We start from the raw sequence: 72089 nt of genomic DNA, 5'->3' as shown, positions 1-72089 counted from the left end.
GATGCGTTTCAGGGTTGTGTTCTGGTTTTTCTCCTTTTCCCTTCTATCTATTCCTATTTCCCATCTCTCGCTTAAATAGGAAATAACCCAGATGGACTTGATGGGCAGACAGGAAACTTACCTTGAGGGGTCACGGTCCTGCAGCATTCGTTCTCCTTTCCTCATTTGTTTCCAGGGGGACAACATTTACACAGAGGCACCATAGAGAACATAAAGGGGACAACATGATTAAAGACGCAACTTGGCACAAAACACATTAAGACGTCCCCGAATAACACGATTTAGTTGCTGGTCCAGATGATTGGGCCAGCCGTTTCCTGCTGATAGTCTGCTTCCATCGTGTCACAGCTGCTCTAAGTTACTTCAGATCGCCTTCAAATCACATAGTAAATGCATTAAATGTACTTAATGACTGTAAGATATGCAATCCAAACTTCACACTTACTATTAAACATATCATAACAGGGCAGATTAATTACCACACCTTCTTTGGACAGGCATGCGTGTGTTTCCTAATCAGTCCCATCAACTGAACTGACCACAGGTGGAGTCCAGACAGCTTCATGGTGATCAACAGAATGGGATGAACCAGCGCCAGAGTCATAGCAAAGGTTCTGAATACTTACTGTATATTAACAGGATCTTTCTGTCTCTTTAGTTTTAATAAATTTACAACAGTTTCCTAAAATCCTGTTTTAAATTTGTCATTCATGATTATTGAAGGTTGTTGGATGAGGGGATGTAAACAACATTCTGATATCCTCTGATGAAGGAAACTCCTCTGTAATTATGTTGTTAGATTTAAGCACAGCATTTGACACCATTGACCTTTCAATTTTACTGCACAGCCTAGAAATTGATGTTGGGCTCACAGGCAGTGACTGTGCTCGCTTGGTTTAGTTCTTATTTCTCAAATCGATTCCAATATGTACAGAAATGTGCTGTCAGTACTCCATCATAATACACAGAAGATCAATATGGTGTCCCGCAAGGCTCAGTACTGGGACCCTCACTGTTTTCACTTTACATGCTTCCACTGGGATCTCTCATTAGAAAACATAATGTTAATTTTCACTCGTATGCAGATGACACCCAGTTATACCTTTCTTTTAGATCAAATGAAGTTTCTCCGATGCTGTCTTTAGTAGGTTGTGTTAGTGAATTAAAAGAGTGGATGAATGAGAACTACGCATCTTTAAACACCAATAAAGCAGAGATGTTAATTATTGGGGGGAATGACGCTGATCACAACAATATTCTGTCATCATTTAACTCAGTTGGAATCCCAATTAATTTCACTGAATCAGCCCACAATCTCGGAGTTATCTTTGACTCGCGCAGGTCATTTAAAGCGCACTTTATAAAGTTGTCCAAATTGTGTTTCTTCCATCTTAAAAATGTTGGGAAATTAGGGCGCTTTCTACATAAACAGGATTCTGAGAAATTAATTCCTGCATTTATTTCTAGTAGGATTGACTACTGCAATGTAAATATACTGCAAATCAATTGTATTGTATTGTATTGTATTCCACAGTTTAGGGGCCCTGTAACTAAAAGCTCGACTTCCCACTGTTATTTTTTACTCCTTGGAATCATAAGCAGACCGGCATCTAGAGATTTTAATGTGCGCTCAGGTTTATAAGTCATGATAAGGTCAGACAAGTAAGCTGGACCTCGGCCATTTAATGCTTTATATGTTAAAAGCATTAAATGTTGAATCAGCCCACAATCTAGGAGTTATCTTTGACCCTAACATGTCATTTAAAGCACATATTACAAATATATGTTAGGAAATTAAGGCGCTTTCTACATAAAGAGGATTCTGAGAAATTAATTCATGCATGTATTTCTAGTAGCATTGACTACTGCAATGCGATGTTCACTGGCTGTTCAAACTGTTCTTTATTCAGCCTCCAGTTAATACAAAATGCTGCTGCAAGAATTATTACAAGAACAAGAAAATACGAACACATCATTCCAGTTCTAGAGTCGTTACACTGGCTCCCGGTTAAGCTTAGGGCTGATTTAAAAATCCACCTTTTAACAAATAAAGCATTAAATGGCCGAGGTCCGGCTTACTTGTCTGAACTTATCACGACTAACAAACCAGAGCGCACATTAAGATCTCAAGATACCAGTCTGCTTAGGATTCCAAGGATTAATAAAATAACAGTGGGAGGTCAAGCTTTTAGTTACAGGGCCACTAAACTGTGGACTGGTCTGCCTGCTACAATAAGAGATGCTCCTTCGGTCTCAGCCTTTAAATCCCGGCTGAAGACTCACAACTTTAGTTTAGCACACCCTGACTAGAGCTGCTGATTAACTGTGTAGACTGCATCTCTGTTGTTAGTCATTAGCACTGAAACATAAGTAACATGATAGTTATAATTGGATACTGACCCTCACCTATTCTGTTTCTCCTCTCTGTACTCAAATGTGGCACTCGGTGCCACGGCCCACCTGCCAAGTTGATTTGCCTGCCAAAGGTAAAGTCATCCCTGATGGAGGATTGCAGGAATCTTCGGGTAGAGGGGATTGGCTGGCCCAGCAATGTCTCAGCTGTAGAATGGCCAATTGGGGGAGGCAGCTTGATGGCCGAAGTCTACAGGGACCTCATGCATAATGCCATGCATAGAATTTACACTAAAACATGACATAAGAACAAAAGCGGAAATGTGCGTACGCACAAAAAAATCCAGATGCATCAATCTGTGCATTTGCCAACTTCCACGTTCTTCTGCTCCATAAATCCCAGTCAGCGTGAAAAGTAACGCACGTGCACCCGCCTGCTGCCACTCCCCAAACTCCCCCCAGAATTACGCCTCTTTGAATATGCAAATCAATATAAATATCCCTTAAGTTCAGCGTTCTGTGAAAAGGCAATGGCAAAAAGCATGGGGGAAAATAGAATTTCAGCAAATACCAAGTGGAGGCAAAGGAAAAACGTACTATTTGTTGGTTTAAACAGTGAGATAAACACAAAAAGAAGTTGATCGAGTGACATAGAGCGTCGGAGAAACTCAATAGCTCAAGTGCACAAAGTCACACAGTGCCCGAAATAAAAAAGTTGTCAGATATCAAAGTTGCCATGAAAAGGCAAGTCGTAGCCCACCGTCTGAGTGTCTTATGAAAGCTGATTAGGGTACAGAGAAAAAAAAAATAGGAACACAATGAGAAAAAAGCACAAAATGTCAACTTTAATCTTGAAATGTCCACTTTAATCACGTAGTTTATTTTGTCATTAAACTAGAACATCATAAACTTCATCTTAAAATCGTTTAATTTACTAGTTTTTCAAATCACATCGTAACTAAAGTAGCACATTAAATGCTTTGCTTTGTATTTGTTCTTCAATGTGCTCAATGTGTGTGAATCACTACGTGCTTCTTAAACGGGATTTCTCTTCCTCGAACAGGACAAAGAATCCACTACATTCGTGATATTACAGCTCTGAATAATTAAAATACTGAGATGTATAAGTGATATCATTTTCATGATGATAGGAGTTAAAGCACGTTATGAAACATGGGAACACGGTGGCGCAGTGATTGTTCCTGCCTCATGGAAGGTGCTTGCTGTGCAGTGCGCAACCTTTGATGAAATACGTTAATGCAGCAGTCCTGTCTCGTTTAAACGTACTAACCTCAAATTCCTGTCCTTTTCTTTCTTGAAGTAACCAATTGCCACACAATCAGCTCTGTAATAGACGTTAAGCCATTTTTAAGTTTAGAATGCTGATTCTTCAAAACTTTTAAGGAACATTGAAATATCTTCACAGTACGTGTTTAATTATTCTATCCATTTATCCTTCCAGTGTCGCGTCAGCAGCAAGAATAGAGCGCGAGGCAGGAACAATCCCTGTACTAACTAGCGCAGTGACACCGTGTCCTCACATGTTTAATTATTAACAATATAGATTGTTTAAATTATGTTACTATTTTATCTGTATAATGTAATAAACACATTTTGCTGCATTTCATCTTAAAAATGATATTGTCATCATATGTAAATACACGCTTTATAAAGTGGCTCAGGTTGTACAATATTATAACTGTATCGCAAGTTTACAGTGAGGTGATTGTACTTATAAGTACTAACATTTCTACAAGGAGCACTTGATGGACTGATTGAGTGCGTTTATAGTTCTTGGGATGAAACTCTTTCTGAACCGCGAGGTCCGTACAGGAAAGGCTCTGAAGTGTTTGTCGTATGGGAGAAGTTCAAATAGACAGCATGGCTGAGGCAGCGTGTGCTTGATGCTGTATACCAATAATTCTTTTTCCAATCAGCTGCTGTAGAGCTGTGATTCCACATTTAGATTTGGTGATATAAATACTCCAAGTGGTGCAGTGAGAGTAACAACGCTAAAGCAGCTATGGTATTTAGAATAGTTTGACCATTCTGTGGACCATTATATTTTTACGGTTAATTACAATCAGATGCCTTAAACTAATAAACAATATGCGATTCATTTCAGTGTATTTATAAAGCCATGTCAGGGATGTGGATCTAAAAAAGAAAGGGAAACCATACTGGAACATACGCACTGCTTTGACACTGGTTGCCGTCAGTTTGCAAAACCGAGTGGAGAACTTGCGTATGCCAGGGTTTTAGCTACCGTGAAAATGTGCGTGGCTTTACTCCAAGTGTAGGTTTTATACATCACAATTTGAACATGGAAACGGGTTTACACAACATTTTTGTATGTATGCAGCATTTATACTGAACATGAGGCCCCAGGACTCTAAACAAATCCAAATCATATTATGTGATATCATCTACTGTTAAATTCTGCTCCGTACTTGTAATATTTTTATTTTTATACCGTCCAGAGAATTTGTTCTGTTCTGTGTATTGTATTGTATTGACCCCCCCCTGCACCCCCAGCCTACCTGGAAAGGGGTCTCTCTTTGACCTGCCTTTTCTAAGGCTTCTTCCATTTTTTTTCCCTACTGGTTTTTTTTGGGAGTTTTTTCTTGTCTTCTTAGAGAGTCAAGGCTGGGGGACTCTCAAGAAGGAGGGCCTGTTAAAGCTTATTGTGGCACTTCTTGTGTGATTTTGGGCTACACAAAAATAAATTGTATTGTATTGTAAAATTAAATTGAAATGATTTTAACAGAACACTGCAACATAATCCATCCATCCATCCATGTTCTAACCCACTGAATCCGAATACAGGGTCACGGGGGTCTGCTGGAGCCAATCCCAGCCAACACAGGGCACAAGGCAGGAACCAATCCAGGGCAGGGTGCCAACCCACCGCAGCTGCAACATAATGAAATGTGTAAATGTTGGGTATTTGTGTGTATTTAAGTGTTTAATTGTTGTTTTTGTTAATTATGAATTATCATTTGTCATATTTTATGGTTACTGTCCACTATGTCATTAAATGTCATTCTGTTCCATGTATTTTATGGGTGGAGCGGCTGAGTCCTCCTGTGGCCTTTATAAGGGGAGAACCAGGGAGCTCTCAGCAGGCAATCATTTTGCTTTTGTGATGTGGAGATGTTTTGTATGTTTTGCCTTGTTTGTTTGTAAATGTTGTCCCCGGGAAACAAATGGGGAAGGATGAAGCAGGGAGGCAGCGACCTCAATACTGGTATATCCTGTTGTCTCACCAATTTCATCCGGGATATTTTTATTTAAACCAGAGGAAGGAAGGATTAAGGGGAGAGAGGAGCCATTTCGTATTCATGTCACCAAATCATCCCCTAATTTTCATTGTGCAACCTTACCGTCTCTTTTTTTTTTTTCTTTTTCATTGTGCAGATCTAACCCTGGGGTTTGGATTTCTTTCAACCACTGCTGAGGACTCACATGGTGAGATCATTGTGAATTATTTCGGGAAATTAGCATGTCAAAGAGTATTTCATTTAATTCAGGACATTAATAACTTTGGACTCATTCTATTTCACCCATTCATTGTAGAATGTTTCTCGCGGAGGTGAATCACCATATGCAGCGTGTAAAACGGTTTGCGAGGGGTATGCCATGAGATTCTTAAAATAATCCTTTACAACTGAGGGTAAAACACAATGAAGTAAGCAGTCTTTAAAAACCGAGTCTTCGGTTACGACGCCCGACTGCGTGCACCATAGCAAACAGTTTTACACGCCACATACAGCAATTCGCATCCGCGACAAACATGCGTCTTCTTCACTCACGGACAATTATATGTTGCTCTCTCCAGAGTTCCATCTTTTCATTCACTTTCTGTTGTATCCTCAAACCCTCCCTTTTCAGACAACTGTGTCTTTCCAGAAGTGTTCAACCATCAATAAATAATTATGCAGCGTTTGTTATGCCGCGGGTTCACTGTTATGTTGTATTTTGCTCTCTCCAGAGTTCCATCTTTTCATTCACTTTCTGTTGTATCCTCAAACCCTCCCTTTTTAGACAACCGTGTCTTTCCAGAAGTGTTTAGCATTCAATAAATAATTATGAATGAGATTGAGTGTGTGTCTACCCGGCGCAGAGAGACGTGGGTAAGCCGTTGAACCCCATTCGGGCTGCAAACCATGGAATTCCCACTAAGTGCGACTCATACTGGTTTCATCCCTACCCTTTGTACACACCCCCCTCCCACCTCGCTACTACTGTGGTCAGATGTCTTGGTGGATTATATATAGAAAAACAGCCAAAACCGCACAGAGCAATGAAAAGTCTACGTGAGTCACAGGTGCATCTGGACTGTGTAAAGACGACGACTCAAGTGACGAGTTGGAGGTGGGCACATGAGCGGGCAGTGCATACTGAACGAGAACTCAGCAGACTAGCATGACGGAAGGAGCTGAATGGACGCCCTTCTCCTCTCCTCCCGTTCCACACTCCAGCGCGGCACCCCATCCCTCCGTCTGGCAGTTGAAGGCGCGATGGCGGTCCGCCAGTCCGTGTTTTCAGTTCCGTACATTGTTACAATGTCGCTGTTCTTGCTGATTTATTACATTAACGATTTTTCAAATGTTAATTTTCTTCCTGCGCTTAAAAATCATTAAAAAACCGGCCTGATTATGCGGCGTATGGTACGCCGCGGGTTGGCTAGTATATATATATTTGTAATCACTTTTCAATATATCTGCACTTAATTTTACACTCTGACTTGCATTGCCTGTTTAATTGCCGATTGTAGTAAAAGACTGCTTTTAAGGGTACGGCTTGGTGTCGTCTTTAGATTCCTCAGTTTGGTTGTGTAGTTGCTGGTCTGTGAAAGGAGTCGGCCATTACAGGATGACTAAGAGATGACTAAGAAGTCAGCAGATGTCCCATAAACGAGAATGGACACTTGTTAGATGCACAGAAATTGCAATGGTGGGGGCTCATCTCAAAAGGTAGAAGAAGAACCAGAATATAATATAAATATAATAGACTGTTATTTTATATAAATCATTTGGGTGTATACCAACGAACCAACCACAGTAAAATGTATGCACTGATTGACACATTGTCTGTAAATTCAGTAGTTTATAAAATGAGCCTCTCCTCTTTGTTTCTCTGACCATGCTGACCAGGCTGTAACTGACTGCTCCCTTCAAGGCATTTTGCTGAGGAGTAATTAAAAGATACCATGAACAGCTTTTCTCCTGCCTGATTACTGATTTGTCCTGTCAGAGGAGGTTTCTTTCTTTAATAAGATGTTAAATTTCTGCCACAGCGGTAGAGGGATTTGGTGACGCTAAAATGACACTAATGTGTATGTGTGTTGTGTATTCACCTTGCGATGAGCTGATGCCCCGTCCACAGATTGTTTCTGTCTCACGCCCGATGCCTGCTGGAATGGGCTCGGCCTTGGATTTATGGATTTAATCATTAAACATCCATCCTTTTCAGAGATATTGAGGCAAGGTGTCCTCAGAAGTTAATGGATGACTCGGGCAATTCACAACACAGCGAAGCTGAACATTTTCTCATCGTGATATCTCATACTGCCACCTGGTGGAATCTTCCAGATTAGCATAAAGTACACGCGCAAGTATAAACAGCACAACACTTGCATAGCAGTAGCGTCTGGAGGAGCACACGTTGTGTTATGTCAGGGGTCTCCAAACTTTTTTCTACTGAGAGCTACTTTTACAAAATGAAAATGGCCGACAGCTGTTTATGTTTTCTAACGTTTATACTCGTAGCTTATTTCAACCCAAACAAAGTGAATAAGATTGTTTTGCCTGAACATTTACATTAAAACATCACAAAAATATTTAGTTCTTCTGCAAGTGCATTTTGTACGTCTGTATACCTTTTCTACTGGATCTCACATTATTGAATTAAAACATGAATGCTGTCAAAACAAAATAATGCAATTCCAAATCCACAGATAGGACCTAGTCATTTGTCATTTTGTCACATGTCACTGTGTCACTTGATTCACATGTCCAGTTGCACGTGTGATGTGTTTTTTAGTTAGTCAGATGACTGGCACTGAGGTGTCTGGTGGAGTGGAGCCCCTCAGGTTTACTCTGATGGAGTCTTTTAAATGTTCGTCTGTCAGTCGTGTTATGAACTTTGATTTCATGACATTCACGTCAGACTCACAGAGGTATGGAGACCCAAACATAGCAGACATTTTCAGAGCTGCTTGTTGAAGATTCTTCAAGTTATCTGACTCTACTGAGTTCCAGAAATGCTGTTGAGACTTTAACTGCACATTATTTTGAAGGTTTACTAATATATAAAATATAAATTCCAATGTCTCAAAGTCTGTCTGTCTGAATTTCATTTGAGAACTACTTAATGGATTTAGATCGGGTTTTCAATAATTTGCTTGAACATTCCAGTTGAGCTCCTTTTTTATTTCAAAACATTCCAATATACATTAATAAATCATTCTTTAGGCAATTAGATTCAACAATAACCTCATTTATTTGGAATTCAAAACATCCACACATCAAAAGAGCGACCCTACAAAGACAAAAGGCAGAAGGTGGCATGGCTCTACCTAACTTCCAGTTTTATTACTGGGCAGCAGATATACAGTCGATAAGAACCTGGACACAAATAGAAGAACATACACAGGCTTGGACCGCAATAGAAGTAAAATCCTGCAGTACTTCTTTGTATTCCTTGCTTTGTGCTCCAATAAACACACGTTATCGGCAATATACAAATAACCCAATTGTGCTCCACTCAATTAGAATCTCGAACCAATGTAGAAAGCATTTTAAGACGGAGAATCTTTTATCTGTGGCACCCCTGCAAGAGAACCACCTCTTTCAACCTTCACAAACATATGCAGTTTTTAATATCTGGAAAAAATTTGGAATTAACTTGCTTAGAGATCTTTATATAGACAACGTCTATTGCATCCTATGAACAATTACATTCCAAATTTAACATTCCAGCTGCACATTTCTTTCACTATCTTCAAATCAGGAACTTTGTTAAATAGAACCTTCCAGATTTTCCTCATCTTGCACCCTCATCCATGCTGGAAAAAATAGTGCTCAATCTCAAGGACTTAGACTCCATCTCTACAATATATAAAATCATTTTACAATCCCTCCCTTTCAAAGATCCAAGAGGACACTGGGAAAAAGATCTCTCAATTAATATATCAGAAAAGGAGTGGAAAGTAGCAATGCAGAGAATTCACTCGAGCTCCATATGCAAAGCATACAATTATACAACTCAAAATTATATATCGAGCACATCTGTCTCGACTAAAACTCTCCAAAATGTTTCCAGGGCTGTGATGATCCAACCTGCGAACGTTGCAACCAAGCCCCAGCCTCACTGGGTCACATGTTCTGGTCCTGCACCAAATTAACATTATTCTGGACAAACATTTTTAATGACCTCTCAGACAGCCTTGGACTCACAATCCCTCCTAAGCCATTAACAGCTGTGTTTGGGGGTCTTCCAGAGGGGCTTAAAGAGAAGAAAGACAAACAAATTGTGATTGCATTCACTACACTGTTGGCACGCAGACTCATTCTGATAAACTGGAAGAACCCAAACTCTCCTCTTTTAAGTCAGTGGGAAACTGATGTGTTATATTATTTGAAATTGGAAAAAATCAAATACTCAGTTAGAGGATCTGTACAGACTTTTTTCAAAACCTGGCAGATTCTAATCAGTAATATTTTAAAATAAGCTCATAAAGCACAGAGAATTTATTAATTTAGGTATTTTTACAAGCCTTAAATTTAACGCCGTTCGGCTTGCTCTCTCTGTCAGAGGTGGGGATCGATCTGTTCTTAACTCAATTTTTCTTTTTGTAAAAACTTGATTGCTTTGTATGGATTGTAATAAAATTAATAATAAAAAAAAGACCATTCCAGTTGATTTCGTGACTTCTCTCATTTCACGATGTATCACAGTTCACTTGCGTTACCGTTTTATTTGTGCAAACCTGAGATCCACACAACAGGACGACGGGAGGGCCTTCCTCACTCAGTCGCCAGCTTCAGGACGTGTGCCTTAACTCCGCTTAGCTAGCGAATGAGACAACAATTGAATTCAACTTTGTTTGATATTTAAAATAAAGTGTTACTTAGGTCTTGATGAGTTTGAGTCCGGATATCGGCTGTTGGCGCATGTTTGGTGTCTCTGGTGGCAGAAGCTGCATGGGGGCACCTCGATGGTCAGCAGGAATGCACGGTGGGCCAGCTGCCTGGCTGTCTTCGCACAGCAGGTGGGTGGTGGTGGCGGCTGCAGTGTGACGCCATATGGTTTGTACCTCTTGTCATCATAAGTGGTGGTGCTCTCAGGCAAACGCTGCTGTAGGCTCATCAGCTACACGAGAGCGTTCAGCGCCACAATCAGCTGGGGACAGATTGGAAGATGCTGGTACCTCACTTTCAATTCTGATATCCATCTCCAGGTCACCTCCATCAAACTTGGAGTCCTATTCGATGAAATGACATAAAACATCCATGGATAATTTTGCTTTGCACATTCGCTTTGGTCTCTCACCAGATGGCGGTGCCATTTTACAGGTTGTTTGCTCTTCGCTACTTATGCACGCGCAAGGAATCGAGGTTAAATCAACACAGCTTTGTAACTTTATTTCTAGCAAAGAGAGTCAAACTGAAATGTAACGGTGAATGATTACCATCCTCTACTCCTGAATTTTGACAAAAGTCGACATTAGCCCTGAAAGAGTTAAGTGTATGCCACATTGAAAAGAGAGACTGCAATTCAGATTGTGGGTTGTGATTTTGTGTTAAAAGGATTTTTTAGAACGATACAATTTGACTAATCAAGTTTTCAAATTTATGTAGGATTCATTAACCCTTTGGCGAGCTACTTGGGAAGGGGTTGCAAGCAACTGGTTGGAGACCCCTGTGTTCTGGCCCAGGAAGGCCTATTGGATAGCAAAGCCTGTTTTGTGGGGCCTCAGGCCTTTTATTACTAAAGGATCTGACAGTAAAATGTGAAGGGCGCTCTGAGTACTTTCAAAGGCTCTCTGTTGTCCATCATGAACATTGCTGTGTTTTCTCCGCAAGAGAGTCAGCTGCCTATATAAGGGCTGAGGGAGGGGCCACAGCAGCAGAGTCAGGAGGCCCCGCCCCCCCAGGCCCAACACACATCAAGAATAAGAACTCAATGGAAATAAAGACAGGAAATAAAACCTAATAAATACAAGAAGAAAAAGGCAAAAGACAAACCATACCTTTAGAAATGTAATTGTAACAATAAAAGAAGTAAAAAGAAAGAGATAAACCCTGGTAAGAGTGTATGATCAATGTCACGTGTTTTCCTCTGTAATTGTGTGCTTGATTGACTGATTGGTTGATTGATTGTTCCATTTATCATTCTCATGTCAACTCCAATACCCCACCCCCGAGTGGGCAGCGTGCCTATGCCAAGGCGATTTCTAAGTGGGAAAATACAAAAAAAAAAGCCAAAGTGTACTTTCAAAGACACATGGGAATGAAGCTCCAAAGCTGGTGACCATAAAATTGGATTTCCAATTATAATTGAAAGCCTTGATGCAGAAAGACAGCTGCATTGTTTTCTGTCAACAGTTATTATGACAAAGAGGCCGGGAACATCGGCGCCAAGCAAAGAGGGATGACTTCAGCTGCAGAGCACAAAGGGAGATGATGGCGGACAGGCGAGGGAGACAAATAAACTCCTCAAGTGTAATTAATTATTCTGCATGTCTAATCTGACCATATGCCGTGTTTATTAAAATGAGATTAAACAAAGAATCATTGTCAGGATTACAGCGTGACTTGCAGGCTGTTGGCACGCCAGTCTCCACGAGAAAAGAGAAACAAAGTCAATAAAACCCACGGGCACGCAGGGAGCTGCGGGGAGCTGTGACACCCGGGATTGGGACCTCGGTGAGTCAGAATATCAACGGAAGAGACCCTCGATGACAGCAAGTCAAAACACAAAGTAGGAGAGCCGGCTTGACCTAAATTTGGAGTCATCTGGTGGGGGGAACAGAATGTACTCAAGCAGGAAAGACCCCTGGGCATAATGCCAGTCCACCCCCAGAAAGATATCAAAGTGAAGGGACTTACATTGGGGGGTCTTCTAACTGAGCCACGAGGGTTCATTTCCATGTCTACTGATTTCACTTGATGAACGCTTTATTAGCCAATCAGCAGCGAGTTAGAGAGGTAAGGAGAACACTCTTGTCCAATAGACTGTCAAAATTTGAGGCTGATATCAGTGAAGAGCGCAACACACAAAAAGAAGTTCTATTGTAGTTGTATTGTTCTGTCTGTACGAGCGCACGCCCTACCCGCTACTGAAATGAACCTGCGGCAGAATTTACCAAGAAAACGTCAGTGTAGTATTTAAAGACATGGCTGGGAAACAAGACGTGCTGGGATTGAAAACCAGGAAATCAAGGCGTTCAAATCGCCGAAACTAAAACAAAACACGAGAATCAAAGTCAAACTTGAAGCTGAAGGGATGTAAATAAGAAAGAATCACGAGAAGCCTTGTAGGGGTTTCTTTGTCAAATGCAAAGAGAAAATGGTGGGCTAAATTGACCTCATAGCCCTTTCCCATAATTAATGCTGAGAATGTGACATGTAAGCTGACCTGCATCATATACCACACTAGGATGGCAGGCTAGATTACCACCAATCAGATAAAATGCTACAGAGGGTCCTGAATAAACATGCAGGTGGGTGCAAATTTATGGCAGATTGTTTGCAATTTAAAACCCAGGGAAGCAGTTCAGAATCCCACCAGCCAGCCCAGGAGAGTTGCACCCAAAGGCAGCCTAACTTTTACTTGAGTGCCAGGCTTTGGCCTACACCAGACCAAAATGCCCATCACTGTCAAAGTTCAAAAATATATTCTGTAATTGTTATGGATCTATATGTGTTTATGGATTTTATTGTTGATTGTGCTGTTATGTGCCTTATTTTTAGATATTTTCTAGATAGATAGATAGATAGATAGATAGATAGATAGATAGATACTTTATAAATCCACATACTCCAGCAGCAGCATACTGATAATAACAATTTTAAATTAAAGAGTGATAACAATGCAGGTATAACAGACAATAACTTTGTATAATATTAACGTTTACCCCCCCGGGTGGAACTGAAGAGTCACATAGTGTGGGGTCTCCTCAGTCTGTCAGTGGAGCAGGACGGTGACAGCAGTCTGTCTCTGAAGCTGCTCCTCTGTCTGGAGATGATCCTGTTCAGTGGATTCTTCATGATTGACAGGAGTTTGCTCAGCGCCCGTTGCTCTGCCACGGATGTCAAACTGTCCAGCTCTGTGCCTACAATAAAGCCTGACTTCCTCACCAGTTTGTCCAGGCGTGAGGCGTCCCTCTTCTTTATGCTGCCTCCCCAGCAAACCACTGCGGAGAAGAAGGCGCTCACCACAACTGTCTGGTAGAACATCTGCAGCATCTTATTACAGATGTTGAAGGACACCAGCCTCCTAATGAAGTATAGTCGTCTCTGTCCTCTCTTACACAGATCATCAGTATTGGCAGTCCAGTCCAGTTTATCATCCAGCTGCACTCCCAGGTATTTATAGGTCTGCACCCTCTGCACAGTCACCTCTGATGATCACAGGGTCCATGAGAGGCCTGGTCCTCCTAAAATCCAACACCAGCTCCTTGATTTTGCTGGTGTTAAGGTGTAAGTGGTTTGAGTCGCACCATTTAACAAAGACCTTGATTAGGTTCCTATACTCCTCCTCGTGCCCACTCCTGATGCAGCCCACCATAGCAGTGTCATCAGTGAACTTTTGCACGTGGCAGGACTCCGAGTCGTATTGGAAGTCTGAAGTATGTTGGCTGAACAGGACCAGAGAAAGTCCAGTCACCTGCAGCGCTCCTGTGTTGCTGACCACAATGTCAGACCTGCAGTTCCCGAGACGCACATACTGAGGTCTGTCTGTAAGATAGTTCACGATCCACCAATGCCACCAGGGGTGAGTCTACTGCCATCTCTGTCAGCTTGTCCCTAAGGAGCAGAGGTTGGATGGCGCTAGAGAAGTCCAGAAACAGAATTCTTACAGCACCACAGCCTCTGTCTGAGTGGAGAGGGATCAGTGGAGCATAAAGATGATGGCATCCTCCGCTACCACCTTCTCCTGGTATGCGAACTGCAGAGGGTCGAGGGCATGGCGGACCTGTGGCCTCAGGTGGTGAAGCAGCAGCCACTCCATGGTCTTCATCACTTGTGATGTCAGAGCAACAGGCCAGAAGTCATTCAGCTCACTAGGATGTGACACCTTTGGGACTGGGGTGATAAAAGATGTTTTCCAAAGCCTCGGGACTCTCCCCTGTTCCAGGCTCAGGTTGAAGATGCTCTGTAGACACGCGGCCTGCATGACAGATCCTAGTTGAACTTGTACAAATAATTCCTATCGTTTGTGATTGAATCATTCTGCATCTTCAGCGTTACTTATTGACTTTTCTTACTTGTGCCTTCTGACAAAAACACATTTTCCCATGACATTACGGTACCAGAAACATCATCGGCTGGTATAGCCACGAGCTTTGACCCAAGTTAATGAGCCACAACGTCACAACTGAAGTGCTAGGCTGCAGCAGCGGGCAGCAGGGGCGGCTTTAGGCATTTACACACTGCACAGGGCCGCCACGCCAATATATATTGAATATAAAACAGAACGAGAAAATAACGACATAGCTGATGGCAACGTGGCCAAAAAACATTGTGTTGCTTGTTAATCAGTACGCTGTATTTACTAATGTCGCTAGAGTCAGAGCAGTAAGCTCTATGTAGTATTATAACGTTGTGCCGTAATGAGAATATCACTTGGTTTTCAAGTTCCGGACACGCGCATATAGAAATGTGTCATGAGCACGAGGCGGCTATGCAGTGCCCGCAACAGACGTGGCCATCCGCCGTGCATAAGATACCATACTGACATTCTTACTCTGCCCAGGACCGCCACGAGCCTACAGCCGCTCCTGCTAGGCTCCACTACTGGCTGGGCTGCTGGCCACTGGGCAGAACTGACCATCACGAGTAGTAATAGCCCGCATATTTTAACATTTTTTGCTCTAGTTTTATGTCATTTTGTGCTAGTATTGTGACGAACAGTTAATGCAGACTACAGATGAAGATCTGAAGCGGTCGTGAGAAGTTGGTGAGTTGTTAATTAACAGATTTTTGTGATTTTGAGTTTGTAAAATTAGTGCAGGTCAGGGGGCTTTTTGCATATCGGCTTATTTTACAAATATAAACTTTGAAGTAAATACAGTAAAGTAAAATTAGATTTTTGGAGGATTTGTTTTCCAACTTGAATTACTGAGCAGTGAATTCAATGAACTTTACCACACTGCTGTGATGAATTCTCCCTCCTCTCAAGTTTGTTAAAGAGATCATTGAAGACGCAAAGTTTCCTGCTGCCTGGTTTCTGAAGTTCTGTCAAGCTTCTTTCTTTAATCCATCCATCCATTATCCAACCCGCTCTATCCTAACTACAGGGTCAAGGGGGTCTGCTGGAGCCAATCCCAGCCAACACAGGGGGCAAGGCAGGCCACACACACACCAAGCACAATTTAGGATGGCCAATGCACCTCACCTGCATGTCTTTGGACTGTGGGAGGAAACCCACGCAGACACGGGGAGAACGTGCAGGGAGGACCTGGGAAGCGAATCCGGGTCTCCTAGCTGCAAGGCAGCAGCGCTACCCACTGCACCACCATGCCACCCTCTTTCTTTAATTGATATGTTAATTTCTACCATAAAATTCCTGCCCTTTTATTGGTGACAGCAATGACCACTGGCTCTTCAGCTTGATGAACTTTTTACATCTGTTGTGAGTGCTGAAGAAGATGGATGAGCATCTCAGGGGTGATTCCTCACCGGGATGGGATGCCATGAGAGAAAGAAATGAAAGGATGGGCTCTCTGACCGAATGGGTACAAGAATCCTTACCCAGCAGGGAAGCCAGCATGATGAGAGGACCAAGAGAGACGCCAACATCTCCCCCCGTCCCAGTACACTAGGGGGCAGTGTCCCTTAGATTCAGGTCCCCTTTGGATACCCACATGGCATCATGGGAATTGGACTTTTTAGAACACAGCCCTATTGGGTTCTGTGAGTGGCGCTGCAGGGGGACATGGTGCCATCTTTGAGGGACGCTTGTCTGACCCAGAATTCCTTCCCATCCCTGAAAGTACTGCCAGGTTAAAGAGAAGAGTAGCCACCCCAACTTAAACAGTAGGCCAGGGGTGCCTGCACTTTTTCGGCTTGCGGGCTACTTTTAAAATGACCAGGCTGAAATGATCTACATACATTATTAAATAATATATATATTGTCAGGGATGCCAGGGGCAACGACCCGGCCGGGACGCCATGAGGGACCGGAAGAGGGTCAGAGCCCACTCTGGATCACGTGGGGGCCGCCTTCCTGGTTGCTCTGGGGGCCACGGGTACAGGGCATGGAAGCTCCACCCTGTAGGGGCACATGGTCACCGCCAGGAGGTGCCCCAATGCCTTGGGGACTTGTTACTGGTGTGGCGGAAGTGCTGGGGGGAAGATTTAGGATGGCACCCGGAGAGCAGCCGGGAGGACAGCCGGCTCTTCCGCCATGCTGGGGCGTGGCCAGAGGAGTAATGCCGGGAACACCTGGGGCTCATCTGGGAGAATATAAAGGGGGCCGTCTCCTTTCATTCAGGGCTGGAGTCGGGTGGAAGGAGGATGAGGCAGAAGAGAGGAGTGTGGAGGCGGCCAGAAGAGAAGGCATGTGTGGCCAGGACTGAGTGAGAGTTGGGGTTTGTGCACAATTTGGACTGAACTGGGTCTGTGTGACCATAAGTATTGTTGTAAATATTGTAAATAAACGTGTGGTGGTTTGATGAACAACATGTCCGCCTGTCTGTGTCCGGGCCGCGTCCACAACATATATATATACTGAGTATACTTTATATATAAAATATATGTTGTCAAACCTTGCATAACTGAATAACCTTCATGGCACCTATGGTCACTACAGTATTTGGATTTAATAATCTTCATGTGGGAAAAGGCATAAATAAGTAGAGCCCAATATTGCAGTCAAGAAGCTTTTGAATTCAGCCGAGTGAAAAATGACGGCTGTCCGATTAACTGCGATTTTAGTTCCCTCTCCTTTCTCTTTCTCAGGTCGCTTTTTGGAAGGAAGTCAGTTTTGTAGTTTTTATGAACAGTTCGAAAGTGCCTCTCCACATTTTCCTTCTTTGGAATAGCAATGATAGATCGACAGATGAGACAAACGCTCTTCAGTTGTGACATTGTGAGAAAAAAAATCCTCTTCCAATTCCACATGCAGCCCATGCCTTCCCCAAACAATTTTTTTTTTAAATCCCTTCTTTAGTCGATCTAAATTGGAAGGCTAACTAGATCACTGAGAGAGTTTTGCAGTAGCTAATGCGTTTGATCGTGAGTGTGGGATGACCAGTGTGTTAGAAGAGAGGAGATCTCAGACTGGCCGCCCGGTATGTCAATCAAGTGGCAAATGCCATAGAGAGGAAGATATGATAGACTGACGTTTTGAACGCAATGCGATGTACCTGCACTACCTTTGTGATCTACCGGTCGATCACAATCACACTGGGCACGCCTGCAGTAGACTGAGGAAGTGGATGAGGCCTGACGGGACGAGTGTGAAGAGACAGGATTTGTTTCCTTTGCTCTTTACTTTGGTTATTCTTATTTTGATCTGTGGAGATAACGTCTCTCTCTCTCTCTATAATAAAATCCAACGTCTGTCTGTCTGTCTGTCTGTCTGTCTGTCTGCCTTCCACAAGAGAACCACTGCACAGATTTAGATCAGGTTTTTGTTCTATTATTTGCTCGAACATTCCAGATGATTTTGCGACTTCTCTCATTGCGCTAAGAATCATAATTTGCTTGCAGGAGCGATAAATTCCCAGTAATCCGAGACTGGGGGCCAATGGGAGGGGGAAGTGGGACGACAGGAGTAGGGAGCTGGGCAGGACCCTCCTCACGGTCCTGTTTCATTACTAAGTGGGCGGTTAGTTTATTAATAAAAAGGGGCGTATCTCAAGCTGTGATTGGTTTGGGTGTGACTGTGTCTGGGATTTGGGACTCAGTAGCGCCCCCTGCTGGACAGCTGAAAGGACTTGAATTAATGACTACTTCCTTATTGATTGTAATGATAATCATATTATTATTATTATTATTATTATTATTATTATTATTATTATTATTATTTAAATGCTGCTTAAAAGTGTATCTCAGACCTGTAGTAAACAGTATGGTGACTATAAAGAACACCTTCTAAACAAGAAGAAGAAGACAACATAAAGAAAGCAGCAGCTTCTATGATTGAAATGTTTTATTTGCATTTGTTGTTCTCAAACATTTTGGAGTAATATATTATATGAATTATTTATTATTGGTTTAATAATAAAGTAAAGACTGGCAGTTACGCCAAGAAGAAAAGTATCAACAGAAATAATGCATTATGTATACATTTTGTGGTGGACAGCCAGGTCCCATGCCCAGCCGGGACGCCCCTTTGACACTGGATCCGGGGGAGGAGCCATGGGATACACACTACGTAATATTACGTCCACACTACGTGTGGTGGCAGCCCCCTGAGTTAAATCAGGGCCACAGGCCTGGGAGTTCAGAGCTCATCCCTGTTGAGCTCCATGGTCACCACCAGGGGGAGCCGCACGGCTTAAGGAGGCAGGAATGCAGCCACACCTGGAGTGCAGCCTGAATTGGGTTAATTATCACCTGAAGCAAATCTGGGTGGGCTGTAAGAGGAGGAGGCGCCAGAGTTGGGAGGAGGAGGAAGACGATGAAGATGAAGCTGCCTGGGAGGAGTGGAGGACGGAGTATATTTGTGCTTTTTGGTTTGGATTCACTTTGTGCGGGACTGTGTTGAGCCGGTGGGACACGGGGAAGACGTGTCCCATGGCTGAAGAAAAATAAAAGCACTTTTTGTTTGATTTTTACACATGCCTCCATTGTCAGTCTGTGTCGGGTCGGGCGCCTATATAGCACCTTTCACATCTATAAGAGCTGGGGAATTGCCCGGTTTAATGTCCGTGGACAAGGAAAAAGAAAAACATTTTAAACAAAGGGTTCAAAACAAACATTTGACACCCGCTACAGGAACGCGGGGATTATTTACACAAACAAAACGGGGAAACGAAATTGAAACAAAGGAAGTGACGTCATCAAAATGGGGACGGGAAAGGAAGTGTAGCCAAGGCCATTTTGAGTGCTGGACAGGTAAGGGCAGTTTAAGTTTCTTCCTGCCGAATGAGAAAAGAAAGAAAGAGAGAGAAGGTTATTAGCGTTCAACAACTCCTTGTCGCGCGTTGTTTGTCTTACCTTTGGGCTTGTTGGCTGCCTCTGAATCGCGCGCGTGTGTCAATTTCATTGTTAACTTTCTGAGTCATCTATTGTCCATCGGTAGGGTCCGTTTGTATTTGTGCCACCAGACAGGAATGCCTTCACTTCGTACTGCGGTGTATGTACTGTATGTCATGTATGTCATGTATTTACAGTTTTCAGGCCCTCTCTGAGTTTTGCCTGCCTGTAATCAAAATAACTTTATTCCTTTTCTGTGGTAATTAAATATGGGGAAAATAACAAGGAAATTTTTAAAAGAAAAAAGATTAAATAAACTTAAATACAAACTGAGTAAAAAGTAGCAAAGCAAAAGAGAAAGGAAACTGAAAATAAAAGGACGACCTCGAGTGAGTCTGACGTTCAGACTGCCAGGCCTGGGGGCGTGGCCACAAGTGGGCGGGGAGTGGGGAGAGTCCACCCAATGAGAAATCACCACATAGAACGTGTTAGCATATTTTGTCTTTGGCTGCCCTCCCTACAGATCTGAAGCCGTCGTGCTGGTGACTTGGACCGCCGCTTCGGCTGCTTTTCTTTCTTTTCTTAACATTTTCTTTTTTTCCTCCAATTTTCTTATCACTTTCCCTGATATTAATTATTCAGCTATCTTTTTTTTTTTTTAACTTGGAATGATGCATTGAAAAAAATATGAAAACTTTAATAAAAGCAACATTAAAGTGTAGCTCACACCCATTAGCAGTTATTGTAGATGATTTATTTGGGGTTTGATGCGTTTATTAAAGTTTAATACTGCGCAGGCTTTCTGCCTGGGGCTTGCAGCTTTCCCATTGGAACTTAAAAGAGCTGGCGTGTATGTTTTTGTGATAAATTCTTTCAATAAATGAATTCATTTATGTTCCAGAAAAGAAAATTGGAAAAACCTTACATGTGTGGCATAGAAAAATCTTTATTTTTATTGAGAAAATGTACAGAAGGCTGCACAGACTCCATCATTCCTCTCACTCAGCCTCTCTGTAGCTGAACAAAGCTGAGCACGGGTGACGTCCCACCCCAGACACGTCAGTGTCCTACCTTGAAATCTGAAGTGCCCCCCAGACCCTTGTGGCAGTGTTAGATACACCCCACATGTGCCTGTCCCATTGTCTATGGGGTCTCATTATGTCATCAACTCTCTGGAACACAGACGGGCTACAGCCAAAAGCTGGTGCCAGTGCCACAAGGAAAGTGTCAGAGTGTCACACAGTCCTGTGAAAGGTACAATAAAGAACACAGGGAGGAACTCAATAGGAGACAAGGTGGGCTCAAGGGTGATAGATAGATAGATAGATAGATAGATAGATAGATAGATAGATAGATAGATAGATAGATAGATAGATAGATAGATAGATAGTGAAAGGCACTATATAATAGATAGATAGATAGATAGATAGATAGATAGATAGATAGATAGATAGATAGATAGATAGATAGATAGATGTGAAAGGCACTATATAATAGACGTAGCTCCTATTTGGACACCCATATGGCTGCAGGGAGTTGTAGTTCTGGAAGGCAGCCCTTCTAGGGTCTTTGGGGGTCTGCTAGAGGGGGCTTTGTCTAAAGACACTTATGAAGTTGTCACAATTTGGAATGTCTTCATTATGAATTGGAGTTTACATAAACATTTTAATTTTTAATATAAAAATCATGGCCGTCCCTGCAGGGTCTTCATACTTTTTATCAGCGCTGCCAATAGATCGGGTCCTAATGAATATTTGGTTTATATGATAGCATAATATTAATATTGTTAACTGCCCTTTGCTCTCTTTGTGGAGCCCACCAGTCCGCCACACTGTCCAGTCTGTTATGTTCGTCCCCAATGGCTTCATCTCGTCTCCCCCCTCAGTTCTGCCCTGAATGCCAAATCCAGACGGCTGCCACTCACCTTGGCGTTTTGATCGTCATCTTCTTGTATTTTGATGCCCTTATATAAACGTATTATGCACACCTTGAGTGGTCCCTTTTATTGGGTTTGGATGGCTGGGCCAGAAATGAAGAGATTTGTTTTTTCGACTGGCAGTCTGCCAGTCAGTCAGCCCTATGAGTTGAACTGGCATCCCTGTGCTTTACAGTGTAGAGCGGGCGCCACCAGAGCCACACTGACGGAGTGTCAATTAAATCAGTCTGACCAGCATTGGAGGTGTTGTGGGGGGGTGTGGGGTGTAGCACACTTACTCCTGGCTGGGTGGCACATCGAGTAGTCGAGGGTCAGTGGTCCTCTGAGGGGCCATCCTGTCTTTCATCAAAGTCCTAATCAGAAACCAAAACTCGTAGCTGAGAAACTCCTGACAAACAAGCCAAGGAGTCCAAATAGTAAAGCGCAGCACAAACTGAGGCCGCCAAACTCACGATGTTCACCAGTTTGCTCCCAGTTGGTACTTGATAACCAGAACAACAAAAGACACAAGTGGGGACCCCAATACAAAGTTCATAAGTCAAAACCCTTATGGTGAAAAAGAAAATTAAATGGGCCCAAATCATACATTAAGAGTCAGCAGATGGCACCCCGTGTGACCACCAGTACCACAGCTCTCCTCAGGGCTCAGGTTTGTGTGTCGTCAATAAGTCTGCCATAGCCCACCCACATCAGGCTGCCACCTCTGCCAAACCCTCCCCTTTCCGCCAGTGTGCACGCTAACCTGCTCAGATTGATGACAGAGAAATGGACATGCTGGGCACTTCAGCCGTTCTCTCGCCAGGCCCTGTACTTCAGCTCATGTTTACTGAAAAACCTCCTCTGTACTGTACGTGGCACCAAACCCTGAAAGTAAACTGCACTCCAGGAGTGCCCATGCCAGCCACAGGGCCACCTGGTGAGTATCTTGTGGCAGATGAACAGGTGTGGTATTAGGGTGCCCCCCCCCCAATGCCTGCAGGCACCCAGCACAGATTGTTCTTCAAGGACAGGCCTGTCACGCTGGCACCGCTCTCAAGCTCTGCTATTTTTAGACAACTGTGGCCCGAGGCAACCCTCCATTTTTTAATCTTGTTAAACACAACACTAAGAACGGTGAATATGCGACACGTAGAGGACACCCGTCAGACAAGGCAGGTGGCGCGGGGTCAGCTCATTACAGGCAGTACGGCCTCCAGTAATCAAACGTTAAGTAATAGCAGAGGCTGGCGGGCACGGCATCAAGGGACATGGGGGGGGGGGTTTGGGGAACGGGATTTTCATTACTGCCCACAATTTCAGTCAATTAAAACAAAGCGGAGAGAAAGGAGCAGCAGGGTAGAAGAGCAGAGGGTCCGTGTGTGTGTGTGTATGAGAGGGATGGCACGTGTGTGTCTGTGGGCATGTGAACTCACCCTCTCTGGGTGGCAGACATGCTATGGTCATATGGAGCCCCCTACAGGCCAACTCTGACCACTGTGGCTCACTCTCAAAGACCGGAACAACACAGCTGAGGAGATGGGCATTTGGGGGCAGCATATCACAGACTGGGCACAAGAGATGGGAGACAGCAGTGGAGAACAAATAATTAGAGAAGGATTTGAAATGAGCTCCACCACTGAACTGAAGTGCCACAGTGAGACAGCTGGGCACAGTTGGTGACAGACAGGCGCCATAGTAAACCAGCTAGGTATTGGTGACACTGGAGCTGTCCATCATACCTGGCAACTGTTCAGAATAAAAAATAGAAAGGTGATACCCGACAAGCTGGCACCTTTTGATGCCATGCTAAATCTCAAATATACATTGATGTTGGTTTTAAGACCACTGTGACACTAGAAAAGCTGGCACCTGATGCCACATTATAGATTTCTATAGGTTTATAGGGTCCGTATTGTCACATGTACAAAGTGCATGATGTCTGCCCATGGCAGCACAGGTTGATATTGTGTTAGTATGTCACCAGATCCTGCTAACATCACATGAAGCCCCTAGGTGGCACTGATCATAAGTGACTGATCAAAAGTTGTCACAGTATTTGTCCAGCTGGCATGTGTTGTCTCCAGATCAATAGTCTCTAGTGTAGCATACAGCTGGCATGCATTGATGTCACATTATGTCACCTTCTCAGTATTCACTATGGCTGGTATTGCTAATGCTCCTTTATGTCCCTAACTGGCCAACTTTGACATCATGTTTTGCCACACTGGCACGTAGCTGGCACTTTCCGATGTCATCTGATACTGTAGTTCTTCTCACTCATCGTGGCAGAGGGGGGCAATTAGAAGAATTTCACTGGACTCTGAACAGGTGACGGTCAGGACCCAGTGAACGTTACTGTATCTCACCCTGCCCAGCTGACTGCCACTGAGACATCTCGACCTGCCCACCCGTCTGCTTTATGAACTGCCCTTACTTCTTCTCCTCCTCCTCTTCATCATTGAGCTCATGAGTGGAGACGTGTAGTTGGTTGATTGGCACGAATGACGACGAATTTCAGCAGACTCTAAACATGTGGCAATCAGCACACTATAAACCACTCAGGCAGCTGGCGTCACAAGACACGGGGTGTCTGAGGGTCACTGTGAGATGATAAGGTGGCACAAGGATCTTTACCTTCTTCTTAATCCACCTGAGGTGATCTCTCTCTGAAAGTGCAAGGCGCCTTTGGCTATTTGTGATGCTTGTGAATGTCGGGAGGCCGCCGATGGCTGACCTGACAGGGATGCCCAGGAGGTGCCCGTCCCTTGATGTTTTTAACCCTTTTCCTCCCATGATGTCCCCCAGCAGTTTATGTTCTATTCGTTCATGACAGGAAAACAGCAAATCAGAGCTTCAGCCAGGGTTCAAACCCACGTTTGATGTCTGCTGTTTTGTCTTTGTGTTGATTACGTGCATCCTTCTTTATTTTTGCTTTTGTCCATGTAAATATGAAGTGCTTCACGTGTTTTTTTTTGTGGGTGGTCCCCCAAGAGGACTGCCAGGAACGTCCCACTAAATCCAAAGGGTCTACCAAAAGCTCCTGGCGGTTCATGGTGAGGGCGCTCTGGAGTTGCTGAGCTATTTGTGTTTTGCCTTTTCTATGTTTTAGACTTTGGACCCTCTTGCCATTCTGCTTGGAATCTTCATTGGGACGTCGTTGCCTTCTTGTTACAGGCAGATCCATTTTGCCTTCAGTGTGTTTTATTTTATAAAGATTCAATGCCTGTATTTATTACTAGCCGGGGTTTCACTGTGATATCCCCCTCTAGTGGGCATCATTAGAAGTGTTTGGGACTTTGTGCTTTGGCACTCTTTACTGTTTTGGATTCGTAATCCATGACAAGAGCCGAGTGATACCAGATGAAGAGGGCAACCAAAACACGAGGATGAAACAAGAATCAGAAGTTGAAAGTCAAACCTGACACTAGAGCTTACTTGCTAAAGAAACAAACTCTCGCTTTACTCCATGAACCATAAAATAAAGCCAAATACACGAATAAAAGGTGTTCATGTGGGCACTTAGCCCTGCCCACCTGGATGCCACTCACATATACTGCTGGAAAAATGAAAGGCCCACTTTATAATGAGAGTATAAAATCCAGTCAGTGACACTTATGGGCCATTGATCTGCTCAGTGACGTAGCAGAGGGGCTTGATCATCAGTGCACTAAAGAGGGGTGGCAACAATGACCACCAAAACAGGAATGAATGGGTTAACAGGCGGAGGGAAGCCACTGACATTTTCCCCACCTCGTCTGTTTTGTCACTCGTTTGCATTTGGCTACTAAACATTAGACGTCGTATGGACGTGCAGATCATGTCTATATTGTGTCCGCCGGTCCAAGACCAATTCTCGACTTCTACACGACGTGCAAACTATGTCTGCTATTTGGACGTCGATCTATGACCCCACTTAGACGTCGATAAGACGTTAAACATCGGACGTAACTTTTTTGGACGTCATGGGGACGACTAACACAGGTGCAGGAAATTTAATGAATTAATTTAAGTTTTTTCATTAAAAAAAAGGTAATACATTTTTTTTTTTTTTTTAATTTTTTTAATTTTAATTTTTTTTTTACATTTATGACAAATATAAGCATTGTAGTTAATTAATAAAAAAAATTATGGTGGGCATGATTTCATCCAGTCAATGCCACAATGCCACTGATTTGCTGAGGCAGCGCGTCATCATATCCCAGCGCCACTCTGATTGGCCGAGGCAACACACCAAGGCATTCGGCGCGAATCACTTTGTTCACTCGATCAGCTCTGCTCAGTTTGTCTTGCAACAAGCGGAAGAAACGCTCGGCCAGGTGAGTTAATTGTATGTTTATTCATGTATTTGTAAGTGTGAGTTGTTTATTTGTGTTAGGGTGTTACTTATTTTTGGTTTTGTCTTCTACTATGTTTGTTAATTGAGACTTATGATCTGTTTGTGAAAGTGTTAGCTGTTAGCTTTAGTGGCCATTTTGCATTGCCTCTTTGTTAGCTTACATTAGCGAAACATTGGCCATAGTTAAAATGGCCGATGATACGAGATGGCATTGATAATTTGGTCAGCACAGCAGAAAATCTTAAAGTAATCCCTCCTCGATCGCGGGGGTTGCGTTCCAGAACCCCCCGCGATAGATGAATATCCGCGAAGTAGAAACTATATGTTTGTGTAGTTATTTTTATATATTTTAAGCCCTTATAAACTCTCCCCCGCTGTTAACATTATTAGAGCCCTCTAGACATGAAATAACACCCTTTAGTCAAAAGCTTAAACTGTGCTCCATGACAAGACAGATATCTTCTTTCTCACAATTAAAAGAATGTAAATAGATCTTCTCTTCAAAGGAGTGCGCGCGTCAGGAGCAGAGAATTTCAGAGTGAGAGAGAGAGAGAGAGAGAGCACTCGCTAAGAAAAGCAAACGATCAAAAAATCAATACGTGTGCTTTTGTGCTTTTAAATATGCCAAAATCACCGCGATAAAGCGGCATTTATTAGAGGAGCGTTCGTATCAAATAGGCAAACAGCCCCTCTGCTCACAGCCCCTCCGTCAGGCACAGAGAATGTCAGAGAGGGTGAGATAGAGGCAGAGACAAGCAAACTATCAAGCACCACGCGGGAAGCACATCGTATATCATTGAGGAGTTTTAGTTAATGTGTAATACATGCTCTGATTGGGTCGCTTCTAAGCCATCCGCCAATAGCGTCCCTTGTATGAAATCAAATGGGCAAACAAACTGAGGAAGCCTGTACTGTACCATAAAGTAAAAGACCCATTGTCTGCAGAAATCCGCGAACCAGTGAAAAATCCGTGATATATATTTAGATATGCTTACATTTAAAATCTGCGATGGAGTGAAGCCGCGAAAGTCGAAGCGCGATATAGCGAGGGATTACTGTATTCACTGTTTTGATTCACTCTGATTGGCCGAAGCAGCACGTCATCATAGCCCAACCAGTAAACGCCACTCTGATTGGCCGAGGCAACACCCCAAGGCATTCGCTCGGCTCTGCTCAGTTTGTCTTGCAACAAGCGGAAGGAACGTTTGGTCAGTTGAGTTAATTGTATGTTTATCCATGTATTTGTAAGTGTGAGCTGTTTATTTGTGTTAGGATATTGTGTGTTCCTTATTTTTTGTTTCGTCTTCTACTCTTATGTTTGTTAATTGAGACTTAAATATATATCCAAGTCAAAATATTGTTTATATATATATATATATTTTTTTTTTTTAATGTTGAATTGTAGCCAGTCATCGTGAATGTGACAATTACAACCTGACCAGTCAGGCAGAGGACGACGACGATGATGAGGTGCCATTTAAATTGACGAGGAACTGCAGAGGGCTTTGTAAGAAATAGTATGTTTCTCACTCTCAAGTAACAAGATGTGCATCAGTTTTGAGGTCAGTCAGATGGATGGTTTGAGAATTATGCATGGAAAACACACACAGACACTCGCACACAGGCAGATGGATGACATTTGTAATCTGACACACTGGCCCTCAAATTTTTGACTTAAATGTGTATAAACATTTTTTTGCAGAATTGACAGATTCAGATGAAGAGAACATCACAGGTAATGGTTTTCTATAATGACTTTATAATTTGTTTTAAGATTAATAACTTTTTTTTAATAAGGTTATTCCATTTTTTTGGAGATGCATATGCTTATTTTCACTGTATTACCTCTGTATAGGTGTCAAGCTGCCCAAATACCCCACTGCACCAAAAAAGCTGTGGTCCATTCAAGGTACCAACTTGAATCTCAATGCATGTGGGAATAATGACAACTTATGAAGCATGGCACTGTCTTCATTCATGTGTTTCAGCCTCTGAAGATCAGCCAGGTCTGTGGAGCGTGCGGACAGTTCTCAGGGCAGCGAAATGTCCGCTCCTTGTGAGTATTTACTTCTCCCCTCGCATCAACCATCCCATTGAACAAAGTAAAAAGTCCATTCAAGATGGTGAATTTCTCACTGCTTCTGAATTGAGCATCAAGGGGAAGGGCTAAAAAGAGGGCTTAAGGGTAGAAATGGGATTCAGCCCCAGTGTCCATCACAGCTAAAGGTCATCTTTTTGTTTCCTTTCAATAATTTTGCACCTTTGAATATTCTTTGTCTTTTTCAGGCCCTCAAACTGCAAGCACAGCACCTCGGTGTGGAGATCTGTCGACACCTAGTGAGAATTCATCTCATCTCGCTTTAAACAGTCACTTTTTTATTTTATCATCTTTGTGTAAGAACATTCTTTGTGGTTTTTCAGGATCTCGACATGCAGCAGGAGGTTGTCCCATGGGTGGCTATCGCTCTTGGTAAAGAAACAGGATAAGGCACAGCATTGGCTGGCTTCTACTGGTTGGACTCCAGCACATATTGTTCACCAACCAGTAGGTGTTAGTCTGTTTTCGTGTTATGGCCAAGTGATTTAAAATAAATTTAAATGGTACTGGGTCCAGAGGTAGGTCCAGCAGAGGATCCAGACACAGGTCCAGGTCACGGCACGGTGGTTCGAGGCACACGGACAGGCGTGACGGGTCACACCGTACTGATGCCTACAGATGTGATGAAAGATCCTGGCACAGTGAACCTTATCTTATGACGGGCCAAGGCATGGTGAGTTGTCCAAAGGCTGCAATTTCATCAAAACACTTTGCAATTCAGTTAGTCGTACTGATGAACCTGTAATTGTTTTAATCACGTTACTTAAGATTATTTCTCTTCTAATCCTGCCCGAATCTGTTAAAGTTTGTCATTTGGTAATGTCTAAATTAAACTTTCTGTGGTGCAGATGCAGTGACAGATCTAAAATGGACATTCCCATTGCCTACGGATGGTAAGTATTTGATCTATTGGCAGTGTGAGATGAGCGAGAGAGACTTAATACTACAACTTTCTCTCTTTGTCTACACAAACTGCTTTTCACTTCTAGCAGTGGCGTGTTTTTCAACCATCAATTGTAGGGTGGTTTCAGTCATGTTAGATTATAACATTTGTTTGAACTTTTGTCTTTCTCCAACACTATCTACTGTATTGATAAACACTGAAACTGATTACAAAAGTCATTTTGAACCAGCTAGCTAGCCTTGCTCTTCTAAGGTAATCATAGTAATCAACAAATGTATTTCAGAACGAGGTCTTAACCCTGCTGTTTGACCTGCGCGATCAGTACAAGAAAGCAGAACCTGCCTCTTCAGCCGTACACATTTTGAGGATGGAGACTATGGTGGATTTTGAGGCAGAGGAGCAACGCCTCTGTGATGCGCAAGCTTTTGATACCCTGGTAGGTTTTACAAGTCTGAAAATAATGGAGTCTTGCATAACACAATACAATACAGTGCAGCACTGTTCGGTTCCTCTGAGGAGTGTCAGTCAACTTTATAATAGACTTATTCCAACAGGTGCTGCAAATTGCACGTATTGGAGGGAAGAACACCAAGGACTGTGTCCACAAAGTCCTTGACCGGCATGTTTCTACATACAGTTTGAATTGTGGGTTGCTCTGCTTGAACTTTTTTATTCTGGGTGTGGACCACCCTACATGTTTTCATTTGCCTTTTTTCTTGCTTAACCCTTTTTGCATTTCAGTTTTTTATGAAATTTTGAATCTTGGATCTAATAATAGGACTCTAATATACTGTAGGAGAAAAAGTTCCATCTTTTACCCTGCAGACATTTTTTGCACCATTGACTCCCATTATAACATCAATTTCTGTTTGCATAAAACAATGTCAGAGTATGTCCTAATAGATAAAAATGAAGTGAAATTATAAATTCATAATGCATTGTGGTCTTATAGACCAGCAGCAGCTGTTCTGAAAAGAGGGGGCTAACTTAGGGTACACAGATCACACGTCATAAAGCCTTTATACTACCTTGATGTTGTTCCTATGTATTTCATTCACATTGATTTATAAATGTCTTTTTTTTTTAGGCTCTTCAGTAATGCCCTGATGGCGAGGTTTAATATGAAGGGGAAGAGGAAAAGGGGCCAGAAACCTTTGGAGAACACAAAGGTTTATAGAGCAATACAAGGTAAGGCCATATTTCATGTTGGCTAAGGCAAGAACATTAGCCCTTGCCAACGTGTAATAATTTGATTTATAACTTGATTTCCGCCTAATGTCTACTAGCTGTGACTATCTTTAACATTTGCAGACATGGTTTTGTAATAATCCAGTATTGGTAGTGGATGCATAGGCAACCAAGTTTTGCTTTCAAATATGGGGACTTGGTGTATGACTGCAGATTACCTTCATGATTCGAATCACTCGTCTTTTTCTACTCGTGCAGATGGAGTCGTGAAATTTGACCCGGCAGCCACAGAGGGCTTTATAAGGATGTGTGCTTCAGAGCATTTAAAGCATGCACCACAAAGATGTGGAGGTCGAGTGGACACACTCATCTCTCAACTCTCATCGATCATGACTGATTAACTTTTTAATTTTTTGTATTCAATATGGCGGATGGAATTAATAAAAATGGAAAGAAATGTGTGATGAGTGAATTGTGATTTTTTTTTCTTATTTGAATAAGAATATGATGACTGGAAATGCATGCAAAAGTGTAAAGCATTTCCAGTTCAAATCGGCTGCTGAGTCAAACGAAGCTACAGGAAAATAAACTGGTACAGTAAACAGGTCCTCCACCTTCTGAAATGGAACTACAGAGTACAGAGAATAGAAAGAGTAGACCTGTAAAAAGAATGTCTTAAATGAGTTTAAATATGTTTAAATGTTATGTCGAGATAACATTTTTATTAGAATTAGCATAACAACATGCTATGCTAATTCTAATCCAAACGTCCACATTTGGACCTCACAACAACCTCATTTCGACTAGAAGTAGCCCTTATCTGGAGGTCCTGGGGACGTCAATACTTGACGTTCAGAAGATGTCATCTGGCGTCACTATCTGCACCTTCAGAGGACCAAAATGGTACGTGCAAAAATGACGTAGAAAAGACGTCGCTTCAACGTGTCTCTGCGCAGAGGGTGGCTACGGTCAGTGTCACTGCTGGTGTCATGAGGCCATACCTGGACCTACAGAGCTGGCACAGGTAGTCCATCTTGTAGCGGGGATACACAGAATTAGTGTCGTCAATGTGTGTGCGGAGTCCCCTTTGCTGTTTATGTGTGCGTCAGTGAATGTTGTCCCCATAAATACAGAGGGGGCGGATGATGGAGGGAGAACGCAGCCCCAAGATGGACAACACCTGTTCACAATGAATCACGTACAGCCAGCTCATCACTACATAACCAATCAGGAGGGACCAGAGACAGGAGAGGAGAACGACGGAGATTTCACTTTCCAACTACAAACCAAGTTTACCTGCAACTCTCCACATCGCGCTTTGGATCCATTTGTTTTCATTCCGCCGGACTTACTTCAATTCAATCATCGCCCGAGACCCTGGGGTCGGATTACATCATCCACCACACGCCGAGGATTCCCGGTGAGGTTGCTCCATTTGTTACAAACACGTCACATGTCTGTTGAGCAGTCACCCGCACTCAGGACAGTAAAATACTCGGAGTTCCTCAAGTTCACGATCATCCATTGCTGTTGTTCGTGTTGTTTGTTGTATGTGACAGGAAAAGGCAGGCTCTTGTTTTAGTATTTCTATGGTGTTGTCACGTGATGGCTTTGGTGGCGGTTTATACACATACAGTGGTGTGAAAAACTATTTGCCCCCTTCCTGATTTCTTATTCTTTTGCATGTTTGTCACACAAAATGTTTCTGATCATCAAACACATTTAACCATTAGTCAAATATAACACAAGTAAACACAAAATGCAGTTTTTAAATGATGGTTTTATTATTTAGGGAGAAAAAATCCAAACCTACATGGCCCTGTGTGAAAAAGTAATTGCCCCCTTGTTAAAAAATAACCTAACTGGGGTGCGTCACACCTGAGTTCAATTTCCTGATTACTGCCACACCTGTTTCAATCAAGAAATCACTTCAATAGGAGCTGCCTGACACAGAGAAGTCGACCAAAAGCACCTCAAAAGCTAGACATCATGCCAAGATCCAAAGAAATTCAGGAACAAATGAGAACAGAAGTCATTGAGATCTATCAGTCTGGTAAAGGTTATAAAGCCATTTCTAAAGCTTTGGGACTCCAGCTGACCACAGTGAGAGCCATTATCCACAAATGGCAAAAACATGGAACAGTGGGGAACCTTCCCAGGAGTGGCCGGCCGACCAAAATTACCCCAAGAGCGCAGAGACGACTCATCTGAGAGGTCACAAAAGACCCCAGGACAACGTCTAAAGAACTGCAGGCCTCACTTGCCTCAATTAAGGTCAGTGTTCACGACTCCACCAGAAGAAAGAGACTGGGCAAAAACGGCCTGCATGGCAGATTTCCAAGACGCAAACCACTGTTAAGCAAAAAGAACATTAGGGCTCGTCTCAATTTTGCTAAGAAACATCTCAATGATTGCCAAGACTTTTGGGAAAATACCTTGTGGACTGATGAGACAAAAGTTGAACTTTTTGGAAGGCAAATGTCCCGTTACATCTGGCGTAAAAGGAACACAGCATTTCAGAAAAAGAACATCATACCAACAGTAAAATATGGTGGTGGTAGTGTGATGGTCTGGGGTTGTTTTGCTGCTTCAGGACCTGGAAGGCTTGCTGTGATAGATGGAACCATGAATTCTACTGTCTACCAAAAAATCCTGAAGGAGAATGTCCGGCCATCTGTTCGTCAACTCAAGCTGAAGCGATCTTGGGTGCTGCAACAGGACAATGACCCAAAACACACCAGCAAATCCACCTCTGAATGGCTGAAGAAAAACAAAATGAAGACTTTGGAGTGGCCTAGTCAAAGTCCTGACCTGAATCCAATTGAGATGCTATGGCATGACCTTAAAAAGGCGCTTCATGCTAGAAAACCCTCAAATAAAGCTGAAGTACAACAATTCTGCAAAGATGAGTGGGCCAAAATTCCTCCAGAGCGCTGAAAAAGACTCATTGCAAGTTATCGCAAACGCTTGATTGCAGTTATTGCTGCTAAGGGTGGCCCAACCAGTTATTAGGTTCAGGGGGCAATTACTTTTTCACACAGGGCCATGTAGGTTTGGATTTTTTTCTCCCTAAATAATAAAAACCATCATTTAAAAACTGCATTTTGTGTTTACTTGTGTTATATTTGACTAATGGTTAAATGTGTTTGATGATCAGAAACATTTTGTGTGACAAACATGCAAAAGAAGAAGAAATCAGGAAGGGGGCAAATAGTTTTTCACACCACTGTATGTTTTCTACGTGTGAAATTTGTATTTTTTGTTATTTCATTTAATATAATTAATCACTTATCTTTACATAACTGCTTTTGTGTGCCTGCGTTTAATCCGTCGATTGTGGGGAAAATTGTAATTGTTAGAGAACGGCTTGATTTGTAAGATTCGCCTCAGTAATTTAATCAGGCCACAGATCTTGGAGGTGTAGCTGCCGGCTGGGTAAGGGCTCGGCCGTTACAATCTCCTCCAGGATGGCACATCAATAAGTGCCTCCCATTGCCAAAGGTTTTCTGTGTCCCCAAGCACAGTCTCAAGGGCATGGAGGAGATTCTGGAGAGAGCAGGACAGGGCCCCTCGTAGAAGGTCCTTAACCCATCAGCAGGACCCACCGGAGGGACAGGATGAGCACTGGCAGAGCCTACAAAATGACCTCCAGCAGGCAGGCAGGCCACTGGTGTGAATGTCTCTGACCAAACAATCAGAGACAGACTCCACGAGGGTGGCCTGGGGCCACAATGTCCTCTAGTGGGCACCATGCAGCTCGATTGGCATTTGCCATAGAATATCAGAATTGGCAGGTCCACCACTGGTGCCCTGTGCTTTACACAGATGAGAGCAGGTTCACCCTGAGCACACGTGACAGATGAAAGGGTCTGGAGAAGATGTGGAGAACGTTATCATCCTGTAACATCGTTCAGCCTGACCCGTTTGGTGGTGGGTCAGTGATGGTATATCTGGGGAGGCTTATCCATGGAGGGACGCACAGACCTCTACAGGCTAGACAACGGCATCTTGACTGCCATTACGTATCAGGAAGAAATGCTTGGACTCATTGTCAGACCCTATGCTGGTTCCTCCTGGTGCACAACAATGCCAGGCCTCATTATCACCCCTCGCTTACACACACAACACACACACACTCTGCACAGCTCTTCTGACAGCCTTTCTCTCTCTTTCTCTCTCTCTCTCTCTTCTAGGCTCCACCCCTCTCTAAGGCATCTCTTTCTGTCTCTCTCTCACAGGCTCCACCTCTTCCCTGCAGTGTTGCTCTCTCTTTCTCTCTCTCCCTGCCCCTCTTTTATAAGCTCCACCCCCTCTGGGTGTGTCACTTTAATCTCTCTCTGTCTATCTGGCCCCACCCCTTCTGACATCATCTCTTGTGCAGGCTCCACCCTTTATGACAGCATCTCTCCCTGCCCCTCTTTTCCAAGCTCCACCCCCTCTGGGTGTGTCTCTGTATCTCTCTCTTTTTCTCCACCAGTGTTTTTTGATCATTACAAACACATAAATGGGTGAGCATGGCAGTATATCCGGGTGGGCAGACCCCTGCCCCCCGAGACCCAGCCGTAATGATGGGTCTGCCTGTGTTTATCCCAAAAGGTTTCTTTCTGTCATTTGACCACAATTATTTTCTAATCAGTTATCTGTCATCGTCGGTTCTCCCCAGCCCACCCCGGGCCCTTATCCTCTGGCTGAGTGGTCCGTATTTCATCTACATATTTGCCGGCCTCTTGTCCTTCGCGTCTTTCTGCTGTCTTTGTTTCGCTCTTCTTTATGCCACTCTGTTTGCTCTTTCCCGTCTAATCTCCGGCCCCCCGATCTGCCCAGCTTCTCCTGCACATGTCATCTCCTTCAGAGAGTTAAGGCTGGCAGGAGTGACTGGTGACCTTTTCACAGACCGAGTGGCCTTTCGCTTTTATTTTTCTCAGCTAAATTCTTTATTTCTTTACTTTAATTCTTGTGCAGATCTTTGCACCCATCAGTCAAAAGCAGCAGACAGCTAATCGATGGGGGGGTCTCCATCCTGCCAAAGCACTCAGAGTCTCATACTGTAGATGACACCACCTGCTCTTGGGGGGTTCACTTGCTGATGTCATCTTGTGGATGATTGAACAGAAACGTAATAAACGTCATGTGATGGATTGAGGGAGACACCTGAGCCATCGACAAAGAGGCTCACCACTCTGTAATGACAGACATGCTTCACATGGGCACAGCATGGCACAGACCTGATGGAAGTCGGGCAGATTCAGAAGAGGACAGAGGGGCTTCTGGGTAATGGCCGCCTCACAGGGCCTCAGCTCAGTAATCCTCAAGGAGCTGGTGGGGGACAAGATTAAAAAGACCAGCTGGACCACAGGTAAGAAGCTCACTTCTCTTAGTCCCACCTTAGATTGGATAACACCCTTCATGGCTGGCATTATACCAGAAATAACCAAATGAAAATGTGGACTTTGTTTTAAGTAAAACCATCAAAACCTAAAATCGCAGTGAGTCACCTCCAAATGCACCAGCATGCCTTGGAGTTTTCCACATGTGTTGAATTTTAGCAGCCTTCCTGCAGATGTCCCTGCTGACACTTTTAGTTCAGCTGTCATCAGAATATTAAAAAACATTAGAGGCAATGCTTGCGACTGTCTGAGGCTGGGCCTGCTGCACCCATTTTAACCTGCTGTGCCCTCTTGATCATTCTGTACTGACTCAGAGGCTCCAACCCTTGCCAATTCCCTTTATTGCTATTTGCTCCATGCCTGTCCTTTCTGCATCTGAGACTCCAACCCTTTCCCGTCCTTTTCCCCTACTATTTTCTTCTGGCCCCTCCTATCTGCATCAGAGGCCCCGCCCCTTCATTTTCTTGTCCCTGATATTTGCCCTTGATGCCTCCTATCTGCATCTAAGACTCCGCCCCTTCATTTTCTTGTCCCTGCTATTTATTCTTGATGCCCCCTATCTGCATTTGAGACTCCACCCCTTTCCCTACCTTTTCCCCTGCTATTTTCCTCTGGCCCCTCCTTTATGCATCAGAGGTCCCGCCCCTTATACTTGTTTTCCCTACTATTTGCCCCTGGGTGTCTCCCTTGCATGTCTAAGGCTGCGCTCCTGCCCATTCCTTTTTCTTCACCCAGGGCAGGAGTTTTTTTCTGGGGGGATGGCAGCATTTTGTTAACTAAAATAGATGTTTACCATTGGCATCAGAAGGTGGTGTTTGGCATCAGACCCCGATTCTCCCTGCTCTCTCTTGGTGCGACTTGACTGAATCTCCAAATGACAGTGACATACTTACATAAATCTCAATGGGGAACACAGCAATGCCCCCCCCGCCCATCACATGTTCAACCTGCCTAAATCTCCAAGGGAGAATCACCCAAACACCGACACTCTTCAATTATGATGTCTCCCAAAGTACCAAACTGGAAACCTGCTCTACAATCATCAATTTTTCTACACCTGAGATTCTACTCCTTGTTCTTCCATTTGATCATCTTCCATTTACTCTGTTATTTTACTTTGGCCCCGCCTTTCTGTGTCAGAGACTCCACCCTTTATACTCCCTTTTGCCCTTTGACCCCTTCTTGTTGCATCCAAAGCTCCACCCCAGCCCTTCACTTTTCTGTCATTTGCCCCGGCCTCTCATTTCTTGAACTTCTTTTTCCTTGCTGTTTTTCCGTTGCCCTTACATTTTGCATTTGAAGCCTTTTCACTTCATTTTGCCTGTGTTTCTCTGGCATTTCTTTTCTGCATTTTCTTGCATTCTGTTTTACCTGCTGTGTGTCTCAATGCCTCCTTCGTATATCAGAGGCTCCACCTCTTCCTGCCTTTTTCTCCTGGTCACACTTTTAGACACTTCAGACTCCACCCCTTGACTTTTCTTTTTCATGCTAATTGCTCCTGGCCCCTCCTTTCTGCTTCAATGGCTCCACCCTTTGCCATTTCTTTTAGCTGCTATTTTCCTCTGGCCCCTCCTTTTTATGTATAAGGTTCCACCCCTTACCCTTCCATTGTTGCTGCTATTGGCCAAGTCTTTTCCTATCAGTGGCTCCACCCTTTGCCCTTTAATTTGCTTGTTATTTTCTTCTGTCCCCTCCCTTCTTCGTCAGAGGCTCCTCCCACTCCCACACTTCATTCATGAGCACAATGAGCAGGAAGTGTGCCCACCTTAGCACCGATGACAGCTGTTGTGTCCCCGATCACCCAGTCCGGGATGTCCCAGGAGATGGCCGAGGCCCAAGGAAAATGACAGCAATCTTCACTTTATATAGCACCTTTCTTAGACGTGCCCACCCGTAACAAACTGAGTCATTGAATCTGCTCGAGTTACCTTGGAACAATAAACTGCATGTGCCAAATGAATGTAAGGATGGGTGCAGACATGCCCAGGCTTAGTGTCTAGGAGGGGAAACTTCTGGTGCTTGGCATGGAAGATGGATGGGGGGAACATAAAAACAAAGTAGGGGGTCCCTGCCATCGGTGTGTCTTCTTCTGACTGACGTGCACAGGTCTCTCCTTTCCTGTCAGCTCTGCCATCTTTCTCCATTTTTCTTTGCCAAGCTGCTCCAGCTCTGCCAGGTTGTGATTTTCCATTGGACTGAGATCTAGACTCGGACTTTGGTGCCCACCAGGATGTAGTCAAGTGAGGTCCGCAGCCGATTGGCTCCTTTTAAGTAATCGCAAGACTTCATGGTGGTACTCGGGTGAGAGCACTTGGTGTGCAGGACGTCAGGAGCTGGTGATTGCCAAAGCTGTGCCAGGCCCCAGTTATAAAAAGGAAAGCGGGAGAGAGAGAGAGAGAAGGTGGGCAGCGAGCCCCTGGAGAGGAGAGTGACCGGGTGTGATCGGCCCACCGGGAAGGCAATGAGGGTCAAGGAGGCTTGGGAGGAGAAATGTGAGTGACATGGCAATCAATGGCCATAGCACCGGAGAGGGAGCCATGGGACGGCAGGGAGAGGAAAGCACCGGGGGGCATTTAGAAAGGACAGCGTCCTGCTAGGTGGTCTTCACCACTCGTTTTACTGGATCTATTTATTTGAATTTTAACTTCCATGGATCATCTCCGTTTTATGGATGATTTATTTTGATCTTTGCGCTGCACTTTGGGCCACTGTGTAGTTTAAGGAAAGCACTGAGCACCCTTTCAGCATCCCCCTTCGTGTCTCGGTCCTCCTCTGCTTGGCGGTGTCGGGTTCGAGAGGCTCTCATAATGGCAGAGGGAGCAAGGAGCCGACCCGCACCGACTCGCAGGACAGTCGCACCGATGTTTGGAGGCCAATCCCTCCGTCGCTTTGGCTTTCTGCTTGGGCTCGTTGTCTCCTCACGAGGCTTCGCTTTCTTGACGACTCCATCAGGATTTCCACGTATTTTTGCTTCATCGCCTGCTATTGAGAAACAAATCCACAGCCCGATGAGGACACCAACGTGCTTCATGGTGGAGAGATGTGTTTGTGTGAAATGTAAAATGGCGTTTGCTCTGATGGCCTCAATGTTGGTCTCATCAGATAGCACAGGACCTCCTCCCCGCTGAGTTCAGGGTCTCCCATGGGACGTCCTTCTCATTTTTGTGTCTTTCCCATAAAGCTGTGACTGGCGAGACACCCGTGTACAGTTGTTGTCGTCCACGGTAGCTTGTGACTCCTTCAGGGTTCTCAGAGGTCTCTTGGTGGCCTCTGTCACTCGTCTCCTGCAGTTTACTTTTTCCATGTCCTAATGATGGCTTCAGCTGGTGTCACCGATAGACAAATAAAGAAGCCAAGAAAAGAAAAGCCTCGGGACAGCCACCCATATAAAACTCCTGGCTGTACAGATGTGTACAGGTTCGAGTCCAACACAGAACTCATTTGAGATTGTCAGGATGGCGGTTTAAAAAGCAAGCAGAGGAAGTGACGTCATCAATGGGGCTGGAACCGGACGTGACATCATCAGGGCCAGGTGGAATTTCCTGTTCCTGGTCTGCAGACAAGTGAGCTGGACAGTCAGAGTACTCTGCCACCTCCTGGTCTGGCGTGGAATTCCTCTCCTTCTGGCCCTCCCATGCTCACGTTTGTGACGCTGGATATCCCGAGACTTGGACGGACTTGACGTGATTGTCACACATTTGCTTCTTCCGTCTTCATGGTGAAGGTCAGGCCACCACACTGACTCAGCACAAGTTGGACCCTCCGATACAATCCGTGGAAACCCTGGCAGGTGAACGAAAAGAACAAAACGATACGCAACATGCCACCGTCAAGGAGCCCGAGCAGTTTGTGTCTGAAGAAGTGTGGAGAAACACAACAGGAGGCGAGGACTGCCGGTGCCGAGGAGAAGAAGCTGCCAGGTGGGTGCCCAGGTTTGATATAAACAGAGGAGAAATAAAACAGCGTAAATGACACTGAATTTCATTGGAATTAATTAGACGTAATGATCTTGTCATATTTGTACTCAATGGTTTAATCACTGCCAACCATCACTGGCATCAGCTGTGGCACCGATGGACAGCTGCGCATGTGAAGTACATCTGTGGTAAGCCCCCTCAAAATTGTCCTGAGCCCCCTCTGGGCAATTCTGCTGAAAAGTTTCTGGGTGGGGGTTCGCTGAATAAAAGGCACAATATGACAGAGAGAGAGAGATGCAGGAGGATGACGTGACTGGCACTAATTTATAAAGAGACGCAAAAGGCACTATATAATAGATTGATCAAAGGACATGAAACACGTTATAGAAAGACAGATATGGAAGGCCTACAAGCATATGCCTCTGCTGTATGCCATATGGTATGGGATTCATAAAGGCAGTGTTAATATTTGTGAAGTGCCATCCGTTGGAATGACAAATGCAGTGCACATGTCTATGTTTGATGCTGCTTGGCACAGCATTCATAAAATGTGTGATGCACCGTCGGTTGGAATAAAAACACAATGCATTTTACTTTTCTAAATATGTACGATGCACCGTCGGTTGGAATGAAACGTGCAATGCGCAGGTCTCTATTATATGCTGTGTGGTACGGGACTCATACAGGCAGAGTTAATGTTTGTGATGCGCCATCTGCTGGGATGACAGAGACTTAGCAATCAAACAGACACACAGAAACATATGCTTTTATGAAGGTGGAAAAATAGGAAACGTAATATAATAATAGATACAAAAGTAGATGTGACTGGCACTTATTTATAGTGACCTGCGAGAGGCGATATGAAATAGATAATCAATAGATTTAAAAGGCACTATATAAGAGATTGATCAACATAAGAATGATAGACGTGGATAGCAGACATCAAAAGGAAGTATAAAAGATGTGTAGGCTGATGTGACTGGCGCTGTTTCATAGAGAGATGTAAAGGCACTATATAATAGTTTGATTAATTCAAACACAAAACCTAAATTAGTGTAAGCCGCCGTAACTCAGGATTTTCAAAATATTTACTGAATGAGGTAGAAATACAAATTAAACAATAGCTTGAAATATTTCAAACATTAAAATGTGCTTCAATGTAAATGTTTGAAGCTGAAATGCTCTCGATTGTAACAGAAATGTGTCATTTGTCCCCATCTGAGGGAGAGCCACAGAGGGCTAGTAAAGGTTCGTCGTCACTGACCTTGAATTTGTCATTTCTAACCTTGTGGGAGCGGCTGATAGCGGGCTGGGACCACCGGTGAAGAATCAAACATCAGCACTATGACTGGGCAGCATACAGTGAGACCCCTCATACCTGAGTTACTGGTACCGTTAAGATGAATAACTTGGACCCCTCTTACCCCATCAGGTGGTGGTTGATGGTGTGGCCTGCACAACTTCATGTCCTTCTGGTCACTGTGGCTGAAGACACATCATGGTAAAGGGTGCAAACATTAGAGTCCATAAATGGTCTAAAATGAGGGGTTTTGTTTGGGTCTAATGGGCCAAAAATAAGGGGGAACCCCAAAAGGTTTGAAGTTTGGCATAATAAGACCTCAAGACACAATCAAATGGTTTCTCACATGTGGGGTTTTTCCTCGTACTGGTGAGTCAGGAGGTGCTGGACATGTGATCCTTATGAACGCAAAAGGCACTATATAAGAGACAATCACAATGGATTAAAACAAAACTACAACAGAGTGAGTAGACAAGTGTGTGAGGGTCCACAATGGATACCCCACAAACGGGCACTGACCATGAGGTACAGACGGTGGCCATTACAATCTCTTTATGTGTTTATGCCAGTGCCACCACACGCCACACTGTGGAATCAAAACTGTCATTTGGACCCATCCAAGTGCAGAAGGCGGGCTCTAGCAGGTGCTTTGTTTTGATTGGTGGATTGCTGGTGAAGTGGGTGTGGATTTTTGACCCTCAAGTGCCACAGTTACAGAGGAGGGGACGTGGAATTCCGAGTTCTGGAGTTGCAGCAATGCGTCGAGCCCCTCAGGTGAAGCTGGCGAGTTTTTGTGTGGCAGGAGAACAATCCTGGAGTTCCGTGGGGACCACCAGGAGGCAGCTGGTAGGACCCGTGAGCTGAGATACCATTCAGTAAGCAATCCACAGGCATTTTTTCATCTTTTATTTCAGTGATCAAATTATGGGAGACAACACCAAAGGATCGATATCTTAAAATGAAATGCCAGACAGGGAGGGAGGGTGTGACGTCTCCGTAACGTAACTGTTAGCCTTTACCGCCATCTTGAACGTGGACATTGCAGCCCTCAGGTGACGGAACGGTGCAGAGTTTAACGGAAAAACGAGAGCTTCTCCTTCAGCCAGTCCTCGGTCAGGTCTTCTGTGGTCCGGATCTCAAACACCTAGACGGAGACCATCATGTGTTAAGTGGGACCTCCTAAGAAATGGGCAGACCCCAAAGAAAAACCTCACAACCACGAGCTCTGATTGGACGCTTCACCTGCCTGCCTGGCTGGACATGCTAATCAGGCAGATCCCCATTGGATGAGCCTGCTGATCCCTTTGTGATTGGAGGGTCCGTCACTTGAGGTTACATTCTGAATGTCTTAGTGCGGGTAAGGCGCTATATAAATAAAATGGCCTTTATCCCCTCATTAATGGACCTTTGGGTCCTTCTGAAGGACAATCAGGGCTGACATGAGAGGCTCATTAAAAACCTGAAAGGCGTAGCCATCTGCCATGAAAGCTAACAATAAAAATAAAAATAGATATCATTTATAAAACGACATGAAATAAAGCTGCATGTTCTGTAATGGAATCCTGACAAGAACAGCAAAACTAAGATCTCAGCCAGTCTTCAAACAAGACCCTGGCAATGTGCCCGCCGTGACTGAACCTTTTCCAGGTACTGAAAGCCCAAGAGATGCCAGCACCCTTACCTTGGTAAGCTCTGCAGCCTGCACCAGTCTGTTTTTACTGCCAGCGTACATCATCTGCTGCTCCGGCTTACATCCTACAAGGCACAAAACACAGAGGGAAGGTAAGAGCTGGGCACCAGCCTTGGCACAGGTGGCATCAAAAGCATCTGGGCAAATGGGATGCCTAGCTTTGCAGCCATACTGATTGTACAGAGCAACTTTTATGTTATCCTTTTTATCAAACTGGAGGAGGGGCTAGTCATGTGGGTGTGTCTCTGTTAAGCCCCGGTCACTGTGAATGTGACTCCACCCCCTTTTGAGCATGCCTGAGAGATAATGCTGCCCTCTAGTGGCTACAATCCTGTAAATGGCAAGGTCAGAGGTTCAGACTCCTGTGTGACCCAAAGCGAGGGCCACCTGTCTGTGCTCACACTGGGGAGTATGAAACGAAACAGCAAAACCAATAAAGGGTCTTAGATTTCTCTGTGAAAGGCACTATACTGTAGAAAATCAATCAGTCTTCTCTCTGATCAGAATGATATCTTTAAAGTACGCTGTATTAAAAAAATTCTACTGTACCTACAAACTGTCCTGGAATAGTGTTCATTATTATAGGCACTATATTGTGTCACAATGTCACCTGTGCTGTCAAAACATGTCACTGGCCACTGTAAAAATATAAAAACTTTAGAACGGAGTAAGGAAAGGCACTGTCACCTGTCACAAGTCATGTGGGTGTGTCCATGTTAAGCCCCGGTCATTGTGAATGTGACTCCACCTCTTTAAGTCAGTCACTACAGGTGTGCAATCGGGGTGTGTCCCTATTAAACTCCAGCTATAGTGACCCCGCCCCTTTCAACATGTAATAATAATAATAATACATTTGATTTATATAGCGCCTTTCCCAAGCTCAAGGCACTTATACAGGATATACAAAACATTCAAATAGAATAGACACACCTCCTCCTTGAGTAAAGCACAGAGACATTCAATGGCTAAGGCAGCCCTGCATGCCAAGTGCCAAGGCCACCCTTAACAGGAAACAATTTCTTTGGATGTCAAAATAGGACAGCTAAGAGTTTGAATGGAGTCTGATCTGTGGCTCATGGAAGTAGAAGCACCAGTAGTTAAGATGGTGACTGCGCCCCTTTCAACTTCTCATGTGGGCGTGTCTCTGTTAAGCTTAGAGGACTGGCTCCGCCCCTGTCAGCATTGCCTGAGTGAGTCATGGGGGTGTGTCCCTGTTAAGTCCCGGTCACTGTCAGTGTGACTCCACACTCCCTTAGATGCCTTCTCATGGCTCCCATCTTCAACTAGCACTGCCACTAAGTGCCATCCTTAAATGGCATGTGACTTCCTTGTGAGCTAAAGCAGAACTTCAAACCCTCTGAGCTAAGAGGACAGACTCGATTGGCAGGTGTCAATGGCAGCTCATGAGAACTTGAACAGCTCCAGCTCCTACAGTTAAAGAGGGCATCCCTGCTCTCGGCTAATAAAAGTTAGTTGAGGTTTTAGCATCTTAGACCTCTGGATTTAAGAATTGAACATCCATTGCGTGATTGGCTCTCAGGACCCTTGTCTGCTGATTTTTTTTTTTTTTTTTGAGTATTTCCAAGAGAGAACGCTGCCCTCTAGTGGCTACAGACCTGTAAATAACAAAGACTCCGGTTCAGTGAGTGCTGCCAGCCCGTGCTCATACTGGGGGGAATATGAAATGAAACTGCAACACCAATGAAGGGTTTCGGACTTCTCTGAACTGTATAAGCTGACCCACCTGTTCATTTCATGCCACTGACTTTTCTCTGATCAGAATAAGTTGTACGAGTGTCCACAGAGTATTTAAACTGTACTGTGCGTTATCCAAGGCGCTATATAATAACACAAGGTCCTCTGTGCAGTCAGATCACTGTGACTGAAGTCATTTCACAGACCCCGACTGTGCTAAAGGTGTTCAGTAAGGAAAGGAGCCGTCATTTGTTATTTAGGGGGACACAAAGATGGTGCCCAATGAGTGGCCACTAGAAGGCACCAGGCCAAAACCTGAACATGAAACCACACTGCAGACTACCAGAAGACAAGGGGAAAGTCTGCAGTCTCATAGGTCAATATAGCGCCTTTCATGGTGAGGCACTCAAAGTATTTTACATGCATGCCACACTACAACTACTTTCATGTTGCCATAGGAGGATCCCTGGTATGCAGGGTCAAACACGGGGTGGCAGAAATTGGCAATGAACTGGAAAGGTTGTGTTTCTATATAGTGCCTTTCACACAAAATTCCACTGCTGTGTCAAGAAAAATGACCTCAGTCATGAACATGTGGTGAGCACGTGATAACCTGGCTTAATAAAGTGGGGACAAAGTATATGGGCGTGTCCCTGATAAGCCCCGGTCACTGTGATGCTGGCTCCTCCCCTTTTCAGCATCTCATTAAGGTAAGCTGAGTCGAGTTATGTACTGATCACTATACTGGTGACTCCACCCCTTCGAGAATCTCACTCAGGAGGGTGTGTCACTGTTGAGCCCCGGTCACTGTGGTCTGACCTCTGTAAGCATCTCATTGGGGGTGTCCTAGTTTTGCACCAATCATTATTGTGACTCCGCCTACTTCAGCATTTATAGGTGACAACTTGTGCAGATGTGTTCCTGTTAAGCCTTGTCACTGATCGGCTGACTCCGCCCCTTTTAGCAAATCAATGGGACCAAGACTTGTGGGTGTGCCCCAATTATAAACCAATCAGTTAAATGGTGAGTTTTATGCATTTCAGCCTCTCACTCAAGTGGAGTCAAGTGGGCGTGTCCTTGTTAAGTCTCGCTCACCGTAATGGTGACTCCACCTTTTCAGTATTCACTGTGATCTGACTCCGCCCCTTTAAGCATCTAACTGGGGTTAGGTGATGTAATGGTAACTCCACCTACTTCAGTTTCATGGCACTGCCCCTGTTAAACCTTGACTCCACCCCTTTCTGTATTGCACTAATGGTGAGTCATGTGGGTGTGTCCCCGTTGCACCTAGTTGCTGTGATACTGACTCCGCCCTGTCCCATTCATTTGCTAATCATTGACTCCGCCTCATTCGCCAGGGTGAGGAGTCACGTCACTGTGTCCCTGTAGTGCCCTGTTTACTGTGATGGGCTCCCCTGGCTTCACTCTGCTTGAAATGGGGGATTGTTGTGCTGACCCCCCAAAGCCCCCTCTCGCCCCCTCACTCTTGTGCACCTCTCTGGCTCTGCTGTCCGCCTAACCAGTCAGATCCTCATTAAGAAACATTAAAACTCCTGTCAAATGTCGGTAGCCACTTTTAATGCCAGCTTTAATCCTCCAGCAGCCTGGCATCTCTGTGCCTTGTCACCACCTCCCCTGTCGGTCCTTTTTATCCCATAATAGAACAGAAAAAAAGAAAAAACGTATGCGAGGCGGGTGAGCTCGGCGGTGATTAATAATGCATGAAGACACAGATGCGCGTAACCCGCCGTGCACAACGTGGGCTCACAGAGATGGAGATGTGATCATATTTCAGATGATAGGTGCCACACTGTGAATACCAATCAGTGGGCGTCGTGCCACAAGCTCCCCACCAGAGGGCACCGACCTGAGGATGAGCTGGAGAGTCAAGGCCACAAAGCTAGACCAGAAAGTGAGGAAGAGGAAGAGGAGACGGCCATTAGCAATGGGAGACCCCCAGATTAAAATGATATAAAGGGGAGCAGCTTCATTATAACATCTGTTACAATGGGGACAGGGACAGTGCAGACTTGTGACTTTAGTCATTCTGTCTTTCTCTCATTCGCCCCAGTTAACAGATTTCTAGCATTTGTTCTTTTCATATAGCGCCTTTCATCAGCAGATCAGCATGTCCACACACAACACCGGTGAGGAGACTCACTCAGTTTCACAGATATACTTATAATGGTGGCGGGCTTCGTCCCCTTGATGCCCACTTTGGATGGGCTGGTGCTTCACCCAGGACTTTTAATACCCGCTGTGACCCCCCACAGCAAACTAGTCAACATCAGGCGCCTTATAGTTACAGTGCAGTCCTTCAGGTGGTGCCTTGGCAGATCCAATGATGCCCTCAGGGTCACACAGGGCACATACACTGAGTGGCCAATGTCACACTTTTATATAGCGCCTTTCATAGCCCGCAGCACCCCAGAGCACGTACGGGTACAGGGCACTACACTACTGCTGCTTTTATGATCCTGAAATTGGATCTCTGGCATATTGGGGGGTGTTAGTGGGCACTAAACTGGAGAGACGCTCTTTCAAAAGAGGGCACGTACTTTATGAGCCCAGTAAAGTGTGAATATTTATTATTCATTTAATCGGGATATTTGTTTATCAATCATGTTTTTAGCAGGCTTTTTAACTCGGGGTCACACCGTGAGTCTGTAATCGTACGTTTTTATATAGTGCCTTTCACGGTGAAGCCTATGCCATACCTCACAGTTGCTTTCATGCTCCTTCAGATGGCATTCAGGGTCACAGAGAAGACATCAATGGGCACTGAACTAGAAAGACGGTGTTTCTTTATAGTGCCTTTCACACAGGGCCCGATTCCCAAAGTCTCTTTATTTAAAGATAACGGAATCATAATTTTTCTATGTTGATCACAGTGCTGTAGCAGCAAAGCTGGCTGATGTTATATTTCATTCTGGGTCACTCAGTTTTTATATAGTGCCTTGCATAGTGAACAACATTTTCAAGGTACAGCACTTTACAGTTGCCTTCATATTCCTAGAAATATGGCATGCAAAGTCAGAGAGGGAGGCACTAATGGCCACCACACTGGAAAGACTGCATTTCTATATAGTGCCTGTCACACAGAGTGTTACTCCGGTGGGGACTCTGATATCATCATGGCCGTACTTATGGCTGTAGACGACACAAGTAAAAGTCTGTCTTGGAAAACAAGAGGAGGGCACCTTAGTACACCTAGGGTGGCAAATGTGGCCAAAGGGTTAAAATTGAACCTAAGAGGAGTGCGACCTCAAGAGGGCACCAATTAAAATAAACTTATCATAGGATGAAGTCCTGTGACTGACAACCAGAGGACACCAGGCTAAAATTATAAAATAAAAATTCATCTTAGGATGGCATCTCAAGAGTGACCATCAGGGTGCACCAGAGAGGAAAAAAAAATATTCAAAATCATCCTATCCTGAAGTTTCACAACGTCCCACCAGAGGGCGCCAGGGAAAAACAAAAGTGACAAGGGAAACTGGAACTGACCGCCAGAGGGCGCCAGGCCAGAGACGACGCACAACAGACTCCCAGAAGACAAAGAGAGAAGAGTTAAAATGGAGTCTCCTGGTCCTATATAGCGCCTTTCACGGTGATACATGCAAAAGCATTTTATTGGCAGGGAACCCTACAGTTACATTTATATTTCTTGAAAAGACCCCCTGCCATGCAGGGTCACACCGGGTGGCAGTAATGAGACATAAACTGGAAGGATTGTGTTGCTATATAGCGCCTTTAACACAATAGTCCAGAGTGCTGCTTCACAGGCCCGGTAAAGATCAGCTGGTTCGACTTTCTTACTCAGTCAGGAGCACATGACAGCTCATCTGGTTTTATATAGCGCCTTGATGCATCACCCATTGCACGGCTGTAATTGGATCTCAATCTGGGTGGTAATCAGCGTCTGCTCCCAACCTCCCTCCTTTCAAGCTGCAGCACATTACAATTTACTGTCATATGCCTAACAATGGCACGGACACACAGGAAGTCTTTACTGGGCACTAAGCCATCATCTTTACATTTTTATATAGTGCCTTACATCACAGACACACACACACCACCCCAATGCATTCCCAGGGTGGCTGCAACTGGGGCACCGACAGCTGAAGTGATTTGCAGGACTGTCAGCTGCACTTCAAAGTCTCTGCCACTGGGTGGTGACACAGTACTGGAGAAGAGAAGCCAAATATAGCACGATGGTGACAGTGACAGTGACAGTGACAGTGGCAGTGAAACTGAAAGTGACGCCGACCACAACCTTAAGAGCAAAGTGCGGTGAATTGGCTGTTATGTTAAGTTCAGGGCTGCAGAGACCCTGGAGGTAAGAAAGGGACCTTGTAGGAGGTGCCAGTCTGTCACTGGGCACTATGGCACACACATTGGGCCAGTTAAGAACTGCCAGTCAGCTTAACAGTGCCAATGTGAGGGGGCATAGCAAAGCGATCCAAAAGGCAGCCCAGCCAGATGACAGTCAATGTCTTGTACTTGAGGTGTAACTTGTATGTGATCTGATTGCCTATTTAAAATAACTATATAGTGCCTTTCAACAGCGAGCAGTAAATGAACATGTTTAATGGGTCAAGGAAATTTTGAATGTTTATTAATAATCTAATCATGATATTTATATATTTATTTATTTATTAATCATGTTTCTGCAGCAGTACAACTGGCAGGCTTAGTGACTCGGGGTCACACAGTGAGTCTGTAATCTCATGTTTCCTATATAGTGCCTTTCATGGTGAAGCCCACGCCAAAGCATTTAACACGTGTACTGCACAGTTGATTTCATTTTCATATAATTGGCATTCGGGAGGCTTTAATGGGTACCCAGGGGCGAAGAAGGAGACCATATAAGGGGTGCCAGTCTGTCACTGGGCACTATGGCACACACATGGGGCCAGTTAGTTTAATAGCATATCTTTGCCATGTGGCAGGATGACTGTGCCAATATGTGGGGCACAACCCACATTCATACAAAAGCCACCTCATCCAGATGAGAGTCAACCAAGAGAGTATTTCTCTTTTAAAAATACGTAAATATATAGCGCCTTTCACAGTAACGTCACGTGATCACAACCTGGGTAAAGTAAAAAAAAAAATAGATAAAGGGGGCATGACAGAGGAGCAGCGATGACGCCCTCCTTTTAAGAGCATGGCAAATGAGCAGGTGTGCCAGGTGGTTCAGCTCCAAGCCCCTGAAGATTTTTCGGTCAAGTTAACTAGCATTTCTAAACTGGCACCAGGTGGGTAAGCCTGAATGGGCCCTACAGTTAACAGGTGGTTCCTGCCTTATGCCCAGGACTATCAGGAGAGGCAGCACCCCAGACACCAGAGGATGAACTTGTGCCAGCGATCCTAGGACTGAGGCTTGGTCATTTTGATAGCCATACCCTGGCACATTGGCACTAACACTGGGAACAGGATCCAGCCAGGGTGTTGCTCAAAGTAGTTGAGCTTGACAGAGCCACTGTGTGGGCACAAAATGCCAGTCAAGCATAGACCTAAACAAACTGGTATGGGAATGAAGGGCTGGAAAGTGCCAGCTGGAGTCACACACGTCTATGGTGGGTATGACCTGCAAACCCTGAGAAGGCTGGATAAGAAGAGCCCTGGTGGTGAGCATGACTCACATGAACTGGCAGACTGGGCACTGACCTCAGAATGAACCCATCCTCACCCATGACTGCCCCGATATGCCAACTTGGACCACAAGCTGAGAGAAGTGACCAGCTTCAGGAGTCTGGGCTGCATGGTGACACAATCTGCACCAAGCCACCCGATGCAGGTCAGGGTCAACTGTTTAGTGTCTCAGTATCATGGCACTGGCACTGGCACTGGATTTGTGAGTGTCAGGGCCACTTAGCAATAAACACAATGGATTTGGTGTGGTGTGCCCATCTTGGGTGGGTCCAGCCTTCTCTCTAATGCCCTCAGGCCCAAGAATTGGCTTAATGGAGATTGAAAATGCATGAAATGAAGAAAAGTCGAAGCCGCTGCACTCACCAACAGGACTGGAGAAGATGAAGCAGAGGGGAAACGAGACTCTGCCATCGTCATGGATGTACTTGTAGCTGTAGACGACAAATGTGTAAAGCTGTCAAGGAAAACGGGAGGAGGGTGGCAGAGGGCGGCCATGATGACCGAGCACATCAGTACACTCGGGGTGCCTGACATGACCGAGGGGTTAAAATAAAAACTCATTGCGGGTGACAAGGAAAAAAGAATATTAAAGAAAACATAGTATAACACTGACCACCAGAGGGCACTAAATAAAAAAAAAAAGTTAAAATGAAAACTTAACCTGAGCTGATGTCTCTCTAGTGACCCCTAGAGGGCGCATTGGCAGGCAAAATGGAAACGTGTCCTAAGATAAAGTATCACAACTTACTACCGGGGGGACCTGGCCACAAAGATACCACAAAAACTCCTCCTACACTGGAGTCCTGCAACTGATCACCAGGGGGCATTAAAATGGAAAGCTGCCCTAAGCTAAAGGAATTGAAATTGGCAACCGCTCATAAGGTGGGGGTCCTGCAGACTGACCACTAGGGGGTGCCAGTCCAAAGAATTGAACTGAAAACATCATAAGCTGGAGTCCTGTGACTGAGCACTAGAGGGCGGCAGAGAAAAGAACTAAAATGAAAGGTTACCTTAAGATTAAGGCATTTAAAATGACAGCCTGTCATAACATGGAGTCCTGCAGACTGACCACCAGAGGGCACAAGGCCAAAGAGTTCACAAGAAAATTCATCTCAAGCTGCAGTCCTCTGACTGGACACAAGAAGGAAAAAGTTACACTAAAAACTCGTCTTAAATTGAAGTCTCACGACTGACCACCCAACACAGCAAAGGGTTGAACTAACAACTCACCCTATTTTAAAGTCCCGTGACTGACCAGTAGAGGGCACCAGGAAGAAGCATTAAAATAAAGTCTTACCGTAGCATAGATTCCTGTGACTGACCCCCAGAGGGCACCAGACAATTGCCCGAAGCTGGCATTATGTGAGTGACCACCAAAGGGCACCATGGGAAAAAAATAAAAAGTTAAAATGGAAACTTATGCTAAGATGAAGTATGACAACCGAGGCTAAAGAGTTCAAACCAAATTTGCCCTACGCTGGAGTTTAGCAACTGACCACCAGAGGACGTCAAGCCAAGGAGTCCAAATAAAAATTCACCCTAATTTAGAGTCCTGTGACTGAACACCAGAGGGCGCCATGTTAAAAACGTTAAAATGAGCGGCCGGCCACCGTCGTGAAATTCGACTACCGAAGCAGGCAGGCACTGTGGGGATGAGAACAGTAAAGGATATCTCGGCTGTCGCTCTGGAAGTTCGTTCTTCAGCTCGTCCGGAGAAATGTCCTGAAATGACAGAAGAGGTGAAGGGCAGAGCAGAGGATGTGAAAGTCACTCCTGGCGCCCCCTCGTGGCGCCTATCGCACACAGCAGGTCTGCAATTCCTGTCTTTGTTCTTCTACTCCTTCTGTTGATTGCTGGGTGGGATTCTTTATGGAACTCCCCCTGCTGCCCCCCCCCCATAGTGCCTTATCATTTATTCTGTTTTAATTCTTCCTCAATTTCCTCTTCACCTTCCTCAACAGATAGCAGACAGCTGCTCAGGCAGCCATTCTTATGTCATGCTGTGATATCCTGCCTTGCGTCCTATGCTTGCTGGGATAGACTCCAGCTTCCCTGCAGCCCTACTCAGGATAGGGCGGCTTTGGAAGACGGGTGAATGGATGGATGGACCCCTCTAAGACATAAGATATTGGTTTTTCAACTATGGGTCACCACCCATTGGGTCACACAGAGTTAAGATTCGCAATGGGAGAGGGTCGCCTACGGGTTGGTCTATGCCTTGTGCCAACAGCACCTCCACCAAGACTTCGGACCCCTTTATGTTTTCATTGTGCTAAAGTCTTTCCAATTCATTTCTTTTTTCTTCCTCATCAAGCAACACTCAATACCCATCCATCCATTTTCCAACCTGCTATATCATAACTACAGGGTCATGGGGGTCCGCTGGAGCCAATCCCAGCCAACACAGGGCACAAGGCAGAAACAAATCCCAGGCAGGGCGCCAGCCCATCGCAGCACTCAATACCCTCAAATGGCAAACTGAAACAGAATTGGAGGAATTTGTGCAAATGGATTAAAAATAATAATAATAAAAAGAAATACCCCAATAGTCACAAGTGTGGAGACCCCCTGAATCCCACTTGAGATTTGTCTTGGGTGCTTCTCAATCTATGGATCATTGTTGAGATGTTTGTACCCCTTCTTTGGAGTCCACCTGAAGTCAGCTCAAACGATGGGACACGACTTGTACGGGCACACACCAGTCTAGAGAAGGTGGCACAGGTGGATTAAAAAGCCAAGCTATTGGGTCCGAGGAGTTGCTCGCAGGGCATCAAGGTGGGATTGTGACAAGGTGCTGATCTGGGAATGCCATAGCAACGTCTGCAGCACAAGTGGCCTCCAGAATTCTGAAATGAAAGAAGGACCACAAACTCTAACTGTAACGGACCACCCGGCCAAACTGAGCAATTGGGGAAGAAGGGCATTCATTAGAGAGGGGTCTGAGAACTCGGTGGTCTGAACGGCAGAGAACATCTGGGAAGAAGGGAGAAACTTCCAGAAGGACCACCACCTCTAACCGCCCCTTTTTAAAGAGAGGCCAGGCAGAAGCTTGTCCCCAGTAAGTGACACATGGACATCTGCTTGGAGTTTGTAGAAAGGCACCCAAAGGACCCACAGACTGAGAAAGAAGACCCTCTGCTCTGACTAAACCAAAGGTGAACCACTTGGCCCCAATTCGAAGTGTCATGTCATGAGGAAACCTGCACAGTGCCATCTCAACAGTAAAACATGGGAGGACCAGACAGGGCTGAGGAGAAGCTGGGATGGGACAAAAGTACAGAGAGAGAGATAGAGAGACCCTTGATGGAAACCTACAGAACACCTCAGACCGCGTGAGAGGGTCACAAGAGGAGTGGCTTGGGAGAACTCTGAGAACGATCTGGGGTGGTCCAGCCAGTGCCTAGCCTTGAACTCCAGTCGAACATCTCAGTAAACACCTGACAACAGCGGCCCACCGATGGTCTTTATCCACCCGGTCAGAGCTCGAGGGGGGTCTGCTGAGGAGAATGGCAGCAAGTCCTCACATCCAGGAGTGAGTGAAGCTTGTCAGAGCAGACCTGAGAGGATTCCAGGCTGGAATCGCTGGCAAGGGGGCTTCAACGAAGTGCTGAGTGTCAATGGGATGGGTCCATTTTAATTCTATTAAATCTGCAAAATGTCTCAAATCCTGTTTTCATTTTCACTTATTCTGGGATGCTGGGTGCTGCTGGATGAAGAAAAAAAAAAAAAAAATTTACATGATTTGGATCCAAGAGAACAAAATGAGCAAAAAGAGAAGGGTCTGGGGCCTTTCTGAAGGTGCTGTTGGCACAAGCCATAGGCCAACCCTGGCAGGGACGCCAGTCTGTCACCGGGCACACTCTCGAACATGGCTACTCGGCTCTGAAGGCGCAGTAAAGCAACTTAAATGGCTGAACCTTGTCTCCTGATGCTAGTCTGAAACCTGATTACGGGAATGCAGGGTCAGTGGTCTCTACAAGACCCTGAGTCTTCACCCATGTGCCAGCTGGGAACCATCACTAGAAGCCGTCAGATGGTTGATTTTATTATTTATGTTGGTCTTATATGAGAACCTGCTCAGCCTGTCACTAAGGCTCCAGAAAGTGTCACTGCTGTGGAAATCATCCTACATTACTTCAGTTACAAAGACGTCGGGCAACTCCTGATCTAAAGACTGCAGACCAGTGGCTCTCACATCTCACCTCGTGAAGACCATTGAGAGGCCGGTCCTAGACTATAGGAGTCCTCCTGTGGTAGACCACCTGGACCCACTGCAGTCTGCCTGTTAGATAGACTGAAGTGGAGGATTAGACAGACTCTGGACCCCTTGGAGGAAGACGAGGAGGAGAAAATGAAATCAAACCCGAGTGCCATTATGAACAACGCTGCACATCCTCTCTGTGACACAACAACACCGAGGACTTTCAGAGAAGGAAATCATTCAGGAGAAGTGAGTGGAGAAACACAAGGGGATGGGGGGGGTCCTTCATATTAAGAACAAGATACCCCTATAGTGCCTCACTGGGACTGGCACTGCCAAGTCAGAAGGTTTTGCTTCTTTTTAATTTCAATCCTTTTCAATCATTCTGGGATGTGTATGGACCACAGACAGACAGACAGACAGATAGATAGATAGATGTGAAAGGGACTATATGATAGATAGATAGATAGATAGATAGACAGACAGACAGATAGATAGATAGATAGTCTGTCTATCTATCTATTATATAGTTCCTTTCACATCTGTCTATCTATCATATATAGGGTGGTCCAGATCTAATTATGCAACTTTTAATGCAATGCAGGAAAACAGTACAAGACAAAAGAATTGTTTGAAATATCTTGTAATAAACGAAAATGGACTTACATTGAATTAATTCACTGATTTCACTGCCATCTATCGGCATCACATGTAATGAAAATTGCATAATTAGATCTGGACCACCCTGTAGTGCCTTCTATCTATTTGTCTGTCTATCTATCTATCTATCTATTATATAGTGTCTTTCAGATCTATCTATCCATCCATCTATACTTTGAAATGAACAATGCGACAGAGACAGAGATGGAGAAGGGGACAGGGATAGGGACATAGGTGGGGACATGGCCTGCCTTACTGTCCCAATTGCATTTCCCGTTGATCGTCACTCCACTCGCCCACCCGTCACCATCCACGCCTCTGTCACCACTTACTTGGTATTCCTCCTCCAGAACCACAAGCTGTTTCTCTTTGTCGATTTTCACTGCAAGAGAAAAGAAAACCAAATGATGCGAGCGCAGTCATTGGCCGTCATCGGTCCTGTAGCTACCTGTCCAGCGGGAGAGCCCAGACAGACAGACAGACAGACAGAGAGAAGGGCAGACATGGAGAGTCATTGAGATGAGAGACAAAGACAGAGAGTTGGACAGGCCAGCAGAGAGACATACAGTTACTGACTGACAGACAGACAGACAGGCCAGTTGGACAAAGACAGTCAGATGGACAGACGTGCAGACACTTAATGAGGTGGACTGCCGCTTACAGACAGCTGGACAGATGAACAGACACACAGGACAATGGACAGACAGACAGACCGACCGACAGCCAGGCCAGTAAGGTGGGAGACAGTCAGTCAGTCAGTCAGTCAGACAGACAAGTGGACACTCAGTTAGGTGGACAGATGGACTGACATTTGAACAGACTGACAGACAAGACATAGTGAAAGTGCTGAACAGACAGGCAGAGAGTGAAACTGAATGGACTGACATACAGGGCAGCTGGACAGACAGACTGAAAGACAAGCAGAATGACAACCAATGAGGTGGACAAACTGAAAGGCCTGCTCAGGTCATTACACTCAGTTCTCATTTGGTGGCACCCCCAGCATAGTCACCCCCAGGCAGGCACCCACGTAAGATATCCCAGCATGCACTGCCCGAGTCCTGCCAAGCATGGCGGCAGGCACAGTGACACTATCTATCTATTATATAGTGCCTTTAGTGTCTCCTAGAGTGGATTATCGTGGTCACCCGCTGAATAAATTCATGTAAACGCCTGTGACGATGGCCCTCAGTGTAAAATGGTGGCTGAGCGTCTGTCCTGACCTTAAACCGTCAGAGATAAAGACAGCAAGACGTCAAAAGCAAGAACTGGAAAGCAGAGCAGGAGGTGACAAAAGAAAAAAGTGTGAATGGCACCGGCGTCAAAAGTCCCAAACTATAGCGAGGTATCAAGAGCAGACCGTAAACCAACAGTCCTCGTCCAAAGACACCCTAAGGTCCAAGCCCACTCTCAGGATGATTCGACAGGTGGTTTTGTTTCTCATTACGTTTAATTGATTTTTTTTAATTATCTTTACCATAACGTGACTCCATTTTGAATTCTCACAATCGCTGCCATTTTGTTACTGCTTTCTCTGGGTGCCGTCATGTTTGTGGCCTGCTGCATCAGTGGGCATGTGACCCTCGACTGTATGGCGTCTGATCGTCACGATGGCCACGTTAGGCGACTTTTCCAGTGATTTTCAGCCATAGCCTTCATTTACTCGATCTTAGGGAGTTGGAGGCAGTTGGTGCCACGCTAATGTGTCACGTAATGTGACATCCCCGGCATCTCACGGCAGCTAGTTCACGACGTGCCCCTCAAACAATTTAGACATTGTCTTCAGTCGCAGCGGCAGCTCTGTGTGCGTATGAGAGCTGAAAACCATCAGAAGCTCATCCAGTAGCACAAAACATTTAAAGCAGCTATGAGGACGACGGGACATCACAAACACAACAGACGCTCGTCTGTCTGATGTCTCGTGTATTCCACACCATAACTCAATAGGAAAGCGGAGAGCGGAGATTGTGCCGGAGCTTGTCAGGCCTGTTAGTGCATCACACAGCACGCCATTGGCTGACAGGAAAAGGGGCGAGCCCAGCAGTCATCACGCAGTCACCGCATGTGACAGGCCCAGCGATGTCCAGCACGGCAGGCAACCGCAGTCAGCAGGTCCGACGTGACCAAACACTAGGAGTCACATCATGTGACATCAGATAAGTCCAACTGCCACGTGTTGGCTTCCGTCCCATTTTGGACTTTCCCTTTATGAACCTCTGCCCGTTTTTGTCTTTCTGACGGGTGGTCTCGGGGTCCGACTCTTGGTTTTCCAGGTAGACCAGCATCACGCAGAATAGCGAACTACCATCTTAAATCACCGTGACTCGATGATGTCACATGTCAGACGTCCGGTGGTCACATGACCGCAGACAGACATCATGGCCAACAATAAAACGGAGTCTAAACTCCCACAAGTTAGGAAGACACAACTCGATACCAGGCACGACAATAACGTCGACATGGCTGAGCACGAGATTAATAAAAAACAGCAAAGCTAAAATGGAGATGTATGAGACCACCAACTCCAGCTCTCCCCCCACACCAGTGACTAGAGGACTTACTCAGGATGGCTGCGTTATTGGTCTCCTTGCGGAATCGAAATTTCTTCAGTTTTTCTTTGAGGCTCTCATCGACATCACACACCACCAAGGAGTCGGACTGGCAAAAGAAAAAATGGAAGAACTCCGTTAATTAGTTAAGAGTCCGGCAGCCGGGATTACAAGGTAGAATTTCACACTCATCACTAGGCCAATAGGAGGTGCTGGTCCAAACAAAAGCTTTGGTACCCCACGGTGAAGGGGCCTCTGGTGGGAACTGAACTCTAACTCCACTGCCGGAATATTCCGGAAATCAGAAAATAAAAAAAATGAATAAAGCAGCCGGATGTGCCGCCACTCCACCCAGGGCGTTAAGACAACTGCAGGGCTTCACCCCTCTTTTTGGTTTAGGTGGGTTTCGTTATCGTTCTGCACCCTTTGATCGCTGATTACTCACCTTTTGTCTTCCTTGACTGCTGAGACGGGGCTCCTAATTGAATGAAAGCTGAGCCCCCAGGTGCTCTGGTCATTAGGGGGGGCACCAGGTACCTCAGGGCTATTGAAAGACCCCGGCTTGATGCCACATCTTCGTTGCTGTTTCCTCTCCGCTTCATTGTTGGTTTTGTTATTAATATTGTCATATTATTCATTAATTATGCGCCAATCTTCCATGTACTTTGTGGGTGGAGCCCCAGGAGGCGGGGCCACCCTGACATTTCCTCCCTGTTGCTTTATAAGCCGACCAGAGAGAAGGGCCCAGCAGTGTGGCATTGAGTTTGTAGCGGAGTTTACTGAGGCGATTGATGATTCTTGATTGATTTTTGGTTTCTTGGATTTTTTGTTTGCTGGCCTGTGTATTGGGCCTTGGCTGCAGTTTTTATTGCCATTTTAGGTAAATCCTTTATTTGCTCTTTTGGGCAGTTTGTTACGCTGCTCTTTATCTTGTTAAATAAATTCCTTTCATAAAGATTCCTCACTCCCTTGTACTTTCATGCCAGAGGTTTTAAAGTTTCTCTCACTTGTTGGGCATTTTGACACCATTTTAATTTTTGGAACTTTACAAGCAAGCTCCCCCACTGTTAGGCCTGTGAAGGCTGCAGCCTGCAGGTAGCAGTTTGGGGACTTGCAGCCTTGGGGAGGGCCTCTTCTGGGCAGGCCAGTGAAGGTTCAGGCTGTTATATCTCAGCTAAGTTTCCTCCCCTGGGTTGGGGCTCAATGTCTCCTTTTACATCTTTTATGTTCAGTTTTGCTGTGGTGGGCTGGCGCCTGCCTGGGGTTTGTTCCTGCCTTGTACCCTGTGCTGGCTGGGATTGGCTCCAGCAGACCCGTGTGACCGGGTTGGATAATGACTGACTGACTGACTGACTGTTCAATTTTGAGTCACTACGGTCAGTTTTGTTTTCTTTTCTACGCCTGGACAATGTTCTTGGAGTTTTGTGGGTGGTCCCACAAGAGACAGGGTCATCAGTCGATCACAACCAGGTACTGTACTATAAATCTGATCCCGGTGGTTCATTTTGAAAGTTCTAGTGAGTGGGGAGTTACTGTCATTTTCTACGTTTACTGCGATTTTCAGATTTGGACTTTGTGCTTATTTCTGTATTGGGACTTTTGGTTGTATTGGATTCCCTTCTGGTTTTGGGAAAATCCTATTGCCTCTGTGCTCCATGGATCTTCACTGTTATTGAAGAGCATTTTATAAAGATTCTGTGTGGCCCTTTTTGTGTCTGGCCAGGGATTTTGGCTGCATTTCCCCCTCCAGTCAGCATTTTTCAAAGTACTTTAGAGACTTAAATGCTTTAGGACTCCCCATCATAACAAAAAGAACCACCGGGAACTGTGGAAGACCCTCAGGATTTGTTGGGCAGGAGGCAGCACCTGGTGGTGATTGGCAGGTGGTCCCGCCTCTTAGGGCACCAGCACACAAAACACATAAAACAAATGCACAGACAACAAAGAAAGCAGCAAACAAAAGTAACTTTAACAAAGATGAACAAAAAAGACACAAAAGGAAACTCTGAACCGCAGCCAGCAGAGGAACCCGCCTGAGATGTGACGCCAGCCTGCTTCCTATCCTTCAACGTACAACTCTGAGGTCCTCGACTTCCCTTATCTGCTTGCGATGTTTGACCATTTAGGTTTTTTCATTTTGAAATCCTGTGGTTTTAGGTTTTCATTTCATCATCAGAGGAGGAAAATTGGTTAAAAGAAACAAAACGTCAGAAATATTGACATAGTTTAAAAAACAACACCTTCATAAGCGTTAAGAACTGGTGAACCTCCGACATCTTGTTGAACATCAAACATCCATATAGCGCCTTCCATAAAGAACAAAACTCCAGGTGATGGGCAAAGCATTTAGGTGGGACACGCAGAGCCAGTCTTCAGGCCCAGCCATCTTGCACCCTGAACTACAGCCTCAAGGGGGCACTGCCATGCAGTCTGGGCGCCGTGGACTGTTAAAGTCGGGGTCAGTGCCTGCACTTTTCGTAAAGCGAGGCCTCGGTAGGCGCCTTACGCAACAGGATGTGCGGTTTACTGATAAAAGGCTGAGCTTCTCATTTCGGATTTTTGTAAACTGCCGACGACACCCGCTGAGTATTAAGGGAGGGCAACCACCGGACCCCCAAACCTTCCCCCCCACGGGGCTAAAGCTAACTTGCCTTTGTGACGCCTCCATTTCCTTCACGGCGTGTGTGACTTCGGTGACCAGGTGGCTGAGGGAAGCCTGCTCTTATGATGTCCCTTCGCATGGACTGGCTGATTACTTCTGGTCACCTGTGTCCACTCACACGGCCGAGGTGCTCACGGTCCATGAAGATTTTCTGACAGTTTTTTAACCCAGAAATTATTCAGGGGTTCCACCTCCCCAATTATCAAAAAAAGGCACATATGAAGACATTTTGAAATGCTTGATATGAAGCCCAAGTACTTTTTAATTAAAAAATGACAGGGACAGTGGGGGACAAATAAGCCATCCATTGTGCAGCCTCTGTCCACCTCTGCATTGTCCTTCTCTGCTGGAAGGTTCAGGTCAGGTCAGGTCCAGCCGGGCAAGGTGGAGAGACCATCCTGGGTCATGACATGGAGTTACAGGGGGTCCCTGCATGAGGACACAGGCGTCTGTCCATCTGTCAGTCCAGAGCCCACGTGCCCAGGTGCAGAACTGCAGAAACAAACGAGATGGCACGACTGCGTTAAAACTCGCTACAGCAATGCAGGGATCTGCTGTTCGTCCATTCATCTCATCCTTTTATCCAAAGCAGCAGCTGAAGTGACTCACTCACGTTGCCTATGTATATAGCGCCTTTCAACAGAGAATACAACTCAAGATGATTCTCACACACCATAAGGACTTGGATCACCAAGAGCTGGACTCATGAATCCTGCACATGGCAATGAGAGAGGAGAACAGGCAGAAAAGTGCAGGGCACACTGTGCCAGCCCTCAAGTGGGCACCACCCTGGTCACCTGCTGAGGAGGCAGTAATGTATGATGGGGTTCAGAAGTGGGATCTGAGTTATGTGCATTTGTACACTTTGAGCACCAGCAGGTGAAGCAACTCAGTCAGGCTGCACAATTATATAGCGCCTTTCCATAGCAGACACAACTCAAGGTGATTTTCATACACAATTAGGACTTGGACCACTCTGAGCTTGACTCATTAATACAGACCAGGACAATGGGGGTGACAGGACTGGGGGGTCACTGCCCTTGTCATTTGTTGAGGAGGCAATGCTGTACTGTAGGGAGTGAAAAAAAAAAAAAACGGGCACCCGTTGTATGGCTGCACTCGGGTCCGAATCTGGATCCTGAGTTGGTTTGCCGTGTGGTGTGTGCAGCAATGCACTGTATCAGTGTGTGCTCCTAACCTCATCAAAGACAGCACAGGTATATAGCGCCTTTCCATAGCAGACACAACTCAAGGCGATTTTCATACACAATTAGGACTTGAAACATTGGGGTGACAGGACCAGAAGAAAGCACAACAGGGCACACCGTGCCAGCCTTCACACACAGCCAGTCACTTATTGAGGAGGCAATGCTGTACTGTAGGGACTAAAAGAAACGGGAATAGAGAGCACAGGTATATAGCGCCTTTCCATGGCAGGCACAACTCAAGGTCATTTTCAGACAGCATAAGGACTTGAGTTAGCAGGAGCTGGATTCAGTTACACAGGACTGACCAGTTAGGTGGGAATAAGGAGAAAGCAGGGGGCACACAGAGCCAGACTGAACTACAGCCACAAGGGGGCGCTGCATTCATTCTTTCCCTTGCCTCACAAGTATATAGCGCCTTTTTATAGAAAACACAACACACGGTGATTTTCTGGGTCCCCCCAGGTAACATGTCATTGAAAGCTTTGGGGACCTACAGAGTCCTGGGTTCAAAGGTCTGTGTGGAGTGGGCCCATTCTGCCCATGTCTCCATAGGCCCAGAGAAATGCATATTAGGTGAACTGGTGACTCTAAAGTGGCCCAGTATGAGCGAGTGAGTGAGGGTGCCCTCTAAGAGACTGGCGGCCCCTCCTGGTTTACTTCCTACTTTGTACCCAATGCCACCAGGAAAGGCACTGGCTGCACTGTGTGCTGAATAAATGGATTGGAATACAGGGGTCTCCATATTGTTATGGCTTCATAACTACTGAGTCAGCACTGGGGGCCGAAGCTGTGATTCTGAGATTTCATGTAGCGCCTTTCCACGTTGACCACCTTTACCAACATGAGCTCTGGCAAGTCAGGTGACTTACAAAAGATTAAACAGCAGCTCATTGAAGGGGGAGGTAAAGTTGCTGGGACTTGATATAGCGCCTTTCTAGCCCAAAGGATTTGTCACAGACAGCACTGCTTTTCTGACTCACACAATGACAGCGGTGGCAGGGAATTAAACATGAAGACCTGAGGTTCAACAGGGCGTCTTGCTCTAGGAAGCACTACCCCAAATTATTCCTCACATGCTGTACCATTTTTTTCAGTGACTCTGTGCTGTAAGACTAGTGGGTGAAGTGACATGAGACCAACTCATGGTGGACATCATACTTACGATTTAGGCACGCTTATATAGCGCCTTGTCACAACAAGCACTCTCTTTTCCATGCACAGTATTGTTTTTTCAGTGTCCTGGTGTCACAACCACCAGCGGGTGAAGTGACACCACACAAAGCTGCAATGGGAGCCGTGGACAGCATGAAATGTAACCTTGACAATATAGCGCCTTTTGTATAACAGAGTATGTATTTAATGTCTGTAGGCTGAGGCATTAGTTGGTGAAGAGACTCCCAGGACGTTGCAATGTGAACCGCAGGTAGACTTAACACATGTAAGCTTGACATTTTATATAGCGCCTTTCATAACAAACAGTAGCCCAAATTATTTTTCACACACACACACACACTACTGGTTTTGTAAATGATATAGCCATTTTTCATTTTATTAGACAGGGGGGTTTTGCACAGGGTTCCCATTGTTTGTGAAGCTGATCATTTCCTGAAAACTCCTTTGTAAGGTTTCAATTTTTTGCACCACAAACACATAATCACCAATAATTTAAATAAAAAAAAAAAAACACCATCAACGTAATCAATTCAACAATCGCATCAGCGCTCAAAGCCAGACCTAAAGATGAAGACTTCACCCTCCATTCGATCCCGTTTAGTAAAACTGGTCACCTGCACTTCTATGTGGCCGCCTCCACGTTCTCCGGGTGCTCCGACTGCTTCGCCATTTCAAAGCTGAACAAAAGGCGCGAGGACACGTCAGGAGCACACGTCACAAGATGAGTGATTCGCGGCATGTGGGTATCGCATCAGCTGTGAGGAAGACTGCGACTGTGATTGGGCGCCGCCAACGCCCCGCCCAGCTCAGCTCCCGGTCTACTTGAAATGACCGCGAAGGCTGTCGGCGGTACTAGAGCGGTTTTTAAGATCTGACCGCAGCCGATCCTCGTATCCGCAAACACCGAGCATCACTCTAAGAAGGAGGCGGCGGCGGCGAGGATTGAAGGGCTTTCTCTCGAGAAGCGGTTGTTCGGAATTCGGCGGATACTCGTAGTCTCTTTCACAATTTAACGGCGTTGACAAATCGCACGATGAGTCACCCAAACTCCGAGCAGCATCAGCACGAGCTAAAGGAATGACAACAAACCCCGTCCGAGTCGAACAAGTTGCAAATCGTGCGGTAACAGCGAGCAGCGTAAAAGCGGGAGACTCCGGGGGCTTGGGGTGGTCGCTGCTGCTGCTGCTGCTGCGTGCATTCGCGGCCATGACGAGGAGAGCCTTTCGTACTGAGGAGGCCAGCGAGTGTCCGGGGAAGATGGGCGGGGCCGGATGCCTGATTGACACGCAGGTGCGCGGAGTGCAGAAAGTCCGCAGGTTTCGAGAACCTTCCCGCGACGATTCCAGAATGTAGGCGGAGACTTTGAGAGCGGAGTAGAAACGGCGGCCGCATCGAGGGGACGAGCGGAGCCCCCGGGCGTGCTACACGCGGGGTTAGCGGTGTCGGGTCGTCATTGCCAAATAAACGCGCCTCCTAATTGGTTTGAGTCTCGGTGCTCAGATTACAGAGTTTCTCAGCCTTTAAGTATTTGCGACCCGAGTTTTCTTAACAGTTTTAATCGCGCCCCTCTAACGTTTTTTGAAAGGCGCCCACTAATACCAATTTGTTCTTTTTTAATTAATGATACCTACTTTACTTTAATCGACATTTATCTAACTCTGTATTTATTTTTCTACTATCAGAATGTAGTTTAAGTTCATTTGTTTTGGTTTCAATACATGAGAATCACTGACTTATTATATAGCGCCTTTCATTTCTCGCTCTTTTTCTCAATTCTAAAGTGCTTTCCTATTTATTTTTCTAGCCATTATTAAATTATTTTACGTATTCATTTCTAAGATTTAGAATCCTTAAGCCATGGAGTTGGCATTTTCAGTTCAGTTTCTAATATTTGCTGGTGTCCTTGGCCAGGATGCAACCCTGAACTGGACAGGCAGGTCACAAAATGGATCCGTTTTTGGCAGGTGACAGTGGCATGGAGGACTCTGAGGTGTGGCATGGCATCATGTGCCCTCCACTTACCCGTCCCATGGTTCAATGTCTCTTAACTTGTGTTGGTTCTGCCTCCACCTGCTGGCTACTGCTGGTGACTGCCCAAGTGACGCAGTGGTCTTCTAGTCTGACCACTTTCTAAATTCCTCTACCCGGGTAGGCTGAGGAGTTTTACTTCCCCGCCAAGTGTTGAGCTTCTTAACATTTTGGGCCCACCTACTGAGGTGCTCATGCCCACGTGACCCACCGCTGTGCTGCCCACCTCGCGCCCTATTACCTCCAGGATTTCCTTGAGCCTTCCTGCTTTGCCCAAACTGGAGGTCGGAAGTAAAGGCGCCTTTCTTACCATTTTTCGAAGGAGACGAGTCACCCGGTTTCCTCTTTTCGGTGGCAGAGGTGTTCCTCCGGCTGCAGCCTTGTGACAGGATGCGCTCGGCTATCGGAGTTCCTTTTCTACACAGCAGCGGTTTTCGAGCAGGAAGTCTGCAGAGGGAGGAAGGCTGCACGTTGGGGGGGAGGGGTCCTGGATGGTTTGGCACGTGTGGATTTAGGCAGTTGGCAGTGAGTTCATTGGCACCGCTTCCAGACCTTGGCCTACTGGCAGACTTGGGGGGACAACTGGTGCCAAGATGGAGGGCTTCCCACAGGCGGCAGCTGTACTTTGGACACGGTTTGCCTCTTGTTGTGAAATGCCCATTAATGGGCAGCTTCACCCTTGGATTCAGATTGCCCCCCCACATTTGATATTTGAAGTGGTTGGTGAAAGGTGCTATATAAGTTAAGGCAGATACCCTCATTAATGTTGACAGGTAGGCAAATAGAGACCAACTGCCCAACTTAATATCACTAGGTGGCAAGCTGACAGGATGCCCACTGCTTTTTGCTTTGTTTCTTTGTGATTGACATCTTCAAAGTGATGCCCAGGCGATTTTTTTTTTTTTAAAGTCCTCATTGCCTCAGTGGTGTCGCCTTCAAACGTGGCTACTAATGTACAATGTGGGCAGCTCCTTGGTAATGGATGACCCCAAATTTCCCAGTCAGTTGGGCTGTTTGGTGCCAAGCGTTGGACCACTGTGTCCAAGTCCATGTGCTTGCCACCCTCACTAAAAGTGTTTAGGACTCCAGTCTGTGGCCAAATGCGGAAAGAATGCCCTTTAATTTTAGGGCCTTTTATGTGCCATCAGTTACAGCAGATTTCGATTTAATAATTTAGAGTCAAATTATGCTGTTGACCCCTAGATGGCACTGTCTGACATAGAAAGTTAAACTACAGAGAAAAACGTAGTCGGCGGGCATCTGCAGCCCTAGGGACTTGAACTTCCATCTCTGTGCCAGTCACACAGATTCATTTTTTGGTTTGTGTTCCTGCTGTTCATCCACATCAGCCTTTCTAATGACGTTAAAGTGTCTGGTGATGTGGCAGAGCAGGAGTATGAACAGCTGATGGGACGGGAACCCATGGTGCCAAGGTTGGCCCTCAACAACCTTTCATTTAAAAAAAAAAAAAAGTGTGCTTGGAAAAAGGATAGATGGGTGCCATTATGGGTGGCACAGGTGGTCCAGCATCCCAAGTACAAATCTCATAGGCTGCTGTTGTCCATGTAGAGTTTGTATGTTCTCCATTGCCCGTGTCCCACCACATCCCCAAAAATCATGCAGATTAGGCTAATTAGCCCTGTGGGTTATTGAGAGGGGGGGGTGTGGCACCCCCTCTACTCTGTACGTCAAGTCCATCACCACTCGATTAAATGGGATTGAGGGTGAGATGAGGTACAGTAGGTGTCATTACTGGGACCTCCAGCCCTCAAAAGGACAGCAGACTCTTACCGTCATCGCAACACAAACTCCGGCTCGTCAGAAATACAGAAAGATGGTGAGCTTTAAAATAAAAAAGCAGCAGCCATCAAGAAGAGAACGACTGGCGAATCAGCTGAGGGCACTCAGAACAGCTGGCCTTTGTAAAGCTGCTCATGCATCCATCTTTTATATAGCGCCTTTCACATCTTGCACAACTACTGTATAGTGCCTTTCAATTATTTACCTATGAGACTCATATTTATTTATTTATTAGTGTGGCAGATGGCCCGGGCCTTTGCTCACCCGGGACGCCTTTATGCTGGGAGCATGTGTGGCCAGAGCATTACCTCTCCCCCAGAACATTAGATGGCAGCATACCCCGGGTCTCAGAGGTGCCTCGGACTCCCACAGGGCTTCATGGGAGTTGGAGTGTGGTACTGCCCTGTTGGGATCTGTGGGCATTGCCAGCGGGTGCTAGAATTACTGTTGAGCTCTAGAGAGCAGCTCTTCCACTATACCCAGAAGTTCTGTTGGAATCACCTGGAGCCCTTCTGGGTATAGCGGAAGAGCTGCTCTCTAGGGCTCGGCTGTAATTCTAGCACCCGCTGGCGATGCCCACGGAATCCAACAGGGCAGTACCAAACTCCAACTCCCATGAAGCCCTGTGGTAGTCCAAGGCACCGCTACAACCCAATGGCCCCGGCCATCCGTCTCAATATAAATATAATAATATATACAGTATACACACAACGTGTCCCCATCGTGATTTCCTCTGTTTGTGCTCCTTTGTGACACTCCATTGTTTCTGATCTCCAAACTCTCTTATTTTAATACAAAACACAACACGCAGTTTTTCTACAGGATAATTTTGAATGTATTCTATGAAAAAAGAAAAGTTCAACACCTATAACACCCTGGTGAAAAAGAAACTGCCCCCCAGTTCATCAACACCTGTGTGAAAAAGTAACTGCCCCCCTTAAACTTAATACTTGTTTTTCCCCCTTTAGCAGAAACAGCAACTCCAATCAAACTCCTCAGGTAAAAGGAGACCCATGTTTGGCAGCACCTTGTGGAGAAATGGAGATTTTTTGTTCAAGTCTGCTACAGTGCAAGGTGTTCGACTATGATTAGCCCATTTGAGGTCCCACCACAACATCGTAATGGGCTTCAAGTCAGGACTTTGACCAGGCCGCTCCAAAACCTTCATTTTGTGTTTTTCTTCAGCCATTCAGTGGTGAATTTGTTGTTGTGCTTCATGTCCATGCCCAGCTGCATAACCTGCTTACACCTCGGAGCTTCAGATCACGGACTGATGGATGGAACGTTCACATTCAGTACCTTCAGGTAGAGAGCTGAATTCACGCTTCCCTCAATTATGGAAGGTCACTCAAGCCAAGAAACAGCAAAGCATCCCCACATCATCCCACCTTCATCGCCACCATATTGGAGTATTGGCGTGACATTCTCATTGTAGAAAACTGTGAGAGCTCATTTCTTCCTGAAGGTTCCACTTTTGACTCATCCACCAGTCTTCTTAAGGGATTCCACCGCCATATTACGCCAGTCTGTTGGTTGACTCAATTCTGAAGAGACGTGCTTGTGATTTGCAGTCTTATTCTTATTTTTTTCAGTTTTTCATGTTTTGCCTCCAAGGTACCCCAACTCTTCATGTTTCTATGTTTCGTATTACAATAGAGCAATGGATGAAAGGCACTATATAACATGGATGGATGCAAATCAATATTTAATAGCTTTGTTACATTAGTTTTTAAATAAAATATATTATAATCAATAATAGAAAACACCAACGCATCAATTAATAGCAAGATAGATAAATGGATGGATGGATGGATGAAAGGCACTATAATAACGGATAGAATTTGGCTGTCAGAGCATCACACAAAATCCACCACAGCTATTCCTACAAAACTTTGCATTTATTTCTGATTCTTGCGAACGCAGACATGGGGTGCATCCTACACGCTATCTTCATAAGGTAATATGAGGGTCTACCAGATGATTTTCCTCATCACTTTTCCATCCGTAGAGTGGAAGAACACTAGCTGGATGAAACCCACCCCCTGTTTGTATTCGCCTCATGTCCCCCCCCCTTCTGCTCAACCAGGATAAAAATACCAAAAACCTCTGCCCGGCCTAACAACTTGCTCATGTGATTTTCAATTTTTCCCACAAGAGGGCGCCAACATGCTGTCCTTTAACCTGGCTGAGTGGGACGTTCTGTTTACTTGTATTTTGTCCTTTAATTTTTATTTTTTAGGCGATTTCTCGGATTCAAAGATGTAATCTGATAAAGAACCCCAAAACGCAATCTGCCTGTCCTATTGTTTGTCAGCAGAGTATCGTCTTAACCCTGTAGACAGGCTAATACATTTTTGAATTTTCAACATACAGTATAAATAGATCATTTTGTGCTGGTTGAAGTGGCTCACCACACTATATAAATACAAAGAATTATTATTAATTAAGTTCTTTTCCTTTTTATCATACCTGGTAGTTTTCACGTCGTGAGTGGACTGTTTGTGAAAAGTGTGGGTATTTATGGCGTGTCAGGGAACGCTGACCCAGAAGCTACAAGAATGTCTTCTGCGCTCCACTGAACCAGAAATAACGCACTGAAGAATGGGTGGGTCAGGAGAGTATACAGGAGAGCTTTGAAATCTATAAAAATAAAATATACACATCCAGTACATACCTGAACAGTGCCCTCCATAATGTTCCGTCTCTGCTCCACAGTTCATGCACATCAGACCTGACTAAAGTGCCCACTGCCGACTTTCATTTAAGGGGATTTGTGGACATTTTGGTCACATGACACTTTCTCTACATGATCCCCGCCCCATTTCAGGGCACCACAATGTTTGGCGTCCCAGGTGTTTAGGACTCCTCAGGTGGGTTTCATGGCTTCATAAGATCCCTTGGCTTGCTTCATCTCTGTGGAGTCTGTAGCTGCCTGTTGCTCAACATGAGGACAAGAACTGTGACAACGACAGTCAAAGAAGCCATTATGAGGCTGGAAAACAAGAATCAAACCATTAAGATACCTCAGTAAAGCCTTAGGATGACCAAAATCAATTGTCTGGGATATCATGAAGAAGAAATACCACACTGCTGAGCTCAGTAATCAAAAAGGGGCTGCTAGGCCAAGGAAGAAGCTAATGGCAGAAATATCCTTATTATGGTCAAGTAAAATCCCCAGATGGCTGTGCCACAGATCAGACACAGTCTGCAGGAGGCCGACGTGGACGTGTCAGAGACGACTATCAGCAGAAGACTTCATGCACAGAAATACAGAGGAGGTCACAAACCCAGGATGGCAGATTACAATTTGAGAATGAGGACTTCAAAGAGCATTCTGGGAACAAAGGTCTTGTAGGCAGTTAAGACAAAAATGAACCTTCAAGAGCAACGTGTGGAGGCGGCAAGGAACTGCCCGAGATCCAAAGCAGACCACCTGGGGCCTCATGTATAACGCCGTGCGTAGAAGTCTCACTATAACATGGCGTAAGCACAAAAGCAGGAATGTGCGTACGCACAGAAAAATCCAGATGCAGGAATCTGTGCGTTCGCCAGCTTCCATGTTCTTCCGCTCCACAAATGCCGGTCAGCGTGAAAAGTAAAGCACGTGCACACGCCTGCTGTCCCGCCCCAACTCCTCCCAGAATTACGCCTCTTTGAATATGCAAATCAATATAAATAGCCCTTAAGCTCAGCCTTCTGTGAAAAGACAATGGCAAAAGCATGGGGGAAAATAGAAGAATTTCGGCGAATACCAAGTGGAGGCAAAGGAAAAACATACTATTTGTTTAATTAAACCGTGGTATAATCAACAACAGGAAGTTGATCGAGTGACATAGCGTGTTGGAGGAACTTGAAAGCTAAAGTTCACAAAGTCGCACAGTGCTGGAAATAAAAAAGAAGTCACATATCAAAGTCATAGCTTATTAGGGTACAGAGAAAAAAAAAATAGGGACACAGTGGGGGGAAAAAAGCACGAAATGTCAACTTTAATCTTGAAATTTCCACTTTACTCACGTAGTTTATTTTGTCATTAAAGTAGAACGTCAGAAACTTCACCTTAAAATCATTTAACTTACTAGTGTCTCAAATCACATCGTAACTAAAGTAGCATTTTAATGCTTTGTTTTTTATTTGATCTTCTATGTGCTCTGTGTGTGTGAATCACTACGTGCTTCCCCGCTTTCTCTTCCTCCAACAGGACACAGACTCCATTACATTCGTGATATAATATACAGTATATAATAATTTAAATACTGAAATGTGTACGTGATATCATTTTCATGATGATAGGAGTTAAAGCGTGTTATTAAACAGGGGAACATGGTGGTGCAGTGATTGTTTCTGCCTCACGCAAGATGCTTGTGCGCGACCTTCAATGAAATACTTTATTGCAGCAGTCCTGTCTCTTTCAAACGTACTAACCTCCAATTCCTGCCCTTCCTTTTCTTTCTTCAAATACCCAATTGCCACACAATCAGCTCTGTAATGGACGTTACGCCATCTTTAACCTTAGAACGCCGATTCTTCAAAACCTTTAAGGAACATTGAAATATCTTCACAGTACGTGTTTAATTATTTTATCCATCTACCCTTCCAGTGTCGCGTCAGCACCAGTAAGAATAGAGCGCGAGGCAGGAACAATACGTGAATGGGGCGCCACCTCGTCGCTAGCACTGCGACACCGTGTCCTCACATGTTTAATTATTAACAATACAGATTATTTAAATGAAGTTAAAGTTTTATCTGTATAATATAATAAACATATTTTGCTGCATTTCATCTTAAAATATCGTCATCATATGTAAATACGCGCTTTATAAAGTGGCTCAGGTTGTGTAATATTATAACTGTAGTGTAAGTTTACAGTGAGGTGATTGTACTTAGAAGTCCTAACAGGTCTACAAGAAACACTTGATGGACTGATTGACTGTTTCTGAACCGCGAGGTCCGTACAGGAAAGGCTTTGAAACGTTTTGCCGTGGCTGAGGCAGCGTGTGCTTGATGCTGTATCTCGATAATTCTCTTTCCGATCAGCTGCTGCTGTGATTCACACTCAGATACAGTGATATAAATACTCCAAGTGGTGCAGTGAGAGTAATACGGAAAAAGATGATCCGCTGTGGCAACTCCTAACGGGAGGAGCTGAAAGAAGAAGAAGAAGAAGAAGAAGGTGCAGTGAGAGTAACAACGCTAAAGCAGTTCTGGTATTTGGACTACTATGGCTGTTCCCTGGACCATTATATTGTTACAAGTTAATTACAATCAGATGCATTACACTAATAAACATTATGCGGTTAGTTTCAGTGTATTTATAAATCCGTATCAGGAAAAGAAAGGATAACCACACAGGAACAGTAGCATTGCTTTGACGCTGGGTGCCGCCAATCTGCAAAACCGAGCACAGAACTTGCGTACGACAAGGCATGAGGTACCGTGGAAAAGTGCGTGGCTTTACACCAAGTGTAGGTTTTGTACATCGCGATTTGAACATGGAAAAGTTCTTACGCAACATTTCTGTGCGTACGCACCGTTTATACATGAGGCCCCTGGGCTGTTACACATGGTGCTGGAGGTGTCGCAGCTTGGGCATGATGGCTTTAATAGACCTGTCATTGCCACGTCCCAAACATTATGGTGCCCTGTAATGGAGGAGCCGTGTAGAAAAAGTGTTATCACTCCTACATGCTGTGGCCAAAACACACACTTTAATCACATCTGAATTGTCCGATTTGTAATATTAAATTATAGAGCAGGAAATCAAGAAAAAACATACGTTAGTTCCAGCTATTATGGAGGGCACTGTAAGCAGGTTCAAGTAGGTCCTGCATTTCTAAAACAAGCATGCGGCTCCCTGCTGGACACAAGAGATGTCAAGAATGGGATGCAGCTTCCCACTGAGCCACTAAGGGGAGACCAACTATGATGTAGGGTGGTAGTCCATGGACCCCCTCGCCGGAGTGAATCAACATCCTGGCTACCAATGGAAGGACAGC

At 45.0% G+C, this 72089-nt stretch overlaps 1 protein-coding gene and 1 long non-coding RNA gene across 8 annotated transcripts; one reads left to right on the top strand and one right to left on the bottom strand.

Annotated features, from left to right (window-relative positions):
- Positions 1 to 25768: 25768 nt before the first annotated feature.
- LOC120539733 lies at positions 25769 to 30594 on the top strand. 7 transcript variants are annotated; one of them, XR_005635659.1, is made up of 6 exons: positions 27375 to 27713; positions 27834 to 27887; positions 27967 to 28969; positions 29264 to 29416; positions 30068 to 30168; positions 30427 to 30594. It is a non-coding gene; the product is annotated as an uncharacterized LOC120539733 (long non-coding RNA). The 7 variants fall into 7 exon arrangements; XR_005635657.1 differs by having other exon boundaries at positions 27375 to 28034; positions 28265 to 28315; positions 28400 to 28969; XR_005635660.1 differs by adding an exon at positions 25769 to 25958 and having other exon boundaries at positions 27384 to 28969.
- An 11069-nt stretch (positions 30595 to 41663) lies between these two features.
- On the bottom strand, positions 41664 to 64714 carry LOC120538645 (glia maturation factor gamma). Its single transcript, XM_039768027.1, has 7 exons — positions 64607 to 64714; positions 57238 to 57334; positions 55009 to 55058; positions 51488 to 51537; positions 50179 to 50261; positions 42454 to 42527; positions 41664 to 41916 (listed from the first exon to the last, which is right to left on the bottom strand). The coding sequence occupies exons 1-7, from the start codon at positions 64607 to 64609 to the stop codon at positions 41845 to 41847; spliced, it is 429 nt and encodes a 142-aa protein (XP_039623961.1). The 5' UTR covers positions 64610 to 64714; the 3' UTR covers positions 41664 to 41844.
- Between the last annotated feature and the right edge of the window lie 7375 nt (positions 64715 to 72089).

The sequence above is a fragment of the Polypterus senegalus genome, chromosome 11 (assembly GCF_016835505.1).
Source record: "Polypterus senegalus isolate Bchr_013 chromosome 11, ASM1683550v1, whole genome shotgun sequence".
Classification (NCBI taxonomy): domain Eukaryota; kingdom Metazoa; phylum Chordata; class Cladistia; order Polypteriformes; family Polypteridae; genus Polypterus; species Polypterus senegalus.
The sequence above is the reverse complement of the archived record's forward strand: the minus strand, read 5'-3'. Positions and strand labels throughout refer to the sequence as shown.

What these genes read in the sequence shown, in the direction of transcription:
- LOC120538645 (XM_039768027.1), bottom strand. An exon ending in CAATAACGCAGCCATCCTGA is followed by an intron (nt 55,059 to 57,237) that starts GTAAGTCCTCTA and finishes TTTCTCTTGCAG; the next exon opens with TGAAAATCGACAAAGAGAAA. An exon ending in CATCTTCTCCAGTCCTGTTG is followed by an intron (nt 42,528 to 50,178) that starts GTGAGTGCAGCG and finishes TGTGCCTTGTAG; the next exon opens with GATGTAAGCCGGAGCAGCAG.